Source organism: Schistocerca nitens, chromosome 7 (genome assembly GCF_023898315.1).
Source record: "Schistocerca nitens isolate TAMUIC-IGC-003100 chromosome 7, iqSchNite1.1, whole genome shotgun sequence".
NCBI lineage: Eukaryota > Metazoa > Arthropoda > Insecta > Orthoptera > Acrididae > Schistocerca > Schistocerca nitens.
The window spans coordinates 152,204,667-152,276,755 of NC_064620.1; positions in this window are offsets into that span (position 1 = coordinate 152,204,667).

A 72,089-nucleotide genomic window follows, 5' to 3' on the forward strand; every position below is an offset into this window, starting at 1 on the left:
GTAAAATACAGGGAGTGAAAGGCTATTTACAATTTGTATGGAAACCAGATGACAGTTATAAGAGTCGTGGAACATGAAAAGGAAGCAGTGGTTGAGAAGGGAGTGAGTCAAAATTGTAGCCTATCCCCGACGTTATTCGATCTGTACACAAGCAGTAAAGGAAACGAAAGAAAAATTTCGGAGTAGCAATTAAAATCCATGGAGAAGACATAAGAACTTTGAGGTTTGCGGACGACATTGTAATTCTGTCTGAGACAGTAAGGAACGTGGAAGAGCAGCTCTATGGAATGGACAGTGTCTTGAAAGGAGAATATAAGATGAAAATCAACAAAAGCAAAACGAGGATAATGGAATGTAGTCGAATTAAATCAGGTGATGCTGAGGGAGTTAGATTAGGAAATGAGACAGTTAAAGTAGTAGATGAGTTTTGCTATTTTGGGAGCAAAATAACTGATATGGTCGATGTAGAGAGGATATAAAATGTAGACTGGCTATGGCAAGGAAACCGATTCTAAAGAAGAGAAATTTGTTAACATCGAGCACAAATTTTAGTTTCAGGAAGTCTTTTTCTGAAAGTGTTTGTGTGGGGTGTAGCCATGTATGGAAGAGAAACATGGACGACAACTAGTTTAGACAAGAAGCGAATAGAAGCTTTCGAAATGTGATGCTACAGAAGAATGCTGAAGATTAGGTGGGTAGATTACGTAACTAATGAGGAGGTTCAATTGGGGAGAAGAGGAATTTTTGACAAACTTGACTGGAAGAAGTGATTGGTAGGACACGCTCTGAGGCATTATCACAAAATACTGATACGAATTCCTTACAGATGAATGGAAAATCTAGTAGAAGGCGATCTCCGGCAAGATCAGTTTGGATTTCGGAGAAATGCGGAAACAAGCGAGGCAATGTTGGCACTACGATTTCTATTAGAAGATATGCAAAGGAAAGGCAAACCTACGTGTATATCATTTGCAGACGTAGAAAAAAGCTTTTGACAATGTTGACTGGAATGTCTACTTGAAATTCTGAAAGTAGCAGGATTAAAATACAGGGAGCGAAAGACTATTTACAACTTGCGGAGAAATCAGATGGTACTTACAAGAGTCGAGGGACATGAAAGGGAAGCAACGGTTAAGAAGGAAGTGAGACAGGGATGCAGGTTATGCCCGACGTTATTCGAGCTGTACGTTGAACAAGACGTAACGGAAAATTTGGAATATGGATTAAAGTTCAGGGAGAAGAAAAAAAAAAGCTTTGAGGTGTATCGATGACATTGTATTTCTGTCACAGACAGCAAAGGACTTGGAAGAACAATTGAACTGAATGTACAGTGTCTTGAAAGGAGGGTATAAGATGAACATCAACAAAAGCAAAACAGGTATAATGGAATGTAGTCGACTTAAATCAGGTGATGCTGAGGGAGTTAGATCAGCAAACGAGACACTAAAGGTAGTAGATGAGTTTTGCTATCTGGGTATCAAAATAACAAATGAGAAATTATAGTCTAGAAATGCAAAAAAAGCGTTTCTGAAGAACAGAAATCTGTTAACTTCGATTACAGGTTTCAGTCAAAAAAATGGTTCAAATGGCTCTGAGCACTATGGGACTTAACAGCTATGGTCATCAGTCCCCTAGAACTTAGAACTACTTAAACCTAACTAACCTAAGGACATCACACAACACCCAGCCATCACGAGGCAGAGAAAATCCCTGACCCCGCCGGGAATCGAACCCGGGAACCCGGGCGTGGGAAGCGAGAACGCTACCGCACGACCACGAGATGCGGGCTACAGGTTTCAGTCTTAGGAAGTATTTTCTGCAGGTGTTTATCTGGAGTGTAGCCATGTATGGAAGTGAAAAGTGGACGATAAACACTTTAGACGAGGAGAAATGTGGTGCTGCAGAAAATGCTTAAGATTAGATGGACAAAATGTGTACTTAATGAAAAGGTACTGAATATAATAGGGGACTCAAGAAATTTGTGGCACAACTTGACTATAAGAAGGGATCGGTTGGCAGAACACATTCTGAGACATCAGAGGATCGCTAGTTTAGTAATGTAGGGAAGTGTGGATGGTGAAAATCGTAGAGAGAGGCCAGGAGTTGAATACAGTAAACAGATTCAGAGGGATGTAGGTTGCAGTAGTTATTCGGAGATGAAGAGGCTTGCACAGCATAGAGTGGCATGGAGAGCTGCATCAAGCCAATCTTTGGACTGAAGAGCACAACAACAACAACTATCAAACCAAAGTGGGATATAGGGCATGCTCAGGCAGCGATGTAGAAGTGACTTGTTAGGAGCAGTGGGCCGTTAGAGTTCCGCTTTTACCGAACGCAGCTGGAAGGTGGCAGCATGGCCTGTAGTGTCAGCGGCGCCATCGCACCCTATGAGTGTTTTCTGCTACCTGATGATCGAAGGGCGTGAGCCCGCTCGGGGAGCCGTTGCCTGCCCATAATGTGGATTTATGGTGAGCTCTTTCGGCAACAGGCATTGATTTTGTCCTTAAATTATGTGTGGACAATTACATCCTGGTTTCTTGATACTTGTGTCGTTATTCCGGTTTGGAGTTGTGATCTAAAGTTGCTCATTTGAGTTTTGGTTCTAGACATGTGTTCGCGATTTGTGGTGAAAGTGCACTACATTTTTGGTCTGTTCACCACGTCACTGAGCAGCGTGGCTGGCTTGCATTGTGCACAAGAGGCGCTTTTGTTACATCATTGTCTAGATTACCTGCCCTGTTCTTTTGTGTCATGTCTTTCATGTATCTTTGAGGTGTGTTATACTTTGTTAAAGCAGTGTTTAAGGTACTGTTAATATTAACTGTAATATACCTTCCTTAAATATTATCTAGTGTTTGCCGTTTTATGAAAATAGTGTTTATTCAATGTTCACCAGAATTTTGATGGTTTTAGCATTTCATTGGAGTACTATTTGGGGCTTAGTGCTTGCCCAGTAGGTTTATTTTGATGGTATACTGTTTAATGCTTACTGTTTTTGTCGAATTTATTTTATGCATTGGTTTCAATTTTAACAGAATAGTGGTTAATTCTGCCTATACGCCCTGATCAACCAGAATACTGTGACTACCTACCTAGTAGGTGGTATGTCAACCTCTGGCACGGGTAACAAAAATGGCTCTGAGCACTATGGGACTCAACTGCTGAGGTCATTAGTCCCCTAGAACTTAGAACTAGTTAAACCTAACTAACCTAAGGACATCACAAACATCCATGCCCGAGGCAGGATTCGAACCTGCGATCGTAGCGGTCTTGCGGTTCCAGACTGCAGCGCCTTTAACCGCACGGCCACTTCGGCCGGCGGCACGGGTAACAGCGGCGACATGTCGTGGCATGGGAGCAATGAAGCCTAATTCCCTTAAAATACAGAGAGGAGGGTGATAAACGCTGACATCACGTTCAATCACATCCCAGATGCGTTCGATAGGGTTCAGATCTGGCGAGTTGGGGTGACCAGCACGTCGATTGGAGCTCGCCACTGTGGTCTTCGAACCACCCCATCACACTTATGGCCTTGTGACATGAGGCATTATCTTGTTGAAAGTCCCACTGCTGTCGTGAAGAAGTGTACGTGGTTTGCAACCAGTGTACGATACCCCCTGGTCGTCGTGTTGTCTTGCGAGAGCTCCACTAGACCCACGGATGTCCACGTGAATGTTTCCCAAAGCATAATCGAGCGGCTGCCAGGTTGTCTCCAACCCGCAGTACAGGTGTCAAGGAGCTGTTGCCCTGAAAGATGACGGATTCGCGCTCTCTCATTGGCATGATGAAGAAGGTATCGGGATTTATCAGACCATGCAACGCTCCGCCACTGCCCCAAAGTCCAGTCCCGATGGTCACGTACCCACCTCAGTCGTAGTTGCCGCTGTCGTGGAGTTAACATTGGCACATGAAATGGTCGCCGGCTGTGAAGGCATGATGAAGAAGGTATCGGGATTCATCAGACAATGCAACGCTCCGCCACTGCCCCAAAGTCCAGTCCCGATGGTCACGTACCCACCTCAGTCGTAGTTGCCGCTGTCGTGGAGTTAACATTGGCACATGAATTGGTCGCCGGCTGTGAAGGCATGATGAAGAAGGTATCGGGATTCATCAGACCATGCAACGCTCCGCCACTGCCCCAAAGTCCAGTCCCGATGGTCACGTACCCACCTCAGTCGTAGTTGCCGCTGTCGTGGAGTTAACATTGGCACATGAATTGGTCGCCGGCTGTGAAGGCATGATGAAGAAGGTATCGGGATTCATCAGACCATGCAACGCTCCGCCACTGCCCCAAAGTCCAGTTCCGATGGTCACGTACCCACCTCAGTCGTAGTTGCCGCTGTCGTGGAGTTAACATTGGCACATGAATTGGTCGCCGGCTGTGAAGGCTCATCGGTATGGGTGTTCGGAGCACTGTGCGTTAAGACACAGTTGTGCTCTGCCCAGCAGAGTCTGATGCTGGTTCAGTCGCAGTTCACTTCTTGTTCTGTTTTACCAGTCTGCCCAGTCTACGACGTCCAGCGTTGGTATGAGGGGTGGCCGGCCATTCCCATGACGTCTGAATGTTGTTCGTCCTCGGTTTCGCCATGTGTTGAAGACACTCACGACAGCACTCCTCGAACACCCGACAATTCTTACAGTTTCTGAAATGCTGAAATGCTCGTGCCGAGCCTCTGGGTCATCAGAATTTGCCCTCGGTCAGAGTCAGACAGATAACGCACTTTCCCTCCTCTGCACACGAACAGCGTGCTAACTGATAGCACATGAACCGTGCGCGTGTCTAAAGGTCATTCCTGCCAGGTGGCGCTCCTATCGACTAGACGGGTTTATATCGACAGTAGGTCGGTGGTCATAATGTACGTGTGTGTTGCAGGATGAATTAGCCGTTACTTAATGTGTTATTTATCACAGCCATCACCACGCGGAGTGGCCGCGCGGTTTGAGGCACCATGTCATGGATTGCGCGGACCCGCTCGCCGGAGGTTCGAGTCCTCACTCGGGCATGGGTGTGGGTGTTGTTCTTAGCATAAGTTAGTTTAAGTAGTGTGTAAGTCTAGGGACTGATGACCTCAGCAGTTTGGTCCCTTAGGAATTCACACACATTTGAAGATCACAGACCTCACTTTATGCCTTCTTCGATCCGATGGCATTCACATAACAGATTTTGTAGCGCGTCTATGTAAAAGGCATCCATTTTGTAGAGGCTGTTCGCCAGCTGATTACATCAGGTTCGTGTTACTTGACATTGGGTATTTTTCGAACCACCGCCTGCGTGACAATTATTTTGTTATATGTTTATCATGCAGCCGGTCAGGCTTTGTCCGTGATGTCTGTGTACTTGATAGGCTACTGTCGTTGTTTGCTTATATTTTACCCCTCGGGTGGCAATTATGTAAATTATGTGTGGTTTGATGTAAATTCGTCCCCCCACCGCCCCCCCCCCCTGGGCTTTTAAGTAAATCTAAGCGATCCTTAGTGTAATTTCAGCCTACTATTTTGCTCGGCCGTTGTGCTTTAAAGGTCACAGTGCAGTTACTCATGGACTGCCTGTGTATTAACCTAATGCCAGTCAAATCCCAAAGCACTTTCACCAATTGTAAAGTCTGTTGCATGGCTTCCGGCCTTTAGTTCAGTTATCACGTGTATATTTTCCTTTTATAATACTATTTAAGGTCCTTTATGTGAAATTTTAGTATTTTAAAATTTTGTTCGGTCTTTGTCATTGGGCCTTAAGCCGTTTGTGTAATCGCTAAGCGAAATAATTAGTTTCATCAACTCGCGTCACCGAAAATACTGATCAAATATCTTCTGACCATCAAAAATTTTCTCCGTTTAATAAATGTTGGTAACTTGTAAAATACTGCTATTTCTGAATCTGTAAGCTTTGTTACCCGAAACTATATTTAATACGTAATAGGTGTAATAGTGTATTTATTTGTGAATGTGTACAATTAATTGTAGTTGTTATATAAATACCGTACCATAAATTGCTGGGTAATCGCCAAGAGAACTTTTTTTAAATGTGTCTATAGCAAAGACAAAATGGCAGTAAGTCTTGCCTGTCCCATAATTATCCGTGGCTCTGGAGACGACTCGTGGTTCTCAACCAGCATCAACAGTAGCATCTCAGCATTGTCGTCGGTTACATTCTTAGTCGTCCTCACAGCTACAACATCGTAAGACTGTTAAGTGGCAGAGTATAACTAATATTGTACAGTCATTGCCCAGTGGCATTTCTTTTACAGATTTTAAGGACTAACTTTCTCGAAAAATAATCTACAATAGTTAAAACTCGTGGGGAAATGTCAAAAGAAGGTCAAGCATTAAAACTTGTAGGGCACCTGTGCTGTCTTTGTCCTCAGACATTATTACCAAGCAGGTACCCTTTCCTTTCCATGCAATCTCCGAGTGTTATAAAAATATTAAAACTGATAAATTATTTACTACCAGTTTTATTTGTTTGACAATGACCAGTTTCAGTCCAAATTTTGCTGCCTCGGTAACTGTTCATTCTTGTATTGCATACCAGAGAACTAATTTGTAATTTTGATTATTAACTTCCTTCACTTAAAATAACATAAAATTTCTCTGGCAGAACTAATAACTAAGGATACAGCACAAATGAAGAGTGCGCAATTTCATTTACTCTGTATTTAGCTTAGCGAGCGACTGCTGCTAGCTTGGTACGTATTTTAGTGTTCTTAAGTTAAAAGTCCCTCCATGAACCATGGACCTTGCCGTTGGTGGGGAGGCTTGCGTGCCTCAGTGATACAGATGGCCGTACCGTAGGTGCAACCACAACGGAGGGGTATCTGTTGAGAGGCCAGACGAACATGTGGTTCCTGAAGAGGGGCAGCAGCCTTTTCAGTAGTTGCAGGGGCAACAGTCTGGATGATTGACTGATCTGGCCTTGTAACATTAACCAAAACGGCCTTGCTGTGATGGTACTGCGAACGGCAAGGGGAAACTACGGCCGTAATTTTTCCCGAGGACATGCAGCTTTACTGTATGATTAAATGATGATGGCGTCCTCTTGGGTAAAATATTCCGGAGGTAAAATAGTCCCCCATTCGGATCTCCGGGCGGGGACTACTCAAGAGGACGTCGTTATCAGGAGAAAGAAAACTGGCGTTCTACGGATCGGAGCGTGGAATATCAGATCCCTTAATCGGGCAGGTAGGTTAGAAAATTTAAAAAGGGAAATGGATAGGTTAAAGTTAGATATAGTGGGAATTAGTGAAGTTCGGTGGCAAGAGGAACAAGACTTTTGGTCAGGTGATTACAGGGTTATAAATACAAAATCAAATAGGGGTAATGCAGGAGTAGGTTTAATAATGAATAAAAAAATAGGAGTGCGGGTTAGCTACTACAAACAGCATAGTGAACGCATTATTGTGGCCAAAGACACAAAGCCCATGCCTACTACAGTAGTACAAGTTTATATGCCAACTAGCTCTGCAGATGATGAAGAAATTAATGAAATGTATGACGAGATAAAAGAAATTATTCAGGTAGTGAAGGGAGACGAAAATTTAATAGTCATGGGTGACTGGAATTCGTCAGTAGGAAAAGGGAGAGAAGGAAACATAGTAGGTGAATATGGATTGGGGGGAAGAAATGAAAGAGAAAGCCGCCTTGTAGAATTTTGCACAGAGCATAACTTACGAGGTGTGGCTAGAAAAAAACCGGACTAGTACTGGTGAAACAATAAAACGAATGCAATAAGGCTGAAAGTCGCGTGGCCTGTCACGTGACTCTCGCTCCGCCTACTGCTCGAGTTTCATCTGCCTCCTGCGCTCAGTCTGCCCGTGGCGTCTGTTTTAAGTAGTTGACGTTTTGTCTGTGTGTCAGAAAATGTTGAGTGTACAGAAAGAACAGCGTGTTAACATCAAATTTTGTTTCAAACTAGGAAAATCTGCAAGTGAAACGTTTGTAATGTTACAACAAGTGTACGGCGATGATTGTTTATCGCGAACACAAGTGTTTGAGTGGTTTAAACGATTTAAAGATGGCCGCGAAGACACCAGTGATGACACTCGCACTGGCAGACCATTGTCAGCAAAAACTGATGCAAACATTGAAAAAATCGGTAAACTTGTTCGACAAGATCGCCGTTTAACAATCAGAGCAGTGTCTGAGTTAACAGGAGTTGACAAGGAAAGTGTTAGGCAGATTCTTCAAGAAAGTTTCAACATGAACAAAGTGTGTTCAAAAATGGTTCCAAAGTGTCTCACAATTGAACAGAAGGAACGCCGAAGAATGATTTGTTCTGACATCCTGGAAAACATTGAAAGTGATCCCACCTTCTTACAAAATGTTATTACTTGCGATGAATCGTGGTTTTTTACTTACGATCCCGAAACTAAACGCCAATCGATGCATTGGAAAACTTCTGGTTCTCCACGACAAGAAAAAAGCACGAATGTCAAAATCGAAATTCAAGGCAATGATGATTGTTTTTTTTTTTTTTTTGACATCAAAGGGATTGTGCACATTGATTGGGTACCAGAGGGACAAACAGTGAATCAGCATTACTACATTAGCGTCCTGGCTACCCTACGTGAGCGAGTACGGAGAAAACGGAACGATTTGTGGAGAAAAAAGTCATGGATCCTTCACCAAGACAATGACCCAGCTCACAGTGCGTTGTCAGTGAAGACGTTTTTGGCAAAACACAACATTCCCATCTTAGATCATCCACCCTACTCACCTGATTTGGCCCGCTGTGACTTTTTTCTTTTCCCTAAAGTCAAGTCAGCTTTGAAAGGAACTAGATTTGAGACTGTTGAAGCAGTAAAAGAAAAAGCGACGGAAGTAATGTATGGACTTACCGAACATGATCTGCAGCATTGCTATGAACAGTGGAAAATTCGTATGGAGCGGTGTAGAGACCGAGGAGGAGAGTACATTGAAGGAGATAACATGAAATTGTAAATAATTGTAAATAAATGTTTTTTCCAGCATCAGTCCGTTTTTTTTCTAGCCGCACCTCGTAATCATAACTAACACTTGGTTCAAGAATCATAAAAGAAGGTTGTATACCTGGAAGAATCCTGGAGATACTAAAAGGTATCAGATAGATTATATAATGGTAAGACAGAGATTTAGGAACCAGGTTTTAAATTGTAAGACATTTCCAGGGGCAGATGTGGATTATGACCACAATCTATTGGTTATGAACTGCAGATTGAAACTGAAGAAACTGAAAAAAGGTGGGAATTTAATGAGATGGGACCTGGATAAACTGAAAGAACCAAAGGTTCTAGAGAGTTTCAGGGAGAGCGTAAGGGAACAATTGACAGGAATGGGGGAAAGAAATACAGTAGAAGAAGAATGGGTAGCTCTGAGGGATGAAGTAGTGAAGGCAGCAGAGGATCAAGTAGGTAAAAAGACGAGGGCTAATAGAAATCCTTGGGTAACAGAAGATATATTGAATTTAATTGATGAAAGGAGAAAATATAAAAATGCAGTAAATGAAGCAGGCAAAAAGGAATACAAACGTCTCAAAAATGAGATCGACAGAAAGTGCAAAATGGCTAAGCATGGATGGCTAGAGGACAAATGTAAGGATGTAGAGGCTTGTCTCACTAGGGGTAAGATAGATACTGCCTACAGGAAAATTAAAGAGACCTTTGGAGAGAAGACAACCACTTGTATGAATATCAAGAGCTCAGATGGCAACCCAGTTCTAAGCAAAGAAGGGAAGGCAGAAAGGTGGAAGGAGTATATAGAGGGTTTATACAAGGGCGATGTACTTGAGGACAATATTATGGAAATGGAAGAGGATGTAGATGAAGATGAAATGGAAGATAAGATACTGCGTGAAGAGTTTGACAGAGCACTGAAAGAGCTGAGTCGAAACAAGGCCCCGGGAGTAGACAACATTCCATTAGAACTACTGATGGCCTTGGGAGAGCCAGTCATGACAAAACTCTACCATCTGGTGAGCAAGATGTATGAGACAGGCGAAATACCCACAGACTTCAAGAAGAATATAATAATTCCAATCCCAAAGAAATCAGGTTTTGACAGATGTGAAAATTACCGAACTATCAGTTTAATAAGTCACAGCTGCAAAATACTAACGCGAATTCTTTACAGACGAATGGAAAAACTGGTAGAAGCGGACCTCGGGGAAGATCAGTTTGGATTCCGTAGAAATGTTGGAACACGTGAGGCAATACTAACCTTACGACTTATCTTAGTAGAAAGGTTAATCAAAGGCAAACCTACGTTTCTAGCATTTGTAGACTTAGAGAAAGCTTTTGACAACGTTAACTGGAATACTCTCTTTCAAATTCTGAAGGTGGCAGGGGTAAAATACAGGAAGCGAAAGGCTATTTACAATTTGTACAGAAACCAGATGGCAGTTATAAGAGTCGAGGGGCATGAAATGGAAGCAGTGGTTGGGAAAGGAGTGAGCCAGGGTTGTAGCCTCTCCCCGATGTTATTCAATCTGTATATTGAGCAAGCAGTAAAGGAAACAAAAGAAAAATTCGGAGTAGGTATTAAAATTCATGGAGAAGAAGTAAAAACTTTGAGGTTCGCCGATGACATTGTAATTCTGTCAGAGACAGCAAAGGACTTGGAAGAGCAGTTGAACGGAATGGACAGTGTCTTGAAAGGAGGATATAAGATGAACATCAACAAAAGCAAAACGAGAATAATGGAATGTAGTCAAATTAAATCGGGTGATGCTGAGGGGATTAGATTAGGAAATGAGACACTTAAAGTAGTAAAGGAGTTTCGCAGTTTGGGGAGTAAAATAACTGATGATGGTCGAAGTAGAGAGGATATAAAATGTAGATTGGCAATGGCAAGGAAATCGTTTCTGAAGAAGAGAAATTTGTTAACATCGAGTATAGATTTAAGTGTCAGGAAGTCGTTTCTGAAAGTATTTGTATGGAGTGTAGCCATGTATGGAAGTGAAACATGGGCGATAACCAGTTTGGACAAGAAGAGAATAGAAGCTTTCGAAATGTGGTGCTACAGAAGAATGCTGAAGATAAGGTGGGTAGATCACGTAACTAATGAGGAGGTATTGAATAGGATTGGGGAGAAGAGAAGTTTGTGGCACAACTTGACTAGAAGAAGGGATCGGTTGGTAGGACATGTTTTGAGGCATCAATGGATCACAAATTTAGCATTGGAGGGCAGCGTGGAGGGTAAAAATCGTAGAGGGAGACCAAGAGATCAATACACTAAGCAGATTCAGAAGGATGTTGGTTCCCGTAGGTACTGGGAGATGAAGAAGCTTGCACAGGATAGAGTAGCATGGAGAGCTGCATCAAACCAGTCTGAGGACTGAAGACCACAACAACAACAAGTTAAAAGTAAATCAGTTGCTCATTTGTTTAAAGTATGTTCAATTCAGTATTTCAAGAATTAAAAGTAAATTGCTTACCTTTCTCCAAATTTTGCATTTCGTTACGCTAAGGTTAGTGAAAGCCATTTCTCAAGTAACAAGTTTCAATTACAGTCAGCCATTTGTTTAACCAGCTACTTCATTTAAATTTGCTTTCAAAATTCAGTATTTCAGAGCAAGTAACTGCAAACTCAGTGCTTTCTGATTCATTTATTTTCTCGTGAACTGTTGTGTTGTGGAAAAGCGAGACAACCATTTGTTGCCTCGCCAGTGATTATTTGCTTGATTATCTTTGCCATTATCTTTCACAGGATTTTGGATATTCATTGCCCTAGTGGGCTGACGACCATTTGATTGTCCCTTTTTCTGCTAATCAGTATTTTTTTATTAAATATTATGTGGTATCCTTTTGTACCCTTTGTGTTTCTTGAGCGATTGCACTAAATTCCACCCATTTCAAAATTATTATCAGTATTTAGATTAGGTTTAGAACATATTCTTGCTTCAGAAGGGGTTGTTGTACACTTTCCTCCTACTAATCGGTATTATTTTCCTTCGGTAAGTATAGCCCTACTCTCTCTAAAATTTCATTAGACATTCGCGATCACGGTCATTTATATCGCAGTCCAGTACGCCGATGGGGAAGGAAGAGGTTACGAATTGACTTATAATTGTCTGTTTATACTCTCGCTGCAACTGCTTAACACCTTAATGAATTATTTTTGATATTCCTGTGGTAGTCCTTTATTATTGGGCCTTAAGGCGTTTTTGTTAAAAAAATAATTATTTCGTTGATCTTGACTTGTAAGTCCTTGTCAACCATTTGTACTACAACTGCTTAATATTTTAAATTATTTAGGTTTTGTCGTGGAAGACACTTGTTAGTGGGCCTTAAGTAGGGTGTGCTGTTGCTCAGAATAACTATTTGAATGGCCTTGATCTTTAACTCCTTGTTAGGTACGTTCAGTGCATTTACTGAACATTTTATTTTGGGCTTCTCTGTGGAAGACGTTTAACACTGGGCCATAAGCCGTTTGTGTAATTGCTAAGTGCTTTTTTTTCACTTCGAATCACCCATCTTTGGGGTACATCAGATCAATCACTTCTTAGATGCTTGTGCTCTCTTTTTCTCCCAATAGTTCTTCATTCTGTCTGATCTCTTCTTTCTTTCCTCCTCTGATATCTGAATCAGTTTCCTGGTGTTGATCTTAACCTGGAACCTCTTAGTTTTGTCTTTGGTCACGATTTTGGCTGTACCATTCATTAACATGACGTCGGTAATGTGAAGTTCTCTCAAATCCTTTTCCACTTCCTTAAACCAATTTAGTTCAGTCTTTTTTTTTTTTTGTTTATTTAGTCTGTCGGGATTCATTCGTAGTATCTGTCCATAGAAATTAGTCCTCCTTTTCCTCGTGGTTTCTGAGAGTCTCTCTGACATTGCATAGAGGGCTTCGTTTCTAAAGAAAACTTGTTTGTTAGTTTGGAGTTTGGAACCCATGATATTCCTCAAAATTTTCCTCTCCATTTGCCCTTTCCTCCCCATGACTAGTGTCTCGCTTAGAGTGTTTCCGACTTAATTACTGTGTTATAATGCCTTATTTTAGTGTTCCAAGAGAGGGCATTCTTATTGTATGTGTTTTTGGTTTTCTGGAAAGCTAGTTCTATTTTGGTCCTTCTTGCTTCCATTACTTTCCCTTCAAGGTTTTTCCAATCAATCCATTCCCTTAGGTACCTGAAACTCCTAACCACCTCCATTTTTGAGCTCATACTTTAATTCTCTTAGGAATATCAAATATATTCATCATAATGTTCGTTTTTTCGTAAGAAATCTTAAGTACTATCTTCCCTGCCTGCTCTTGTAACTCGGCGATTTGTTCTTCACTTACCTTCCACGTTTCCGCGAGCAGAGCCATGTTGTCAGCAAATGCTAAACACTTCATCGTGATTCCTTTGTATTTTGTTCCAAGTCTTATTGCCCCTCTCGTTCTTGAATTGCATTCCCTCACAACTTTTTCGGGTGCACAGTTAAACACCAGGGGTGAGAGACCATCCCCTTGTCGGACCCCTGATCTGATCCCACAAGGTTCCGATATTTCACCCATGAATCTGACTTTAGAGAACGTATTCGTGAGCGTATCCTTGATGATGTTTACAGTTTTCCCGTCCAAGATAGAGTCCTCCAAAATATTGAACAACGACTCTCTTTCTATGGAATAGTAAGCTTATTGGAAGTGTACAGAAGTCACTATATACGGTTTCGCCCTCTGTTTCTGATATTCTAAAATGTTTCTGAGGCTTAAGAGTTGTTCAGGGCAGGATCTTCCTTTCCTAAACTCTGCTTGATACTCCCCAATTTGGCAACCCAACTGAGATTCTGATATTTCTCGTAAAGCATTGAACAATATCTTGTAGGTCACATCCACAAGGGAAATCCCTCTATAGTTGTTGGGACCAGATTTAGGACCTTTCTTGTGAAAACGGTCTATCAGGGCCATTTTCCTTTCCTCTGGAATGATTTCTTGCTTCCATATCTCCTCAGAAAGTTTATGGAGTAAGACAATTGCATTTTTGCTAGCATACTTCCATAATTCGGCTGTGGTCTGATTTTCTCTTGATGCCTTGAAATTGTCCATATGATTTAGTATTGCCTGGATCTAAGTGTTGTTTATTGATGTTATTTTAATCATTTTACTCTCATGCATTTTGAGAGTTGTTTGAAACTGTGTATATCATCATTATAAAAGATTTAAATAATTTTGTTACTAAATGGTTGTTCTAGTATAAACTTTATTTTGTGGTCCCAGTAGCTTTCCACTCCCTAACCAGTCCGCTACCGCTTTAATGTGAAACTGGAGGAGACAATGGTAACTGGCAATTGGACAGTCAGATGAGACAGATCAATCAGTCAGCGACGAGTCAAAGAGATACTGAACAGGGGGAGAGAGACAGCGAGATTGCGTTTGGAGGCATGCCAACCTAGTTCAGACCCTGCCTTCGATCTGTGAGTGAGATCCCTGCCTTCATTCCGACGTCTGCCGTCACTCTGTGACACATTCATTTTCCGTCCCACGATATATGGAACTTCCTTGCAGTCCAGTTCTCGATTCTTTAACGATCAGACAGCACTTCCCTCTTTGACCTCGGCATCCAAATACTATGCTGACACTGTTTGTGTGAGACAATCACTGTCGATAAAACTCGTTGATAGTGCAAGCACAATGAAACCGTATTGGCTGTGAGGGCTGCGTTATGAGTGAAGGATTAGGTCAGCAAGCGTGGAAGAAGAAACGAGTCAAGTGGCTCAGGGTGTCACGTCAAAGCCACAGAAAACGGAAGATGAGGCATGCCGGCTGTCAACTTGTAACCCTACACGCACAGTGAGGGGTGATCGTCACATCTTGCCGACATCACATCTGCCGCACACACATTCATATAAAACTGATACTGTTGAGTGGGGAGATGATATGATTCATTCCCTACACACCCTTCCAACTTGTCCATTTAATGAGATGTGTCCATACTTAGTCAAATCGGTGATGGGAACATGCACTTGCAACACTCCCGGGGATATAACTGGCGGGGGACCATTAAACTGTTGTCGCTTTGACCTTGCGCACTGTTCACGCCTCTTACCTGGTACTCCTGCTGCGGTCGTATTATTTCTGCTCCACACTGCTGCTGGCTTGCCTGAAGTTATGTATATAAATATGCAAGCGGGTTTAGGGCCCGGCCGCTGGTGGCCGAGCGGTTCTGGCGCTACAGTCTGGAACCGCGCGACCGCTACGGTCGCAGGTTCGAATCCTGCCTCGGGCATGGATGTGTGTGTTGTCCTTAGGTTAGTTAAGTTTAAGTAGTTCTAAGTTCTAGGGGACTTATGACCTCAGCAGTTGAGTCCCATAGTGCTCAGAGCCATTTGAACCATTTGGTTTAGGGGAGCCACTCAACACTAAACACAATACTGTCCTACGTCTGGTATGAACATTTATATTCTGAGACGATAAGAAAATCGCAGGTTGCACTGTTTCACACTAAGTCGTAAGTGCTGATGCCAATTAACATTCTTGCTGATTTCATGAGATGTCACAATTACGATTCCCTTATTCCTGTATTCTTGACGATGTTAGTGTCTGTCACTATTGTACTTCAGGCCGTCAGTCGTATTTCACAGTCTTACTATGGCCGAACCTTCGGTGATAGATACACGGGCAATGATGATGATTATCCGTCCACAATTATCACTTGCACGAGCGTACATGTAACCGACCCGCGCCGGGGGATTGTTGACGATGCGGAAGCCGAATGGTCGAACAAAATTTCTTACGCTTGTCACGTACACACAGATATCTGGTACCAGTCTTTCTTGACACTTGTAGTAATATAACACTGGTCATAAAAGTTAATTTACAGTTCACATTCTTTTTCTTGGTAGACAGGGCGTACAAAATTTGTGAACCTGTTTATTTAAAAGATGAGATTGAACATCTACCTTCAACTTTCGTGAAGAATGGCTATTCTAGCAAGGATGTAGATCCAACACTGCGCTCTAGGCAGAGATGGTTGGTTGGTTGGTTTTGGGGAAAGAGACCAAACAGCGAGGTCATCGGTCTCATCGGATTAGGGAAGGAAGTCGGCCGTGCCCTTTCAGAGGAACCATCCCGGCATTTGCCTGGAGTGATTTAGGGAAATCACGGAAAACCTAAATCAGGATGGCCGGACGCGGGATTGAACTAGGCAGAGAGTCAGGAGCAACACGAACAACAATCGCCCAAGGGCAAGGTTTTCTAGCGTTCATTAGTAAGGTCACAGATCGCCTTGGGAAAGTTTTAAGCAAGTATGAGGTGGAAACTATTTTCAGACCCACCAGGAAAATAAAAGAATATTTAAGATCGGCAAAATATGCACGACACCCTTTGGCTACACCGGGGGTATATAAAATTCCTTGTAGTTGTGGACAGGTTTATATCGGTACCACAAAGAGAAGTGTGAACATCCGTCTTGTTGAACATAAGAGGAATTGCCGCCTGGGTCACATGGATAAATCGGCCTTGGTGGAACATGTTTACCATGAAGGTGACCATGAAATAAAATTCAGCGAGACGAGCGTCATATCAAAAACCTCGCATTATTATGCACCATGTATAGAGAGGCTATCATGATTGATAAACAAAATAATAATTTTAACAGGAAAGACGAAGGTGTTAAACTGGATAAAATTTGGATGTCAGCATTGCACCGCAAGCGTGACGATCGATTACTTTCAATCGAGAATGTTGGCATTACCTGAGACAGTCTCATAGCCGACGCCACGTGATGGACAGTGGCGCCCTCTGTACTGCCTATATAATCAGCGCTTCCTCGAGTTCTCTCCGCAGTTCGCCGCTGTACCTCGGAAGATGTCCTCCGCAGTGGGAGACGAAACGTCAGGGGAGAGTTTTATACATACCTATCAGCCCGGAAGTTTTAAGTGAAGTTACAGTTCACAGTTCTCACTTGTATGAGCGTGCGCGTACCCATCGCGACGCGGCTGACTGTTGATGATGCGGAAACGCGATGACCGAACACATGTTCGCACGCTTGCTACAAGACAGTGGCACCTGATTGCTCTCCTTTGTTGTAAACTATTTTACTGATTCACATTAGTTCTTTCTGGGAGGCCGAACACAACGCGGATGACTGATGTAAGATGCGACACTCAAACTGGTGGATACTCAAAATACGTTATCGGCGGCACTGCTCATTTTTATTACTACTTCTTCACGCACTTTCACTGAATCCACTTCCATATCTCATTACTTCACAATAGTAGTACTTGCAGCCACACTTGAACTTCCACATTAATGCCTTTCCCATGCATAGCTACACACAACACAACATAGCAGCTCCGTGTCCCGTGATCGACTCTGCAAACGTAGCCGCTCGCAAAGATATCCGCAACCAAGCCAGCGATATGACAATACGTTTACACACTGTCCAGACACATTAATCTCACCACGTGTTCGATGCTGAGGTACTACTCTATTACAGTTGTAGAGAGCCTCTGCAGTCGTCAGAGACGAGGCTATCGTCAGGAATGTCCCAGGGAAGTGTGACAACACCGCTATTATTCTCGATATACGCAAATGATTTGGCGGACAGGATGAGCAACAATCTGCGGGTTGTTTGCTGACGATGTTGTTATACGAAAAAGTGTCGAAGTTGAATGGTTGTGGGAGGATACAAGGAGACTTAAGATAAAATTTCTAGTTGGTATGATGAATGTAGGATAAATTTACAAAATGCAAAAAAAAAAAAAAAATGTACGTTAATGCTGATGAACAGGAAAAACAAACACGTAATATTCGGATATAGCATTATTAATGTATCCTTCTGTGTCAGGTCATTTAAATATCTGGGCGTAAACGTTACTAAGCGATATGAAATGGAAGGAGCATATGGGAACTGGCAGGGAAGACGAAAGGTCGACGTCGATTTATTGGGAGAATTTTAGGAAAGAATGATTCCTCTGTAAAGGAGACAGCATATAGAAGGTTAGTGTGACCTATTCTTGAGAACTACTCGAGTGTTTGAGATCCGTACCAGGTCTCATTAAACGAAGACATCGAAGCATTTGAGAGGCAGACTGCTAGACTTGTTACTGGTAGGTTCGAACAACACGCAAGTGTTAGGGACATGCTTCGGGAACACGAATGGGAATCCCTGGAGGGAAGGCGACATTCTTTTCGGGGAACACTATTGAGAAAATTTAGAGAACCGGTATCTGAAGCTGACTGCAGTATGATTCTTCTGCCCCCAATATACATTGCGCTTAAGGACTACGAAAATAAGATACGAGAAATTACGCCTCATATAGAGACATATTGACAGTCGTTTCTCCCCTCGCTCTATTTGCGAGTGGAACAGGAAAGGAAATGACTGTTAGTGGCATGCCGTACCATCCGCCACGCGCCATACGATGGACTGAGGAGTATCGATGTACATGTAGAATGGTATTCGACTTTAGGGTGGAATACCAAGTGGGCAGAGGCGTGAATGGGAATTTGTACTGAGTTAGTGTAGTCGGTGCAACTGTGCAAAGCCACCGTGCCAGGCTGGCGTAGTGGTTAGTGCTTGTTCCACTGCTTATTAAAGGTCAAAGAAAAAAGATTGGATCTATTGGACAACATCAAATTGGGTTACCTGAGCTACCTGAGCAGAGTAGACAAATTATAAAGTAGAAGATACAAAGGATGAGTTAAGAAGTATTTATGAGTACAAGCAGGAAAGTAAGGAAGAATTAACACAACAACCAAATGATATTCTTTTCTACAATAAGAGGAAAAGATAACTGATGTTGAAGATTTTGAAGATCCTTTGCAGATACCATGTGGTTCTTCTGATGTACCTTCTACTTCAAGTGAGTATAATATATTACAATTGCGCATTGTTGCATTGCAAAGTATTTGATACGCTGTCGGTCTTCGTGCTACAGTTTCTGATACGACAGCTGCAGATGTGGATGCCGGATTAATTACTGAAGAAGACTTCCCACTAAGCACAATAAAATAAAAAGGGCTCAAGAAAAAGCCACGAAATCACTCGATGAAAAATTTCAGGCTCGATGCAGGGTAGGCAAGATAGAATATGTCTTGTTTCATGGCTCCCAAGATTCCACTAAACTTCTGTTACAAGCCCGCATCTCGTGGTCGTGCGGTAGCGTTCTCGCTTCCCACGCCCGGGTTCCCGGGTTCGATTCCCGGCGGGGTCAGGGATTTTCTCTGCCTCGTGATGGCTGGGTGTTGTGTGCTGTCCTTATGTTAGTTAGGTTTAAGTAGTTCTAAGTTCTAGGGGACTGATGGCCATAGATGTTAAGTCCCATAGTGCTCAGAGCCATTTGAACCATTTTTTTCTGTTACAAGTAGATAGCTCAGTAGCTTCCAAGTTTTTTGAAGGAAGAGCATTACTGTGCTTGCAGTGAGTTTGGTAGAAGCTATCTTTGCTATTTTACTCAAGAAGAAGACTTAACGAAAAAGGATCCTTCAGAAGTTATTGATAACTATCTTGGCTATTTTTTTAAAAAGAAAACAGCATTGATAAAACTTTGAAAGCCATTGGTGCTGTCTCAAGGAATTACAGCACTGGTTGGGAAGAAGGAATCATGAATTTGGTTGAGATAAAGCTCATTCGTAAACTCATTTGATTGATTTGTATTCTTCATGTGCTCTTCTTAGATGAGAAAACTTTGTCTAACAAACGTGGAGTGGCAACATTGGTAAAATGCTTGATAGTGTGACAGAACTTGAAATAAATCCCTCATTTGTTAGAATATCTTCTGCAGCGCCTCTGGTTCCATTGAGTGACTTTGTTCTAAAAGCTCTCTCTACAGATTAGGTTTATAGTTACAGGATAACTCAGGCTATACGGAAAGGTGCACTTCCAGCTGATCTGTCAGCTTTAAGAAGTGGTCCTGTAAGCCACTTTTGGTGATCAACAACTGCAAACACGATTTGTTGCATATGAGTTTCAAAACAGGGGCTCAAGGGCGACAGCTTGAAGACGTTAAACTGCTTGTCGAATTCATTGTTGGCGTTTACTATCTCTGATGGTTTACAATAAAATCGAAATAACCTTGGGTAGAAGGACGCCGCTACATTCTTTATTAAATGAAGCTCCTAAAATCTCAGAAGAAGGCAGTAGCAGATATCGTTTTGCCAACAATACGAAGTTCATCATGATTTGCATTTAATGAAATGGTGCCTCAGAGATTTTCATGCTCTGCAGAGGTTTTCGTGCTGTGTTTAGTAATATACAGACCATAAAGGAAATTGAGTTCATTAAACTACTTTTGAGGAAATTTTGGTGGAGTTTGTATTAAGTAATGCCCTTTTGTCGGAGATTTTAATACACATTATAATCAACCACAAATTTTCCAAACTAAATGTATATCAATTAAAAAACCTTTTAATTTAGGATATTATACATCAAACGACGCAGTTTTGGACCCCTCGTTCACAAAAATCACGAAATTTAATTTTTGCCGTTTAAAATGACACGCCCTATTTAAGCACAATTTGCTACATCTTTACTGCTTGTGTAATGAAGCGCAATTACTCCTACTCCTTCTTCTGCTGCTACGACTAGAATCAGTGTATCCAATCTGTACCTTAGTGTCACTACGACTACTGAATCAAATTAGTCCTAAGAATACGGCTTCGCTTTTTTCTGATGTTTATTTGCAGTGTTTCTCTAATTTATCATTCATTCAATTACAAATTTGGTTTCTATACTGCTTTATGAAATTACATAATTTATAAGATCGAGTGAGACATATATTCCGAAATATTCTTTCTATCTAGACTATGTGGTGTAAACATTTATCTCTTTAACAATTTTTGAAGTAATTCCAATTCGCCTCCTGCTTCAGCCAATCAGCGGCTCTCCATCCCAAAAATCTGACTCGAGGAAACCTTTCTGCGTCATCCGAAATATGGTACTTTTCAGAGGGTTAGAGAGAGACAGAGACAGAGAGAGACAGAGAGAGAGAGAGAGAGAGAGAGAGAGAGAGAGAGAGTTCTCTTTCTACGCAGTCGAAAGCTATCACTTCAGCATACAAGTATGCTAATAAGACTTAAAATTTTACGGAGCTATAGGTAAGTGTAATTCAAGAGGCGCTTCCAATAACAAAACGTAGAATGGTGTGCTAGATAAATTTTTGTCTCTCTCCTAGCATCTACCTTGGTTAAATGTGTGGTCTCACTACATATTCGTTCAATTTGGAGTGTTACCAAAGTTACAGTGTGGAACTTGTAATGTCCCTCCTCTTTCCTACTTCTATCTATTCTTCACATTAAACAACATCTTTTATGAAGATTTGAGAGGAGCGAAGATTACAATAAACTTTCTAGTTTAATTAGCTTGTCATGTTGAGTTAGCTCCAGTTCTTCTTGGATAGGGGTCTGATTTTTGAAGCTGAAAAATGTCACATCAGTTCCTCACGGTTGAAATGATAGTTAAATCGACACCCTAGCTGCAAACAGGCGTTGATATTCATCATTGGGGACATTTTGAAAATGTGTGCCCCGACCGGGACTCGAACCCGGGATCTCTCACGGTTGGTTTGAACTAAATAAATCTGAAGATTGTTTGTTGTTGCAGTATTTTTTTACGTAAATATATTTTCTCACATTTTAGTATATCAGACAGTATTTTGATTTTCCACATTAACGAAGCCGAAATTACATTGTTCGCACAAAAATACGCCCGATGACATCAGAGGCACGCTAACGACTCCCGCACTATGTGGAAATAACGATATTCCAAAGGGCTTACAATTCTTCATAAAAAATGAATTTCTACCAGCCTTAATTTTGATCAATATTTCATAAATAAATCCAAAAATAAACATAGTAAACAGTACAGAATTCCTAATTAATAATAGAAATTTTTAGTGTGCAAATAATTCGAAATTTCAAATGTTTCTAAAAAAATTATTTTAACTAAACATTCGGAAATAGTTCTTATCGATTATAACGTCGAGACCAAAATATTTTATGAAGTAATTCCTTTTCACAAATTGTAGCTTGAAATATAACATACTTAATAATAAATGACAAGCACCAGTTTGCTTTTGTTCTACAATATTATTTTTATTGCTAACCGGTTTTCGGCTTACAAGGCCATCTTCAGACTGTAAGCCGAAAACCGGTTAGCAATAAAAATAATATTGTAGAACAAAAGCAAACTGGTGCTTTTCATTTATTATTATAATGTTGTTCTACCAAGAACCGACGGAAGATTCTGTTAATATGATATAACATACTTTGTATAAAATTATATAAAAGTTTTCAGAAAAGCAACTGAGATAATACTGACCTGTCCAAAATTCGAAAAATAATACTGGTATCGACAGCTACTAAAAAATGGCTCTGAGCACTATGAGACTTAATGTCTGAGGTCATCAGTCTCCTAGAACTTAGAACTACTTAAACCTAACTAACCTAAAAACATCACACACATCCATGCCCGAGGCAGGATTCGAACCTGCGACCGTAGCGATCGCGCGGTTCCAGACTGTAGCGCCTAGAAACGCTCGGTCACTCCGGAAGGCGACAACTACTGTTGAGGAAAGATAATGCTAGAGATGGATGTCCCATTACAGATTCCAGGGTTCAATAATACTTCTATCACTGTTTGTTGCCTTATTTTTGCTGAATGCAGAGGGCAGTATCAGACTTTGAGTGACTATCAGCTTTCAGGGTGCTCCAGTTGTACATCGGAATCGAAAAACACACACACACACAGGATAGTCTCTCTCCAAATTCAATAACGAGCGATTTTTGTTAGAAAACCGATAGCTTTGTTCATTACTTGGCCTTACGAGCTCATTAACCCAAATTATCTCCTTCCCTTTGTTGTCTGTGAAATGATGATGTTCGCCCGCAGGACGAGCCCTTTAAAGGGGACCTAATTATCTCAAGTACGCTGTCTACGGCATGGCCACGTTGATGTTAATCGGTTGAGGAATTTATAACCCCCTCGCGGGTGGTGCCTGCGCCTCTTTTGTCTGAAAGATAATTAAGGAAATCCCTCTCCGGGTCTCCCGGAGAAACGTCTTCCGATTTCCGTTTTCCAGAAAGCGTTACTTCTAGTAGGATGGTATCTGAATACGCTAGGACGTAAACGTAAAGGCGTCAGAATGAAAAAAGCCGTAACGTAAGACAGCTAGTCTATGAATTCGATGTTATCGCGCTGTTGTTAGTGCCGCTATAACAGGGAAGGTTTTTCTGAAAATTGTCGGTAAGAGAATCACGTCTACAAATCAACGAATCTCAAACGAGCATTTTATGATAGCGAGAGAATAAAGTCGGACTGGAACTGTTCTCTATCCAACGTTTAAGCGCGGGACTAAGAAGTGAACTGAAATTCGTTTAGCAGTTGATGAGGACTAACAAATCACAAAGATAGGAAGTAGTAACTGATTCGGATTTATTTACATCGTACTTGTATGCTTGTTGAAGGAATCATCACGTCTTTTGCCTGAAGTAATTTAGGAGACTCTTAAAAACTAATCTCCGCCCGAACAGGCCATGAAGGCTCAACGGCGCCGACCGGCCGCCGAGTCATCCTCAGCCCACAGGCGGCAATGGATGCGGATATGGAGGGTCATGTGGTCTACACACTGCTCTCGCGGCCATATGTCACTTTATGAGACCGGAGCCGCTGCTTCTCAATCAAGTAGCTCCTCAGTTTGCCTCACAAGGGCCGAGCGCACTCCGCTTGCCAACAGCGCTCGGCCGACCAGATGGTCACGCATCCAAGTGCTAGCCCATCCCGACAGCGCTTAGCTTTGTTGATCTGACGGAAACAGGTGTTGCCACTGCGGCAAGACAGTTGGCTTAGGAGACTTTTAGGAAACATAAATCAAAATGATTTGCCTCTCGTTAGTTCCACAGTCGAATCTTAAATGCTGCACCGTCTTGCTTATTGATAAATAAGTTAGTCAGAAAATAAGTCGGCATAAAATTCTACGGACTTCAAGTTAAGACTGACGAAAGTATTGATTATAATAACGAGTAACGAATGCTCAGAACAGTTGTTGCAAGATCTAAATTCCACGACAGAAGATTTTTTGCCATTTATAATGATGTATCTGGTGTACCGAGTACGTCTGAATTTGCTGCTGCAAAATTCACGAGGCGTTTATATTTAACAGATATTGATACCAAGGAATTCAAACGTTTCGTTTTATTTGCTGTTCTAGACTGCTGTGTTTATACATAGTTTGAATATGTCTAGAAATATTAGCCATGTTACACTGTGAGGGGTCCAGGTCCACTTGTACGTGGAGCCCGATTTTGTAATATAATTCATGAAAAATGATATGAAACGGTTGTCATATGTAAAGAGATTGTATCTGTGACAGTACTGAACCAAAGATGTTGCTTGAGTGGCAGACTTGATTGTAAATAGGAGCGCGCTGAGCGCAGTAGCAGTTGCGTTGGACTCTGTTATAGGTAGGATGTAAGGTTTAGAGCAAGTGGCTAACTGTGAGAATTTAACTGTTGGTCTATGGTCACAGCATAATACAGTTTTTATAACATGAAGCGATGAATGATACTGTTTATGCTCACACAGCGCCAGTAAATGTTAGGTCGTAGTTATTTCTATAAATGTGTGAAGTCTGTGTTATTATTATGTGAGGCTATAAGATTATCAAGAGTTGAAGTGACACAGATCGTTAACAAATATTGACCATTGTCCATGGCAGTTATAGAAGAATAATGATTTTATACTGTATGTCAAAAGGAAAGCAACTGGAACAAATTTTTAATGTAATGAAATTGTGTATATTTAGTTTTAAGTATGCAGCAACACGATATGTGGACTTTACAATACAGAGCGTTGAATATAGGAACCAAGTATTTTCCATCCGTCAGATTTAATGTATACGTCGATTAGGTATATCCGATTTGTAATATTTTGAAACCCTGATACAGGGAAGTTAAATTTTGGAATATATTTTGTCAAACGATGTCAGACTTTTTCTTATGTAACAATCCAAGTGTTTTTAATTACGAGAGTAAGTGAGAATTGTATAACAGTGGAGAAGTTCGCTGATTTTTAAGTTAATGTAAAATGAAATGATAATTAAATGGACACCCTAGCTGCAAACAGGCGTTAATGTACTTCATTGGGGACATGTTGAAAATGTGTGCCCCGACCGGGACTCGAACCCGGGACTCGGGGCACATTTTCAACATGTCCCCAATAGAAGTACATCAACGCCTGTTTGCAGCTAGGGTGTCCATTTAATTATCATTTCATTTCTAGTAAAGCTGCATGGTCATCCACGGTAACTGTTCTTTCGGGAACAGATACTACCATCATATATATATTTAATGTAAAATGTTTCGTATCAGATTTTGTGAAGGTGAAACTGTATTTTGAATGCAATTTTCAAACTGAAGCATTCGGTCTTAGCATATCCCCTTGTCAGTACCTCATACTCTTCCATGTCGTATTTATTTAATTCCAAGGAATATTTTTCTAAAAGATATCATTTTTCAATCAGAATTTTTAAAAAATATTAATGTGTCAGAACAAGAAAAGTATTAATGTTTGTGACAGTTTCAATGCAGGCAGTATTGCACAGCGCATAGCCAATATCCAGTATTTTCACTGAACATTTGAAAGGTTATTCATTTATCAGCCAATCTACTCATATTATTTGTATGAAGCTCTTTTACGCCCGGCATAGCACTTCACTGTACCAAGACTGAATATTTTATACGCCTTCTGTGGAAAGAACAGAGTACCAAGATTACATCCGTTGCGACTCTAGAGCAAAGGAAAATTTATTTCATTGTTTATTTGCACAAGGAATTTTGTCAGTTTAATGTACAGGGCCATAGAACGCGGTGTTCACGAGACTGGGTAAATTTCAGAGGGATTGATTTCATTATGGGCAATGCATATTGGTTTTCCACATTAAGTGGTTTTTAATTTTTTTTGGATTACAGTAAAACTGATTAACCACAGTATTTGTTCAACAACCCATCACACAGTAAATTTGCATAACACAAACATTATGCATTTCATATGCATTGGCAAACAAACACGTAAATTTTTTAAAGAACGCTACAACACTTTAGAATACAAGACGGAGACAGTTTTTACCAGAATTAACTACTCCCTTCTCGCATTTAGCGGAGGAGAAATTGCGGTCTAACTGCCTCTGCACGTACCCTAATCACTCCGATCTTATTCTCATGTTCTCCTTTTTGAGTCATCAGTCTTCTGAATGGTTTGATGCAGCCCGTCACGAATTCCTCTTCTGTGCCGACTTTTTCATCTAAGAGTTGCAATTACAGCCTACATCTTCAATAGTCAGCTAGGAGTATTCCAATTTCTGTCTTCCTCTACAGTTTTTCAGCTCCGTCTAGTACCAATGAATTAACTCTCTGTTGTCTAAACAGATGTCCTATCGTCCTGTCCTTTCTTGTTGTTAGTGTTTTCCACATATTCCTTCATTCACCGAGTGTGCGGAGAACCTCATTTCTCACCTTATCAGTCCACCTAATTTTCAGCATTCCTCTGTAACACTACATCTCAAATGTCTCGATTCTCTTCTGCTCCGGTTTTCCCACAGTCAGTGTATGAATACCATACAATGCTGTGCTCCAAACGTACATTCTCCGAAATTTCTTCCTCAAATTAACGCCTGTGTTTCAGACGAGTAGTCTTCAATTCACCAAGATCGCTACACCAGATACAATATTCAGGTAGCAGAATTGTTGCAATGCCTACATTGGATAGCAGTACTCCAAGTTTGCTCAGCAATGTTTTGTGAGAACACGTCATCCTTCTCTCAACTGTTCTCATTTAACTTCGCTGACCATCTCCGTTATAATTTTATGTGTGGGATATATCTACCCGTTATGATACAAAGATTTTCGTCTTATCAGTTCCACGTCCTCTGTCTGTTCTTCCTGATGAGCACTTCAAGGCCTCAAATACAACAATAGTACTGTTTCTTAAGTCACATGAACGTATTGTGTGTGCTCTTTCTAACCTGTGCACTGCATTTGCCAGGAATCCTTAGAATACACGTAAATCTTACATTGTACTCTTCCCGTACACTCTAATAATAGCAAGTGCTTGTTACATTTTGTACAGCTGCGTAGTGTCACAACTACGTGTTTAATCGCTGTGGTAAGCTTTAGGTGTTTGTCAATAATTCAGATGATTCAGATGGCTCTGACCACTATGGGACTTAACGTCATCAGTCCCCTAGAACTTAGAATTGCTTTAACCTAACTAACCTAAGGACATCACACAGTCAATAATTCCTTAATATGATATTGTAGTGCTGTTTTTCTTATTAACTGCGTTTATCTCCTATTTATTTACATTTAAGGAGCGCTTCCAGTACGTGCAGCAAATGGAAATAGTGCATGAGTCGCGCTAAAATTTCTTTTCTGTTTACCAGACATTTACTTGTAGAAAGTTGTACCGCGAGCGAACAATATGAGAGTGCTTTGAACTTATCTGATAAGTCGTTCGCGAATGTTTAAGAATTAGACGTTATACTATTCTTCATTAGTGTACACCCACAGTTACTTTCGTTTCCATTGAATGTTGATGGTTCATTGGGATATGATAGTTTCAAACAAATTCTTCACTCTAACCTCATATTTTACGAAATACAGTATTTGTTGCTTTCACGGCTGCGAGCTACTGCTAAGGTAGGAGTCTAAATTCGTCTTCCAGAAGAATGGTGTACATGTACCAGTATTTCTGTCCTTATAATCGTTTCTCGTGTTTCCCTCAAGCATTTCGAGGGACTGACGGAATTATACTTCTTCATGCATGGGCTGTCCGATAGAACTAATGGTCCTTGTCTAATGCATTCAGTACAGACTAGGCGTATGAATGTAGTGCTAATCAATAGAAAACAAGGCGTAGAAAGTCCAGTGGTCGATTCTTTGCCTCTAGCATCAATCCAGTATTTAATTCACTTCGAACTGTCATATATTCCATAAATAGAAGTGAGAAAACTTGAAAATGGTTGTTGTTATTACACTGAAAATGCGATGATAAAAATTGGATATGTGGTTTTCCGTGTGCATTCTCCGATGATAATTGCTCCGTTTTGTCTCTGAACATTTTTCTCAACCTTAATGTTTCCTATGTGCCCATACTCTCGCTTCGGGAAAGCACTAAATCATTCTCTGGTTTGTTCCAGGAAAGATTCTCAAGTAATTAACTTTGACGGACTCCAATTCGTTATTTCCAAATGCAGCAGATGGTTAAATATATACATGGAGACATTTATTGAACTATATGAAAAAAAGTCAATTAGTCACAAGTTACGGCGAGCACACACTTTATTCAACATGTAAACCTCACAACAGATATTCGGATTTAGGTTATGACATGTTCGATACGCCTGACATCAATGGCGGTGATGTGGCACAGACGAAAAGCGAAATTCTGCAGGATACCCTGAAGTGTCGCAACATCGATGCTGTCGGAGATCTAAATGGCTGTTTTCAGCTCAGCTGTGGTTTTACGGTTATTGCTGTGCACCTTGTCTTTTACATTACCCCACAAAAAGGGGTCGCATGTGTTCAGATCCGGAGAATATGTCGGCCAGTCGAGGCCCATGCCGGTGGCCTCTGGGTACCCCAGAGCCAGAATGCGGTTCCCAGAGTGCTTCTCTTCGATGTGGTCTTGCATGAACGACATCTTGTTGAAATCAGGGTCACTTTGCATAATGGAGATGAAATCTTCAAAAAACTTCACGTACCGTTTGGTAGTCACCTTGACATCAAGGTATATCTCATCGATTAATCCGTGACTGGACGTTGCACACCACACAATCACCTGTTGAGGGTGAAGAGACTTATCGATCGCGAAATGCGGGTTCTCAGTCCCCCAAATACACCAGCTTTGCTTATTGACGAACCCGTCCAAATGAAAGTGGGCTTCGTCGCTAAACCAAACCATGCTTGCGCATACTAATTCCCACCATGTCTCGCCGTAAACCGTCCAGTTTGAACGTCCTAGAGCAAACCGTTCAAGAGTTATGAAGATTTTATTTTATATAGTTCCATAATTATCACCCTGTATATGGCACAAATAATGCTTGGGTCTTCCTTTATGTTTTGGGTTGCTTTGTGAGTGATACATTGCCAGACATCGTGTTTCGACACGGATTTTACGTTGTTGTACGGTATCCCACTGCTTTTTCCCTCAGGATGCGTTTATCCATAATGCTACAGCGTTATCATTTAGTTATAGTGTCTTAAATTGATAGCCAGGTTCCGTCTGAATGTAAAGATTCTTCTTTGCTTTGCTATTGTAGGAAAGTGGTTCATCCATTACCTTCCATACTCCTGAAGTAATGAGTGCTATCGACAAGGGATGTAAAATTGATTCCATATTTTTAGATTTCCAGAAGACTTTCGACACCGTTCCTCACAAGCGTCTTCTAATCAAACTACGTGACTATGGAATATCGCCTCTGTTGTGCGATTGGATTCTTGATTCCCTGTCAGAAAGACCACAGGTTGTAGTAATAGACGGAAAGTCATCGAGTAAAACAGAAGAAATATACGGCGTTCTTCAAGGAAGTGTTACAGGCCCTCTACTGTTCCTGATCTATATTAACGACATAGGGGACAATCTCAGTAGCCCTATTAGACTGTTTGCAGATGATTCATTTACTTTCTTGTAGTGTCGTCAGATGACCAAAACTAAATGCAAAATAATTTAGACAAGATATCTGTATGGTGCGAAAAGTGGCAATTGGCCGTGATTAAAGAAAAGTACGAAGTTAATAACATGAGTACTAAAAGAAATCCGCTAAATTTCGTTTACGCGATAAGTCACACAAATCTTAAGACTGTAAATTCAACTAAATACTTAGAGATTACAATTACAAATAACCTAAACTGGAACGATCACATAGATAATGTTGCGGGTAGAGAAAACCACAGACTGCGATTCATTGGCAGAACACTTAGAAGATGCAACAGGTCTACTAAAGAGAATGTTACACCAGGCTTGTCCGCCCTATTCTGGAGTACTGCTGTACGGCGTGGGATCCGCATGAGGTGGGACTGACGGATGATATCGAAAAAGTTCAGTGAAGGGAGGCGAAATAGGGGAGATAGTGCCACAGATATGATACGTGAATTGGAGTAGCAATTATTAAAACAAAGGCGGTTTTCGTTGCGACGGGATCTATTTCATGAAATTTCGATGACCAGTTTTCTCCTCCGATTGCGAAAACATTCTGTTGGCGCCCACCTACATAGGGAGAAATGATCATCACGATAAAATAAGAGAAATCAGGGGTCGCACAGAAAAATTTAAGTGCTCGTTTTTCCCGCGCGTTCGAGAGTGGAACGGTAGAGAGAAAGCTTTAAGGTGGTTCATTGAAACCTCTGCCAGTCACTTTATTGTGAATGGAATAGAAATCACGTAGACGTAGACGTTCTTTCGCGAATACGAAGGGACTTCAGAAACTAAATTACACGTTTTTAGGCCAAGTAACATTTATTGAATGATGCACTGTACGCGAAAGTAACATAGATACGTGCCATTGTCACAAAGTCTCTATTAACTACGATAGGAAAGTTCTACCAGGCGTTCAATTCTTTGACTGTTTGTCACGAAACCATTTGGAGACCTCTAGGTGAACGTCCTCAGTGGTGGGAAAGCTGCGACTGCTGCTTCCCCCGTCGGAGGTTCGAGTCCTCCCTCAGGCACGTGTGTGTGTGTGTTGTCCATAGTGTAAGTTAGTTTACGTTAGATTAAGTAGTGTGTAGGCTTAGGGGCCGATGGTCTCTGCAGTTTGGTCCGATAAGATCTTAACTACAAATTTCCATTTGCCTAAACATTGTCATCAGCATTATCCAAGATTGTGCGGCCTTGGTCAAATTGTTGGCGCTATTTGAGTACGGCTGGCCGCGAAATTGCATGTGTTCTACTTCACGCCAGATTTCAGACTGAATCTGTGGGCAGTTACGTTTTGACGACAAAAATCGTACTGTCCCTCGTACTTAAACCGCTGAGTACGTTACCGAGCCACCATGGCCCTGTTGTAACGTGAAATAATAAAAAAATAAAAGCTCTTTACTCTGATGTGGTTTGTTCTGACTGACAGTACAGCACGGAAAATACGTGGTGAATATTGCCTTTGCATTAAACACGTTGTAGGTTAAAAATTCAAATGGTAATTTCATTGACTTCACTTTTAAATATGCGCTGACAGAATTACTTCCAATATTGCTATTAAATGTCCTTGCAGAGCTGTGGAATTATTAGGTAACATCCAATCCTTTTCTCTCACACCAGAGGTTACGAATTCTTTGAAACATATGCTCTGTTATTTATCTCAGGAACCTTCTTCGATGCATATGTAGAAAATACACAATGTATTTGTTTAAGCTCACTGAATATGATTTAGAATGTAATGTAAAATTTCCGCGTTCTAGCTGCTATTATTAGGTAGGCATATTCAATAAGTACGAGTAAAAGTTGAAGCATAATCTGAAAATTCTTACGTCTGTTATTCAACATTTTATTAGATGTTAAGAATTTACCACTTCTCATTAGCAGAACTTGTCTCACTTGTCCATATTTAACAAAATTGGTGTTATGTGCCGTAAAGTCATAGTTGGTTCGTTGATTTGGGGGAGGGGACCAAACAGCGAGGTCATCGGTCCCATCGGATTAGGGGAGAATGGGCAAGGAAGGTGGCAGTGTCCTTTCGAAGGAACCATCCCGGCATTTACCTGAAGCGATTTAGGGAAATCACGGAAAACCTAAATCAGGATGGCCGGTTGCGTGTTTGGACCGGCGTCCTCCCAAATGTGAGTCCAGTGCGCTAACCACTGCGCCACCTCGCTCGATAAAAAGGGGCATAGTCCACTTAATATCGAACTACCCAGGAAACGATGCTGCTTTTACACAAAAAAAGAATGTTATTTTAAACTTAACGCTGGCCGGAGTGGCCGAGCGGTTCTAGGCGCTACAGTCTGGAACCGCTAGACCGCTACGGTCGCTGGTTCGAATCCTGCCTCGGACATGGCTGTGTGTGATGTCCTTAGGTTAGTTAGGTTTAAGTAGTTCTAAGTTCTAGGGGACTGATGACCTGAGAAGTTAAGTCCCATAGTGCTCAGAGCCATTTGAACCATTTTTTAAACTTAACGATAATGTATTTTCAAACACAAATCATGATGTTACAGACCTTGAGAAATATAGATCGAGCAAAATGTTAGTGCGTCCATTCAGTTCAGCGGTACGAACCAGAGAGATGACATATTTCATCAATTAAAAAATTTGCCTTCCAATTTTTGTAATGTCTTTGCCTTTGTCTGCGAGATAACACACAAATGCTACTCAATATTACGTCATCGGTTCAATTCACCTTGTGAATTAGATATGAATATTTTTAACAAACATTTAACATCTACACTAAAGTCAGTTTCATCCCTGTCACAGCAGAACTGTGTCTGCAAGGGAAGTACTACAACATGTCCTCTTTTCTGATAATGGTTCAAATGGCTCTGAGCACTATGGGACTTAACAGTCATCAGTCCCCTAGAACTTAGAACAAGTTCAACCTAACTAACCAAAGGACATCACACACATCCATGCCCGAGGCAGGATTCGAACCTGCGACCGTAGCGGTCACGCGGTTCCAGACTGAAGCGCCTAGAACCACATGGCCACACCGGCCGGTTTCTGACAATGCGCCAGTCTTCTTGCGCAATGGTCTTAGCGTAGTGGAACATGTGTAACTTACTTTCCGAAATTCCATCGTAGTGTAAATGATGCGCATGGTTCAAATGGTTCAAATGGCTCTGAGCACTATGGGACTTAACATCTATGGTCATCAGTCCCCTAGAACTTAGAACTACTTAAACCTAACTAACCTAAGGACATCACACAACACCCAGCCATCACGAGGCAGAGAAAATCCCTGACCCCGCCGGGAATCGAACCCGGGAACCCGGGCGTGGGAAGCGAGAACGCTACCGTGATGCGCATGAAAACTGGGATTTGTTCTCTTTGCACTTATTGAAGTAACCGTCGTCTGTGTCGCCTACGTGTTCATTGGAAGCGGCATGTACAACCATATGTACGTCTATGCTCCGAAAGCCAGCTAACGACGTTGCCGGTAGCTACAGATAATTTCCATAAGTGTTTAGTCAAGTTCGGTACCTATCCGCGGAGATTTGATCTTCTTCTGTGCCCACCGGCACGGTAGCTCAACGTGTTCGGTCAGAGAGCCGGTTGGCCTTTGTAATAAAAAAACTGAGTGGAAGAATCAACTTACGAACTTGAACGGATGTCATGTGACGTCCGCAACGACCTAAAATAACGAACAACATGAGAAAAAAAGATGGATAGAGCGTTTGCCATGTAAGCAGGAGATCCCAGGTTCGAATCCCGGTTAGGGCACACATTTTCAACTGTCCACGTTGAGTTATATCAACGCCTGTATGCAGCTAGGGGGTACTCATTTCATTGTAATTTTTTGCTTTACGCAAGAGAGGGCCGTTCCTCACTTGTCGAAGAAATGTAACAGTGTTAGAGGGCAATCTTCCTGGCTCCACGGTTCCAGACACACACGCTGGCCGAAAATCTTTGTAAGCCACTAGATGCGATGTCGGTCGTCTATAGCTGAAGCCTGCGGGTGCATTTCTCTCTCTCGAGTACTGGTAGAAATGTGTTCCGACGTCCCACATTCAGATCTGAGGCGATATGGCTCACATTAGTTGATTCCATATTTTTAGACTCTGATGGAAAAAAATATCGCAACACCAAGAATAATAAATGTAGAGTTATGAAATTTATGGAATATATTTGTCTAAGTAACATATGTAATTGATAAATTGTGCAAGATTACAGGTTAATGTAAACGCGAGATATGCCATTGCAAATGTGAAATGCTTGTACATTAATAACCGGTGTATCCTACAGAACGTTGAATGCAGGCGTGCAAACGTGTGAACTCATTGTGTTGTACAGCTGGCGCATGTCAGTTTGTCGGATGGAGTTCCATACCTGCTGCAGTTGGTCCGCCAGTACAGGGACGGCTAATGACGGTTGTGGATGACGCTAGAGTTGTCGCCTGATGACGTCCCACAAGCGCTCGATTGCACTGAACAGACATCATCTTTCAGATGTAGAAACACTCACACGAACTTACGTTTACGTCGCACAACTCCTTGATGGTGATTTTTTTTCGTCAGTGTATGTCCCATTAAATGCTTACTTTAGATTTGTTGAAGGACACCTGCACATTTTAATTAAAAAAAACTTGAGACTCGAAACTTCACTCTCGTTGCCGGCTAGAAGAATCATATACAAAAGCAAATAAAATTGTTCCGGGAATTCTAAAATGTTTGCTTTGGCATATTTTAGCTGCGACGGCGGTATAAACACCGAAAATTTTCGGTGATAGGGTGCAACCTTGTATCACCCCAACGTTTATGACTGCTCCCAGGAATTCTCTTCTCTTTTTGTGCACACAGGCGGTGGTACCCACACATCAGCTCGATATCACTGCTGTTAGATGCTGTGAGTCGCCATTAATTACTCGTACTTTACGAAACTTGGCGCTAAAACCTCTGACAAATATATTTTTATGTACTCGATGAATAAAGCACGGACGCTCTATCTCACTTCTCCTGCTTCAATTATTCTATGGTGAATACACAGTTGCTACAAAAAGCTGGAAAGGTCTAGCTCATTGTGCTTAGGTGTCATATAATGATTTCAGCACAAACTTTAGATGATCACGTCAACAAACCTGCGCTGCCCAACGGTTCCCACGTTCGTCCGGATTTCTTTCCTATAAGTAGTACCACAATTGCTCTCGCACACTATGACACGAATCTTCTAACCCACGACGTCCGACTAGTTACACCACACAAGCTTGCTTCAGCCTCCTTCTCGGCATGCCCTCCCAGGCACGTGGGTGTGGAGAAATTTTTAATGCACGTTGGCATTTGGACGTCAGCTGAGGCACCAGATTTTTACGACACAATGTGTGTAACAGTCTTACATGGTTTACCTACAAGACATTGCTTTGCATGTTTTATAATTCAGTATTGTAAACGAAATGCAACGCAAGTTAACAAAACCAAAAATTTGTAGCCCCTCCTACTAGGAAATTGGCCTACTGGCATACTGGATTGCGATATAACTGGCGGTGATCTCATAAGCCTAATGAAATTTTACAGTGAGTAAGGCCATCGTTACCGAAGGAAAATATCGCCGCTTAGTTGGAGGAATGAGTACAACAGATTCTTCTGAAGGAAGAATCTATTCTAAACTAAGCTAAATTTTGATATTAATTTTGAAGTGGATGGAGTATAGCGCAATTGCTCACGAACTGCACAGGGGGAAAAGTTTACCACGTACTATTGACTGCAAAACCACTGATAAAACAAAGAAAATACTAATTAGCTGAAAAGGGGGATAATTAAACGGTCTCCAGCCCGCTAGGGCATTGAATCTGCAGAATGTTGAGAAAGGTAATGGCAAAGAAATTTAAGCAAATTATCACTGGCTTGGCAACAATGCCTGAGTTTGCCACATGCAGATAACCCCCATAACAATTAGTGAGATCAATAAGACAATCGGAGAGACGAAGTCAAAAAAGTCTTGTGGGGTTAATAATACTTCTACTAAGATGCTTAAGTACAGTCATGTCTATATAAACGCAGTCTTGTGTCACATTTTTAATGAGTTCCTAAAACAAGGTATTGTTCCACTTAGAGTAAAATATGCATGTGTGAAACCACTTTTCAAGAAAGGTGAAACAGCTGACGCAATAAAATACCGCCCAGTCTCCCTGCTAACAAGTTTTTCAAAGATCCTTCAGAAACTGGTATTCAGGAGAATTATTAATCACCTGAACAGCCATAACATTCTCAGACAATGTCAGTTTGGTTTCCAGCAAGGCCTATCCATTGATGGTGCCATTTTCTGTTTCACCGATCAGATTCTCGAATCTCTTAATAGAAAATTGGCACCAATTGGAATTCTATGTGATCCATCCAAGGCTTTTGACTGTGTCAGCCATGAAATTCTGCTAAATAAAGCAGACTACTATGGGTTACCTGGATTAATGGGGGCATGGATTAAATTCTGCCTTACAGATAGGAAACAAAGGGTAATAATTACTGACAGCACTGGAATCCCAGATTTATCCAAGTGGGGCATAGTCAACACTGGAGTGCCTCAAGGCTCAGTATTGGGACCCATATTGTTTCTTATATTTATAAATTACCTCCCACACTGCACCACGTCAGTGAGCAAGTTCACCTTATTCATTACACGATACTTCTCTTCTAGTTGATAGCCAGCCGGTGTGGCCGAGTGGTTCTAGGCGCTTCAGTCTGGAACCGCGCTACCGCTACAGTCGCAGGTTCGAATCCTGCTTTGGGCATGGATGTGTGTGATGTCCTTAGATTAATTAGGTTTAAGTAGTTCTAAGTTCTAGGGGACTGATGACCTCAGATGTTACGTCTCATAGTGCTCAGAACCATTTGAACCATTTTTTTCTAGTTGATAAAGCAACAGGGAACAACCGGGTAACATCTGCAAACATTGTATTGGGTGACATTCTGAAATGGCTTAACTGTAATAGACTCTCTCTGAATATAAAAAGAAATCTCATTATCTACAGTTGCAAATGGCACATAAACAACCGGGGGATATAAATATAGAATGTACCGGACAACAAATAAAGCAAGTGGACTCAGCTTAGTTCCTGGGTGTTTACATAGACTGCAAACTAAATTGGTCCAACCATATCCTAGATCTAGAAAAGAGGCTACATCCTGGAACATTTGACTTACGCGTAATTGCACCAACCACACGTAAGGATGCCATAAGATCTGCTTATTTACGACACGTCCGTGTACTTTTGTCTTACGGAATCGTCTTTTGGAGCAACCAGCCCTTGGCCAGAAAAGTTTTTATTGCTCAGAAGAGAGCTATACGCATCATGAGTGGTGTGCAACTAAGGCATTCAGGAAGAAATCTGTTTAAGAAACTACAGGTATTTACAATGATATCTCAGTACATATACTCCCTTGTATGTTTCATTAATAAAAACCACTCTCTCCTCAAAACCAATAGTGAATATCATGGTCACAACACAAGGTGAAAAGAGTACTTTCATAGCAACCAGTCAAACTATAGTCTTATACAGAACAGGAGTAAATTATGCAGGCATCAAAATTCACAATGCTCTACCCAGTGTCATCAAAAATCTAGCTCCTGAAACACCATGGTTCAAGAGAAAAATGAAGGAATACCTAGTACAAAAGTCATTCTATTCAATTAGTGAATTTTTAGTGCATAAGAGCAAATTTTTATTATACAACCGAGTTAGCCTTGCAATGTAAGCATAAATATAAACTATTTGTTGCTGTAGAGTTATATCGTTGCCCAAATACTTTTATGTTGTTAATTTGAAAGTGTACACATAAGTATTATTTCTGATGTATGTAATGATACGTTTTATTTCTTCTAGTGTTCCACGTTGTTACTACGAGTCTTGTCATGAGTCAACCATATTGTGTGCTGGTGTATTGTTAACATTGTAAAAATACTGACTCGTTCCATATCCTTGCTATCAGGATCAACGAAACTCGCAATGAAATAAAATAGAAGGTTGCCACACTTTTCCACAGCACAACAGTTCACGAGAAAATAAATGAATCAGAAACCACTGAATATGCAGTTACTTATTCTGAAATACTAAACCTTGAAAGTTACTGGTTAAATGAATGACTGGCTTAACTTAAACATTGTTATGTAAAAAAGAAAATTACTTTCGGTACCCTCAGTGTAACGTAACGCAAAATTTAGAGATAGGCAAGCTATTTACTTTTGATTATTGAAAGTTTGAATTGAATTTACTTTGCGTAAATAGCTATTGATTTCACTTTTAAAATAACAACAATAAAATGCGTACCAAGTCAACAGAAGACACTCGATAAGCTAAATACAGAATCAATGAAATTGTGCACCCTTAATTTGTGCTGTATCTTTAGTTATTAATTTGCCAATGAAATTTCACTTTAAGTAGCCCCTGTCATGCAATGCAAGAATGAATAGTTACTGAGGCAGAAAATTTAGACTGTAACTGGTCTTTAGCAAACACACTAACTGGCAGTAAATAGTTAATCGCTTTTCATATTCTTAGGACGCTCGATGATTTCACGGAATGGAAAGGAACCCAGCTTGGTAATAATGTCTGAGGACAATGACAACACAGGTGCCCTAAAAGTTTTAAGTATTGCAGATTATTATTCAGCTTAGCCATACTTTGTGAGGGAAATGTTGCTGAATAATGCCGACGTAAGTTTATACTTTTTCACTCAGCAGTCTTACGATGTTGTAGCTGTGCGGACGACGAAGCATGTAGCCGACGACAATGCTGAGCTGCTGCTGCTGCTGTTGTTCGAGAACCCCGAGTCGTCTCCAGAGCCACGATTAGTTATGGGACAGGCAGTAGTTGGAATTGCAGCTTCCTGCGCCTGTCCACTCCTACCGTGCTCTCAATACTCGCGGGTTAACGATTCAGGTGCGTCTAAATTGGCGCAAGTACAGCTGCAAACCGCATCTGTGGGAGCGCCCAACAAACACTTCCGCACCCCCTCTGAAAGCTCAAGGTGCTCAGCCCCTCAGACCTCCTCCCCCCCCCCCCCCGCCCGCAACATGGATGGTGTAGAAGGGTGTCACAAGTAGCTTGATATTCTACCAGTGACGCACCCTCGAGTACAAGAAACCGCTAGTCCCTAGTATGCTACAGAGCAACCTTTATGACTACACACAAGTATCCATCATAGTACAACGGATCTTTTACGTCGGGATAAATTTATTTTATTTTTTGTTAGATGTTTTCGTTAAATAGCTGAATAAATTGTAATTAGGAATAATTTAATCAAGCAGAGTAGAAAAGATAAAGTCAAAGAGATGTTCATTGGGCGGACATTGTCGTAATGTAACGTCATTGCGTCGTTCGGTTGTTAAAACAAGTCGTTTGTGTTCCGTTCTGCTGTTCGGTCGTGCGCGTATCTGAAAGGAATTAATTCGGGGTCTAGAATAAACTTTCACATAATAGTTACGATTCGATGTTCCGACAAAAGGGGTTAACGTCAGTGTTAATTTGAATTGTGGGCGACAGGATTCATTTTGACAGATATGTGAAAACGGACGTAACGAAAGTAGTTCGCATATCATCCTTGAAGGGGACTTTTTATTTAATTAACGATTGCGGGCTCATTAAAAGCTATTATCTCATGATTAGGATCAATCCCTCTTTCCTCCTAGATAGTGATCATTCGTTAACATTTACGTCATAAGAAAAAAGATTATTAATAAAAGTGATGTTAAATGACAATTACGTGTTATTCCGTTAGTGTGGAACCTACGTAATATCTTTGAAATGACGTTGATATGTAATTTGTGTTAAATACTGAACTGAGATAGGAAGTAAATTGAAATTAGTGAACATTTGATGGTTCAAATGGCTCTGAGCACTATGGGACTTAACATCTGTGGTCATTAGTCCCCTAGAACTTAGAACTACTTAAACCTAACTAACCTAAGGACATCACACACATCCATGCCCGAGGCAGGATTCGAACCTGCGACCGTAGCGGTCGCGCAGTAAACATTTGATACTGAGACTATAGAAGCAGAAGCGCTTAAGGTTTCTCTTCTCTAAAATGGCAAAATAGGTACGCACTTTAACTCAATAGTCGACATTATTTATTGCAAAGACATTAGCGTTTCATACTTATTTAGACGACGCGCTGTTAAACAAAGGAACGTTGAGTCTCTGTACGAGTAATAAAATTAAATCTAAAAACATAATTAATAACGGCGAACTCCGCTTTAACAAACTGTATTGCGTGTGGTCATCGGGCAATAACTGCTAAACCCTGGAGACTTGTGTGGTGAAATTAGAAGTCGGGCATATAAAACAAACTTAAAAATCCATTCAAGCTACAGTGGAGTCGGCACAACACGACGTGGGCGGTTATAGTAGGCATCACTTGACGTCACACACGGCAACTATGTGAGGTAGCAGTAGCTCCGGTACTGTCAATTATCCACAGCTACAATGACAGATGCTACCTGCCGTGTTTGCTGTAACTAATGAAGGGTGCCTCAGGTAGGAGCCACAAAACACTAGAGACTGTAAAGTAAGCCTGTGAAAGGATAGAGATCCGAGAAATCTCAGTCAGGCCTTGTGAAGGCTGTTTCCTGATCTTCCAATCCTTTGCCCACTGCGAACAAACTCACAAAATGATTAAGATCTACAACTACATGATTTCTATGTAATTCACACTTAATTCTTTGGTGGAGGGTACAGACAAGTACGTTCAAACCACATTTTTAGCATTCTTGAGTAACACGTGGTAACAGTGAACACCTATATATCTCTGTGCCTGCACTGATTTCTCTTATTTGATCATGAGGTCTTTTCTCTCTATGCAGGTGGGAGTCAACAAAATATTTTGGCATTCGGAGGATAAATTTAATGATTCAAAATTTCGTGAAAGACATGGTCGCAACTGAAAGCGCCTTTCTTGTTAACGACACACACCCCAATTCGTTTATCATATCCGTGACAATCTCTCACCCATTTCACGATAATACAAAACGAGCCGCACTTCTTTTAATTCCTTGACATCCTGTTTCAATCCTGTATGGTACGGGTCCCACACATCTCAGCAGTACTCTAGAGGCGGACGGCAAGCATACCATATACAGTCTCTTTAGTAAGTTTTTCGAACCTCTTTAAGTGTCTTACCAACGAAACGCAGTCTTTGTTTCGCCTTCCCCACAAAATTGTCTACGTGACGTTTTCAGTTTAAGTTGTTCGTAATTGCAGTCTCTACGTATTTAGCTAAATCGACAATTTTTGTATGCCGGCCGGGGTGGCCGAGCGGTTCTAGGCGCTACAGTCTGGAACCACGCAACCACTACGGTCGCAGGTTCGAATCCTGCCTCGGACATGGATGTGTGTGGTGTCCTTAGGTTAGTTATGTTTAAGTAGTTCTAAGTTCTAGGGGACTGATGACCTTAGAAGTTAAGTCCCATAGTGCTCAGAGCCGTTTGAACCATTTTTTTCAATCTTTATGTTTCTGAAAGTATCGTGTAAATGAAATTTAACGGAATTTTATAAGCACTCATAAGGAGGAAGTCACACTTTTTGTTTATAGTCAATTTTTGTGTTTCACACTACAGAGATTTTTGATCTTTGTTAGACACTAAACGACAGTGTCATCTGTGGACAATCTAAAAGTGCTGTTCAACCTACTAAATGGTTTTAATAGATAAAGAACAGCAGGGGCCTACAAAGATCCCTTCAGTTTCACGAGATGACTTTCTGTCAGTAACTACCAAGTGACGTGACTGACAGGAATTCATGAATCCAGTCACACAGCTAAGACGACGTTCTATAGGCACGCAGTTTGATTAGAAGCAGCTAGTGCAGAATGGTACCAAAAGCTTTCTGTAAATCCACTGACGGAAAAAAAGTCATAACAGTGTAAGTAGGCTGTTTAGGTTTTTGTGTTGGTAACGCCACGTTGTATGAAAATCACTGACTGTGCTGTGTGCAGTCTGTGTCTGGTTGGGATTGTTTGAATATTCGCTATTGTAGTGTTGGGCAGTTGTACGTGAACAGCGGGTAGCTTTGGGCACTTGAAGGTGAGCCGCCAGCAGTGGTGGATGTGGAGAGAGAGATGCCAGAGTTTTGAGAGATTACTATAAGCGGACGACCTGGACGTGCGTTCTCCAGAAAAAAGGAAATTTGTAAAGACGGATGTCATGAATTGATAGATATATTATGACTTTCGAACGCTATTAAGGTAAATACATTGTTTCCTCTCTATCAAAATCTTTCATTTGCTAACTATGCCTATCGGTAGTTAGTGCCTTCAGTAGTTAGAATCTTTTATTTAGCTGGCAGTATTGGCGCTCTCTGTATTGCAGTAGTTCGAGTAATGAAGATTTTTGTGAGGTACGTGATTCATGAAAGGTATAGGCTGTTGTTAGTTAGGGCCATTCTTTTGTAGGGATTATTGAAAGTCAGATTGCGTTGCGCTAAAAATATTGTGTGTCAGTTTAGTGATGATCAGAATAAGTAAAGAGAGAACTGTCTGAGTACGTTGTGTATTACTCAGCTGTTTCTGTATCAAATAACGTAAGAATTTTTCCAGTACTGTCATTCATAATTTTCAAAGGGGACGTTAAAACAGCAATAAAAAATTGTGCGACATAAATGTGATAGGCGTGTTTCAACATTTAAAAGATGACTTCTATTAAAGTTTCGCGCCAGTCGCATAAGAGTGGCACTAGTAGCGCCACTATGAGGATACAAATCAGGTTTGCTTCAATTAGACGCTGTTACGGTCGTGAGCGTTAGTTACGTTTTAGACTGGAGGCGGTGAGTTGATGATGGTCAGAAATACCTTTAAGGCGACAAAGACGCCATTTTCAACACCTTACCTGAGTTTCACCGGGGTCGTGTAATAGAGTACGAGTAGCTGGATGTTCCTTCTGCGATATTGCGGAAAGAATTGGCAGGAATGCAGCCACTGCACATATTTACTGGCAGCGGTGGTCATGAGAGTGTGCAGTCACAAGAAGACTAGTCGGCGGACGGCCACACTAGCCAGATGCCCTGTAGCGTGTAGCGTGCAATCCACTGACCCCAAACCACCGCCATTTGTGACGTCAGTGGTGTCAAGCGAGAGAGCATTGAAGGGCCGGGTGCAGGGTGCAGGGTGCACGTCTGTTCTGTTTTATGACGAAAGCTGGTTCTGCCTCGGTGCCAGCGATAACCGTGTGTTGGTTAGGTCAATCTGCGTGCCAGAGACACTCGACCTGTACCTGGACCTATGGTACACTATGTGATCAAAAGTATCCGGACACCTGGCTGAAGATGACTTAAGTTCGTGGCGCCCGCCATCGGTAATGCTGGAATTCAATGTAGTGTTGGCCTACACTTAGCCTTGATGATAGCTTCCACTCTCGCAGACATACGGTCAATCAGGTACTGTAAGGTTTCTTGGAGAATAGCAGCCCATTCTTCATGGAGTACTGCACTGAGGAGAGGTATCGATATCGGCCGGTGAGGCCTGGCACGAAGTCGGCGTTCTGGAGGCGCTCGCTCTATAGGATTCAGGTCAGGATCCTATGCACGGATGTTATTGTCGTGTAAACCCTCCGCCACAGGCCGTGCATTAATGAAAGGTGATCGATCGTGTTGAAAGATGCAGTCGCCATCCCCGAATTGCTCTTCAACAGTGGGAAGCAAAAAGGTGCTTAAAACATCAACGTAGGCCTGTGCTGTGATGGTATCACGCAAAACAACAAGGAGTGCTAGACCCCTCAATGATAAACACGACCACAACATAACTCCACCGCCTCCGAATTTTACGGTTGGCACTACTCACGCTGTCAGATGACGTTCACCGGGCATTCGCCATACCCACACCCTGCCATCGGATCACCACATTGTGTACCGTGATCAGTCACTCCACACAACGTTTTTCCACTGTTCAGTCGTCCAACGTTTGCGCTCCTTACACCAAGCGAGGCGTCTTTTGGCATTAACCGGTGTGAACTGTGGCTTATTAGCAGCGACTCGAACATGAAATCCAAGTTTTCTCACCTCCCGCCTAACTGTCTTAGGACTTGCAGACCATCCTGACGCAGTTTGGAACTCCTGTGTGATGGTCTGGATAGATGTCTGCCTATTACACATTACGACGCTCGTCAACTGTCGGCGGTCTCTGTCAGTCAACAGACGAGGTCGGCCTGTGCGCTTTTGTGTCCACGTTTCCACTTCACTAACATACCCAACATATCACAGAAACTTTTCCGGCCTAAACTACATCCTCAACAAACCTTGCAGTATTTTAAAAGAGCCAAAATTTGCAACTGCTGGTCCCAGAGTGCGAACCTTCGGTCGGCTACTGTGGAGTCTGCGCTTTTGTCCACTGAAGACTTGTGGCTGCTGTGAGTGATGGCCTTTTGTGCGTTACCCTATTCCAAAGCAGCGTTGCACGCAGTTTTCTTCACAATTTTCGATCAGAAACTGTTTGTGGTGGACCTTCATTAACTGTCAAGTTCGAAGTCTATTGCTATTAAAAGCGTGTCACACTCGTCTGCAGTACCTGTCTACGATATGACCCCTGTCCTAACGACGCATTACATGGCTGCACTGGACATTCCACGTTGATCGATCAACAAAATGGTTCAAATGGCTCTGAGCACTATGGGACTCAACTGCTGAGGTCATTAGTCCCCTAGAACTTAGAACTAGTTAAACCTAACTAACCTAAGGACATCACAAACATCCATGCCCGAGGCAGGATTCGAACCTGCGACCGTAGCGAATGGTTCAAATGGCTCTGAGCACTATGGGACTCAACTGCTGAGGTCATTAGTCCCCTAGAACTTAGAACTAGTTAAACCTAACTAACCTAAGGACATCACAAACATCCATGCCCGAGGCAGGATTCGAACCTGCGACCGTAGCGGTCTTGCGGTTCCAGACTGCAGCGCCTTTAACCGCACGGCCACTTTGCGACCGTAGCGGTCTTGCGGTTCCAGACTGCAGCGCCTTTAACCGCACGGCCACTTCGGCCGGCTGATCGATCAACAAATCGGATAAATTCATTCACGCTGTACTGATGAGAACTGGGAGGCTCCTCTTTGCTTGTACAGCATTTTTTTTTAAATTTTACATTTTATTGGGCCTCTACAGATGGCAGAAGTAATTCGCTGATAGAGTTGTAAAACTACCGTAGACTATCATAAGTAAGCGTAGACTGTGGTAGGTGGTCTTGGTCAGATACGATCGTTATACGTGTTTTAGACCTATCAGGCGCTACCTCATTTTGATTGCTTTGTTTGCGTATGCGTCCATGTCATTTTCTTCATAGGCACTCCCAAAACTCGGAAGCGCAGAACCATCTAGAAACTATGTGACGATATAAAAAGGGCCGCCTAACCAAAGGAACATTTTTGTTCTGCATAGTTATCCCCTTATCAGATACATAGAAATAAACAGTACTTTTAGCAAACTAAAATTGTGAATGTGTAATTCAGCTTTTATTCGAAGATTGCTGATTTGTAACATGGAAGTGATGGTTGTTTCGGTATAAATGGAAAAAAAATACAGATTTATCATAGGGCTAGAAAACCTAATTTCCTCACAAAAAAGTTAAAATAAAAAAACGTATGAAACGTCGCTTCAGTACCTCGTCGAGCTTATATAAAACATGTTTGCGACATTCGTAAACAACTTTCGCATTTATCAGTAATAATAGGAAACTCTTGCTTTTGATCATTATGAAGAACACTCTATTGAGTAAAAATAGCAACAATAAATTCACAGATTTTTTGTTTGTGCACGTAAACTATACTTGCACCAAAAGTATTTGCTTTGGTTACATTAAAGCGCAGAAGGTACGCAATCAACTAATTTTTATTACTTATAAAAGGTAATTTATGCTTTGTAAGGAAATAAAATAATGTGCCTAACAAACGAACAAACTAACAAAAAACAATGAGTAGTCGTCAGTTCTCAGACGCTCTCTCACACAACCATTTATGTTTCTTTCACTGCGAATGCTAGCAATACTACCATTCGCTAGTGTACCAAGATTACCGAATAGTAATCTTGGTAGAACGAAACTCTATTCGCTACCTTAAGCATTTTCTTTGTGAAATATTAGTTATGAAAGTCAACTTCTGGCATAGCAAATACCAGAAGGAGCCTACGTGTCATCAGAGCTTTAATAGGAGAATAGACCTCTACTGTAAACCAGTTAAAATCAGTAGATAAGTGGATATTGTTAAGCTACCGACGACGTACGAACAGCTACGAAGTATGCTTACCAGACTCGCCAGACGGCGATCGAATATATTCAGTGATTGTTCACTTGTGATAGTCGTTTTTACTGTGCTCTAGAATTTCACTCCCCCTCCCCCCCCCCCCCCCATGAACCATGACCCTGCCGTTGGTGGGGAGGCTTGCGTGCCTCAGCGATACAGATAACCGTATCGTAGGTACAACCACAACGGAGGGGTATCTGTTGAGAGGCCAGACAAACGTGTGGTCCCTGAAGAAGGGCAGCAGCCTTTTCAGTAGTTGCAAGGGCAACAGTCTGGATGATTGACTGATCTGGCCTTGTAACAATAACCAAAACGGCCTTGCTGTGTTGGTACTGCGAACGGCTGAAAGCAAGGGGAAACTACGGCAGTAATTTTTCCCGAGGGCATGCAGCTCTACTGTATGATTAAATGATGATGGCGTCCTCTTGGGTAAAATATTCCGGAGGTAAAATAGTCCCCCATTTGGATCTCCGGGCGGGGACTACTCAAGAGGATGTCGTTATCAGGAGAAAGAAAACTGGCATTCTACGGATCGGAGCGTGGAATGTCAGACCCCTTAATCGGGCAGGTAGGTTAGAAAATTTATAAAGGGAAATGGATAGGGTAAGGTTAGATATAGTGGGAATTAGTGAAGTTCGGTGGCAGGAGGAACAAGACTTCTGGTCAGGTGACTACAGGGTTATAAATACAAAATCGAGTAGGGGTAATGCAGGAGTAGGTTTAATAATGAATAAAAAAATAGGAGTGCGGGTTAGCTACTACAAACAAACCAGCTCAGCAGATGACGAAGAAATTGAAGAAATGTATGATGAAGTAAAAGAAATTATTCAGATAGTGAAGGGAGACGAAAATTTAATAGTCATGGGTGACTGGAATTCGAGTGTAGGAATAGGGAGAGAAGGAAACGTAGTAGGTGACTATGGATTGGGGCTAAGAAATGAAAGAGGAAGCCGCCTGGTAGAATTTTGCACAGAGCATAACTTAATCATAGCTAACACTTGGTTTAAGAATCATGAAAGAAGGTTGTATACATGGAAGAACCCTGGAGATACTAAAAGGTATCAGATAGATTATATAATGGTAAGACAGAGATTTAGGAACCAGGTTTTAAATTGTAAGACATTTCCAGGGGCAGATGTGGACTTTGACCACAATCTATTGGTTATGACCTGTAGATTAAAATTGAAGAAACTGCAATAAGGTGGGATTTTAAGGAGATGGGACCTTGATAAACTGAAAGAACCAGAGGTAGTACAGAGTTTCAGGGAGAGCTTAAGGGAACAATTGACAGGAATGGGGGAAAGAAATACAGTAGAAGAAGAATGGGTAGCTTTGAGGGATGAAGTTGTGAAGGCAGCAGAGGATCAAGTAGGTATAAAGACGAGGGCTAGTAGAAATCTTTGGGTAACATAAGAAATATTGAATTTAGTTGATGAAAGGAGAAAATATAAAAATGCAGTAAATGAAGCAGGCAAAAAGGAATACAAACGTCTCAAAAATGAGATCGACAGGAAGTGCAAAATGGCTAAGCAGGGATGGCTAGAGGACAAATGTAAGGTTGTAGAGGATTATCTCACTAGGGGTAAGATAGATACTGCCTGCAGGAAAATTAAAGAGACCTTTGGAGAAAAGAGAATCACTTGTATGAACATCAAGAGCTCAGATGGAAACCCAGTTCTAAGCAAAGAAGGGAAAGCAGAAAGGTGGAAGGAGTATATAGAGGGTCTATACAAGGGCGATGTACTTGAGGACAATATTATGGAAATGGAAGAGGGTGTAGATGAAGATGAAATGGGAGGTACGATACTGCGTGAAGAGTTTGACAGAGCACTGAAAGACCTGAGTCGAAACAAGGCCCCGGGAGTAGACAACATTCCATTAGAACTACTGATGGCCTTGGGAGAGCCAGTCATGACAAAACTCTACCATCTGGTGAGCAAGATGTATGAAACGGGCGAAATACCCTCAGATTTCAAGAAGAATATAATAATTCCAATCGCAAAGAAAGCAGGTGTTGACAGATGTGAAAATTACCGAACAATCAGTTTAATAGGCCACAGCTGCAAAATACTAACACGAATTCTTTACAGACGAATGGAAAAACTAGTTGAAGCCGACCTTGGGGAAGATCAGTTTGGATTCCGTAGAAATAATGGAACACGTGAGGCAATACTGACCTTACGACTTATCTTAGAACAAAGATTCAGGAAAGGCAAACCCACGTTTTTAGCATTTGTAGACTTAGAGAAAGCTTTTCACAATGTTGACTGGAAAACTCTCTTTCAAATTGTAAAGGTGGCAGGGGTAAAATACAGGGAGAGAAAGGCTATTTACAATTTGTACAGAAACCAGATGGCAGTTATAAGAGTCGAGGGACATGAAAGGGAAGCAGTGGTTGGGAAGGGAGTAAGACAGGGTTGTAGCCTCTCCCCGATGTTATTCAATCTGTATATTGAGCAAGCAGTAAAGGAAACAAAAGAAAAATTCGGAGTAGGTATTAAAATCCATGGAGAAGAAATAAAAACTTTCAGGTTCGCCGATGAAATTGTAATTCTGTCAGAGACAGCAAAGGACTTGGAAGAGCAGTTGAATGGAATGGACAGTGTCTTGAAAGGCGGATATAAGATGAATGGAATGTAGTCGAATTAAGTCGGGTGATGCTGAGGGAATTAGGAAACGAGACACTTAAAGTAGTAAAGGAGTTTTGGTATTTGGGGAGCAAAATAACTGATGATGGTCGAAGTAGAGAGGATATAAAATGTAGACTGGCAATGGCAAGGAAAGCGTTTCTGAAGAAGAGAAATTTGTTAACATCGAGTATAGATTTAAGTGTCAGGAAGTCATTTCTGAAAGTATTTGTATGGAGTGTAGCCATGTATGAAAGTGAAACATGGACGATAAATAGTTTGGACAAGAAGAGAATAGAAGCTTTCGAAATGTGGTGCTACAGAAGAATGCTGAAGATTAGATGGGTAGATCACATAACTAATGAGGAAGTATTGAATAGGATCGGGGAGAAGAGAAGTTTGTGGCACAACTTGACCAGAAGAAGGGACATGTTCTGAGGCATCAAGGGATCACCAATTTAGTATTGGAGGGCAGCGTGGAGGGTAAAAATCGTAGAGGGAGACCAAGAGACGAATACACTAAGCAGATTCAGAAGGATGTAGGTTGCAGTAGGTACTGGGAGATGAAGAAACTTGCACAGGATGGGGTTGCATGGAGAGCTGCATCAAACCAGTCTCAGGACTGAAGACCACAACAACAACATAGAATTTCACTAACGTTTTTAGATGAATTGTTTCAGATGATTAAATTGTAATTGTTTGTGGTGTTCACTCATGAATTTACTGTAAAGGCATCCCGGTACTTATTTCAAGTAAATTACCTACCCACACGTCCGCTTATAATCATAGGTCTCCTGCTCGCTTGTAAGGAATCCAATGCGCTACATGAAATGTTGTGAGGGACTACCGTAAACTGGCGCACTGAGGGAAAAATCCGACGTACATTGAAGAAGTCAGGGATACTACTCGGCCGCACGCCCTTAGGAGCTCAGTTCGTCATCGCACCTGACGATGAATACATGTTTGATCGCCGAAACATTGTGTCCTTTAGACACTATCAATCGGCAGTATACCTGTGGACTGTTCGATTAGCATCAACGAGAAATATGCAGAAAACGTCGATTCATTAAGATAATCCAAGAAAGGGTTAGGTAGCGCAGTCTCGGGTAGAAAGGCACGGGCAGTTATCCTTTACATCAACAACACTGCGTATTACCGTCTCGCGGCTGAACTGGAGGACTTTCACGGAGGTTTGGTACTGCAACAGCATCTTGTAGCACGTCCAAACAAAACAGCTCATTTATGCTATTCTGTGACGTCTCCACGTCGATTCAACTCATCACACTGATTCCATGCAACCGACTTGAATGTACACGCTACTTCACCATCATGACTTACTTCTGTGGTGGAGATCACATGATGACCTGACACCATTTCCAGGTCTCTACTACTCACCATATAGTGGAGATGTTCAGCCGCAGACAGGCACAACAAAAATACTGCCAAACACGTAAGGTTTTGTCCATACGGCCTTCTTCTGAATTAGACGATACACACACACATTCAGGCAAACAAAGCTCACACATACATAACTGTCTCTGGCTGCTGAGGACAGACTGTGGGCAACAGTGCATGATGGGAGAAGCAATCTGGCTGGTGAGGGTAAGGAGCAGGCTGGGGTGGAGTGAGGGAGGGTACAGTACTGCTTGTGATAGCATACAAAAATGGTTCAAATGGCTCTGAGCACTATGGGACTTAACATCTATGGCCATCAGTCCCCTAGAACTTAGAACTACTTAAACCTAACTAACCTAAGGACATGACACAACACCCAGTCAGCACGAGGCAGAGAAAATCCCTGACCCCGCCGGGAATCGAACCCGGGAACCCGGGCGTGGGAAGCGAGAACGCTACCGCACGACCACGAGCTGCGGACTGATAGCATACAGGGGGGTAGGGCAGCCAGGTGTAGTCTGGAGGTTAGAAAGAAAGTGGGGGAGGGGGCAGGAAGGAAGTAAAATGACTGTGGGTGGATTGGTGGTATAGAATGCTGTGTAGTGGTAGGATGTGAACAGAGAATAGGATAGATTTGTGAAACACAGTTGTTAATGAAGGTTGAGGTCAGGGGAGTTATGGGAACAGGATATACAGGGTGTGATTCAAAAGTTTCAAGACTTAACTCAGAACTAGAAATTTATTGGACATTTAAGTACAGCGGACTAAAATTCTTCAAAATATGATCCTTCAGCATCAACACAGCGCTGCCAGTGCGTCTTCCACTGTTCGTAGCCCTTCTGGAAGGCCTCTGGAGTCATGCTGTCAAGGGCTATCGCCGAAGTCTGCTGGATGGCGTCGATGGAGTCGAATCGCTTCCCTATTAGGCCTGTCTTGATTCGGGGGAAGAGGAAAAAGTCACTAGGAGCCAAGTCGGGGCTGTAGGGTGGCTGCGGCGGTGTTGTCACGTTGAACTTTACCAAAACTTCGGCGGCGGCGCTCAACGTGTGCGCGGGTGCGTTGTCGTGGTGGAGAACCCAATCGCCCCTGATCACCGGGCGGACACGGCGAACTCGATCCCTCAAGCGGCGGAGCACTCGTACTAAGACTTCGGTCATTGTTTAAAGGTTCCCGCATTCTCTCCACATTTTGATCTGTTCGGCTTGATGATGGCTTCACAGAATGGTCGTCGTCTTCAACATTCCAGCGGCCATCTTTGAAACATTTGTGCCACATGAAAACCATAGCACGGGACATGGCTTCTTCCGTAAAGGCCACTTGAATCATACCGAGAGTCTCCATAATGCCGCTCCAAATGCTGCTCCTTTTCCGCCTCTCCCACTTTTTGACCGAGGTCAATGACACACACTCACGCTTCAGGCGATGCGCACTCTCCAGGGTTCTGGAGGCAACTGCCGCAGCATCAGTTCGTTCCCTGAGACCCCCAACTAATTCCCCCACCCAGCGGAACCGGTCTGCGCGAGCTCCCCTACTCAGAAATGAATCAGACTTGAAACTTCTGAATCCCACCATGTATTGCAGGAAGAGTTCACATCTGCATAGTTCAGAAATGCTGGTGTTGCCTCATGCCTTACATCTGTGTAACAGTCCTAGATGCAAGACCTGTCCTAGACACCTGCTCCAGTCTGGTCACAGGCGTCAAAGGCCTGTGAATCCAGCAACCACCGTGCTGCATTCTATGTGGGCATGATAAAGAACAACCTGTCTGTCCACATGAAGGGCTACCAACAAACTGTGGCCGAGAAACAGCCGCAGCACCTAGTTGCTGAGCATGCTGCCTAACACAATGTTCTTCATTTCAATGACTGTGAGCCGTGCGCGCTCGCGGACACGCCGTTTATTGCTCGTCATCTTGTTTTTGTCGTTCTGTCGCCTCGTTTTTCTTTTAATTCGATTTACTGGCTTCACTAGGTTGCTGGTTTGCTTGCCCGTGAGTGGCAGCAGCAGCGCATATCGATAAGTGCACTGTCGTACTATCTCTGGAGCGACCGCTAGTATTTCCGGGTCGTCGTGTGTCTGGGGTTGAGTCGGGGGGACGAAGCAGTCGGGGACGGAGCGCCAGTGAGGCGCGAACAGCCAGTACTCGCCGACTGCTTGCGACACACATGCACTGTCCAACGGAAGGAGATTGGAGCGGGAACGACCGTTGCTCGGTCGTTCGGTCGGTCGTCTCACCGGGCGACGTGTATTTGGTCTTTTGACTGTTTCTGGGCTTCGTCAGTTGGTCATCTTGCCGGACGTGGGTCGGTTCCTTCCTTGTGCAGAGATGTCGGGTGGCCAATGGCCAAGTGTTACCTCTGCATGGTTCGGTCGGAGCCAGTGTTTCCGGATCGCCGTGTTCCGAGTTCCGAAAGGACATGGAGTCGGGATGGAGCTGCAGTGAGGTCCGGACAGCGAAGACTCGCCCGACAGTTGCTGATACACATGACTTGAGTCGGGACGACCTTGGTTGGTCATTCGGCCGGTCGTCTCATCGGACGACGTATAGTTGGTCACCGACCGCTCACGGAAACTCTCTGTGTGTGTCACATGTCATTTCTATCCCACCAACACAACACATTATTTCTACTTCTGTCTCTTTCTGCCCCTCCTCCTCCCCCACCCTCCAACTGGAGCTAGCCACCCTACCGTTTCCCCACCTCATCCCTAAACGACCCCACAGGCAGCACTTTATTGTCCCCTATGACCACCCTGCTATCCCTCTCCTTACCCACCCTAACCTCTTCCCTACCGCCCACCACCCAGATTTCTTCTCCCGTCATGCACTGTTCGATTGTAGTCTGGCCTTGGCAGGCAGAGACTGTGTTCATGTGAGTGTGTTAATTGTTTTTGTGAATGTGTGTGTGTGTGTATGTTGTGTAATTCAGAAGAAGGCCTTTTGGCCGAAAATTTACTTGTTTAGCAGGTTTTCTGTTGGGCGGATCTGTTGTGCCTGTTTGTGACTGAACATCTCCACTATAATGTGGGTGGCAAAGTATCCTTTTCATAATACTGTCATTATTCCATCCTGAATTTCCCATTGTCTGACTGAGCTTATTAATTTTTATTTACGACAAACTAGTATGCATCCTGCAACAAGTATCTCAGCTTTAAATCCAACAAGACCTAGAAATGCAGGAAACAAAAATAAAGGTCACAAAGACTGCGAGCTTTACACTGATGACGTCTCTGGGGAAGTACCCTTTAAATGTCGTGATACCCTTAGGCAACAACTGACGCTACTTGTGAAAATTTGTGGGGCTCTTTGGGAACCAGCTCAGCCACAACCGGCCGAATTAAAAAACCGGCGAGCAGCGCCAGCATGGGGCCCCCGTAGCATCAGGTGAAAACAGGCCGCCGTCCGGGACTTCCCCTGTGACAGTGAGGGAGTAAAGGGCAGGCGGGGCCAGGGCAGCGCCGGCTGAGAGCCGGGGCGGGCAGCGGACCGGCCGGCGCACTCGCCGAGATTAAAACGCGCCCAGCCGGCGTCGCGACCTGATGGCGGCGCTTAATAACGCCGACCTGGCCGCCGCTTCCGGCGCCCACACACCAGTGTCAAGGCATTCGCGGAATGCGCCACGCTCGTCTTCCGCAGTGGTAATATCAGCATGTTTGTTGGCACTCAAATACTCCTCTATTCCCACCTAATGGAGTCCCACAGGGCACAGTCTTAGTACCACTTCCGTTGCCGGCCGGTGTGGCCGTGCGGTTCTAAGCGCTTCAGTTTGGAACCGCGTGACCGCTACGGTCGCAGGTTCGAATCCTGCCTCGGGCATGGATGTGTGTGATGTTCTTAGGTTAGTTAGGTTTAAGTAGTTCTAAGTTCTAGGGGACTGATGACCTGAGTAGTTAAGTCCCATAGTGCTCAGAGCCATTTGAACCATTTTTTGAACCACTTCCGTTCCTCACATACCTACGGTTTTCAAACGAACAGTAGAGGAAGTGGTACAAATATGTAATACTATTTTGTTTTTCCTTTTTAAATTTCTCAGTTTTCCCACATTAAGCAAATAAAATATCTGTAGCACATACTTAGGGATGTACCGGATGATCAAGAAGTCAGTATAAATTTGAAAACTGAATAAATCACGGAATAATGTAGATAGAGAGGTACAAATTGACACACATGCTTGGAATGACATGGGGTTTCATTAGAACCAAAAAAATACAAACGTTCAAAAAATGTCCGACAGATGGCGGTTCATCTGATCAGAATAGCAATATTTAGCATAACAAAGTAAGACAAAGCAAAGATGATGTTCTTTACAGGAAATGCTCAATATATCCACCATGATTCCTCGCCAATAGCTGTAGTCGAGGAATAATGCTGTGAACAGCACTGTAAAGCATGTCCGGAGTTATGGTGAGGCATTGGCGTCGGATGTTGTCTTTCAGCATCCCTAGAGATGTCGGTCGATCACGATACACTTGCGAATTCAGGTAACCCCAAATCCAATAATCGCACGGACTGAGGTCTGGGGACGAAAGTGGCGGCTGAGCACACGATCATCACCAAACGACGCGCGCAAGAGATCTTCCACGCGTCTATCAATATGGGGCGGAGCGCCCTCCTGCATAAATATCGTACTTTCCAGCGGGTGTTTATCAGCCAGGCTGATTTGTCAAAGAAAGCACTGTAAAACATAATAAAACAGTAGAAAAACACACGAAATATACCATTTTCGGTTATTAAATTCCTTACTGTAAGTAATTTCACTTGCCGAGTCAAACACATATCGTCCTTTATCGTGACCTGCACATTCAGTGTGCTGTCACATTCTGTACATTCTTCTTGGTCCCTGGGCTTTCGTGGCATCTGCTTCTTTGTCTCAGATTTATTTGCTGTTCTTGTCGATACTTCAGGAGATCTCTTGTATGGAGCCAGTGTTAATACTATATATGTAGATAGTAACTGTTCCCGAAAGAACAGGTACCATTAATGACCGTGCAGCTTCTTTAGAATAAATGATAATTAATTGAAACCCTCAGCTGCCGGCGGGTGTTGTTGATATACCTCGATGGGGACAGCTCAAAATGTGTGCCCCGAACGGGACTCGAACCCGGGATCTCCTGCTTACATGGCAGACGCTCTACCCATCTGAGTCACCGAGGACACAGATGAATAGCGCGACTGCAAGGACTTATCCCTTGCACGCTTACCGTGAGACCCACATGCCCAACTGTCCACAATCTACATAAGTATTGTTTCTAATAGAGATTTGCCCATCCACTCATTACTCGTGCGAACTAAGGTGACGATTGCCCCCTGTCCCCATCGAGGTATATCAACAATACCTGTCGGCAGTTGAGGGTTTCAAAATCATCATTTATTCTAGAGAAGCTGCACGGTCATCAGTGGTACCTGTTCTTTCGGGAACAGATACTACCGTCATATATAGTTAAATGGCTACCAGGCCATTGACCTTTGTTTGTGCGAATACGCAGAGGTTACCCGAACTCTTACGGTAATCGTCACCTTAGTGTGCGCGAGTAATTAGTGGATGGGCAAATATCTATTAGGAACATTACGTATGTATATTTTGTACAGTTGGGAATGTGGGTCTCACGGGAAGCGTGCAAGGGATAAGTCCCTGCAGTCGCGCTATTCATCTGTGTCCTCGATGGCTCAGAATGGGGCTGGCACGGTAGCTCAGCGTGTTCGGTCAGAGAGCTGGTTGGCCTCTGTAATAAAAAAAAACTGAGTGGAAGGATCAACAAACTAACTTTATCGGATGTCGTATGACGTCCTCAACGACCAAACACAACGATCAACAACGAATAATAAAAAAAAAGACATGGGTAGAGCGTCTGCCATTTAAGCAGGAGATCCCGAGTTCGAGTCCCGGTCGGGGCACACACTTCCAGCTGTCCCCATCGAGGTATATCAACAACACCTGTCGGCAGCTGAGGGTTTCAATTAATTATCATTTAATGTTAGGACTGCTGTAGAACATGCTTTTCTTCTCTGCTGCCTGACCTCTTCTTTGTTTGTGGAACATGTGAAACTTGCCAAGGTGTAATTTCTTATGTACCAGAAGATGGTCCCACCTTGGCTTATCATTTCCATTTTTAGAAGCCACAGCTTCCTGCAGATGGTTCACTGTCTGGCTTATTGGGTAGATCTTCAGTTATTCCTTCATCGCTGGCAATGAAATTTGCATCCATGAAAATATGAGAGTTAACGCGTGTCTTTCTGTAATCCTAAACCTATTTACTGCTATCTGGAACTTGAGGTAACCCTTCCTGAACGGTTCGGCGATGTCCATCGTTTGTTACTAAACATGCATCTTCCTCATCCATGCGTGTACCTGCTCAGAGTAACAGGCTTTTAAATAACTCATGAAAGTTCTATCCAGCGGTTCCATCACGTGGGAGGCATGAGGAGGCAGACACAAGGTGCTGATATGGTTTTTGCGTTCGAGATTTATAACATCCATATTGTTTGAGTTGCTATAATGCCTATACAGAGTCAGAAGCATCGGTGATTCTGCTGTCGGCTTCACCTTTCTCACGAAACGTTGAAATCAATCAATGAAGATCTGGCTTAGAATCCATACAGGGGGATAGCATGCAAGAATGGATCCAGGGGGAACTCTTCTCATTAGCTGACTGCTGCGGCTCTTACGAGGTAATATCATCAAGGGCAGGACAAAAAATCCTGTGGCACTCATGCAAGTGACAAAGGTCGTGAGTGATTCAATCTCTTGATAAGAGATGGCTGCTGCATGTCGCTTTCTCTTTGTTGCAGCGACAAGGGAAACTTTGCTCTGCACAATGTTTAGAACACTTTAGTCGAGATTTCATATTCTGTCCGGTGGGAAATAGTTTTTTCCATCTCTTGTTAAAACAGAGAGAAAAATAATGCTATATTTTTTCCTTGTGAAACCTAAAGATCTATTACATGAGGCTGCTGTGAGTATTCGAATCGGGATTTCCTTTTTGTGCCGCTTCAAAAAAAGGCGTAACCATCCTCTTCCAGCCCATTCACTCAAAAATGGATTCTGGATGTTATTGGCTTTAGCAAACTGAAAATCCATCTATTGGAGATCCTTTCAGGTACGTTCAAGAAATTTACTTTCCATTGTCATGATATATTCAATCGGATTTTGTTCTTGTACAGGAGATGGGACAGTTTTACGCTCAAGTTTGGTCTTTGTGGCTAAATCAGCTAGTAAATATGATTTTATTCGCTTAAACAGAGTATATTAGCTTAGTATATTAGCTAAAAGTCTCCTTTGAAAATACAGGGTAGTCCACTGATAGTGACCAGGCCAAATATCTCACGAAATAAGCATCAAACTAAAAAACTACAAAGAACGAAACTCGCTTAGCTTGAAGGGGGAAACCAGATAGCGCTATGGCCTGCTAGATGGCGCTGCCATAGGTCAAACGGATATCAACTACGGTTTTTTTTTTAAAATAGGAACCACCATTTTTTATTACATATTCGTGTAGTACGTAAAGAAATATGAATGTTTAAGTTGGACCACTTTTTTCGCTTTGTGATATATGGCGCTGTAATAGTCACAAACGTATAAGTACGTGGTATCACGTTACATTCCGCCAGTGCGGACGGTATTTGCTTCGTGATACATTACCCGTGTTAAAATGGACCGTTTACCAATTGCGGAAAAGGTCGATATCGTGTTAATGTACGGCTGTTGTGATCAAAATGCCCAAAGGGCGTGTGCTATGTATGCTGCTCGGTATCCTGGGCATCCATCCAAGTGTCCGGTCCGTTCGCCGGATAGTTACGTTATTTAAGGAAACAGGAAGTGTTCAGCGACATGTGAAACTTCAACCACGACCAGCATCAAATGATGATGTCCAAGTAGCTGTTTTAGCTGCCGTCGCGGCTAATCCGCTCATCAGTGGCAGACAAATCGCGCGAGAATCGGGAATCTCAAAAACGTCGGTGTTGGGAATGCTACATCATCATCGATTGCACCCGTACCATATTTCTATGCACCAGGAATTGCATGGCGACGACTTTGAACGTCGTGTACGGTTCTGCCACTGGGCACAAGAGAAATTACGGGACGATGACAGATTTTTTGCACGCGTTCTATTTAGCGACGAAGTGTCATTCACCAACAGCGGTAACGTTAATAGGCATAATGTGCACTTTTGGGCAACGGAAAATCCACGATGGCACTGACAAGTGGAACATCAGCGACCTTGACCGGTTAATGTATGGTGCGGCATCATGGGAGGAAGGATAATTGGCTCCCATTTTATCGATGGCAATCGAAATGGTGCAATGTATGATGATTTCCTAGGTAATGTTCTATCGGTGTTACTACAAGATGTTTCACTGCATGACAGAATGGTGATGTCTTCCAACATGATCGATGTCCAGCACATAGCTCGCGTGCGGCTGAAGCGGTATTGAATAGCATATTTCACGACAGGAGGATTGGTCGTCGAAGCACCATACCATGGCCCGCACGTTCACAGGATCTGACGTCCCCGGATTTCTTTCTGTGGGGAAAGTTGAAGGATAATGCTATCGTGATACACCGACAACGCCTGACAACATGCGTCAGCGCATTGTCAATGCATGTGCGAACATTACGGAAGGCGAACTACTCGTTGTTGAGAGGAATGTCGTTACACGTATATCGCCAAATGCATTGAGGTTGACGGACATCATTTTGAGCATTTATTGCATTAATGTGGTATTTACAGGTAATCACGCTGTAACAGCATACATTCTCAAAAATGATAAGTTCACAGAGGTACCTGTATCACCGAAATAAAATGTTCAAACGTACCTACGTTCTGTATTTTAAATTAAAAAAACCTATCTGTTACCAACTATTCGTTTAAAATTGTGAGCCATATGTTTGTGACTATTACAGCGCCATCTGTCACAAAGCGAAAAAAGTGGTCCAACTAAAAAACTCGTATTTCTTTACGTACTACACGAATATGTAATAAAAATGGGCGTTCCTATTTTTTTAAAAAAGCAGTTGATATCTGTTTACCTATGGCAGCGCCATCCAGTGGGCCAACCATAGCGCCATCTGGTTTCCCCCTTCAACCTAGACAAGTTTCGATGTTTGTAGTTTTTTCGTTTGACGCTTATTTCGTGAGATATTTGGCCTGGTCACTATCAATAAACTACCTTGTATTTTGTAAGGAGAATTTTAGCTAATATACTAAGCTGTAAAATGATGTGTTTCTTGCCTATTTAAATTTAATTTTCGATTTTATTTGCGTGTCTGAATTTCAAGTTGACTGTGTCACTAATGTGGAATACTAGTATTGCACATTTGTATCCTAGTGTTCCATATTTTGGCTGACAACTGCAATATGAATGCATCCCAAAGTGATCTACAGTTGGTGAACGTAGTTTTAGTTTTCAAGCAACGCACCAGAGTATAGCACCTATAAGGTGAGACCCACAGTATTTCATATTACTACCCCTATTCCACACTGTACCTCTTCGTGTACTACGCTAATTTTCAAGGAAAAGAAGTTAGAAAAATCGAATGGTAACGTATTTTGTTTGATTTACTTCGTTATATACGAACACTCCTGTCACCCGACTGACGCCCATTCTCTCAAATACTACAATTTTCAACACCCTGCTAGAGATTGTACGCTAGCCTATGGCGGCGGCAGTTCTGTGTCTGCTAAACGACTAAAACGTCGTAACCACCACACCCAAGAGATACCACATTGGCAGGGTACGGACGCCCAATTAGAACAGATGTAGTCACAGTGTCGCGCATATGCAGAAAATCAGTCCGCTCGGCCACAAAAATTCTCTGCTTGGCCGAAGTCACATTCACCATGGTAACGTGTGCACATAGACCTTGCGGGACCTTTCTGGAACACTCTCTGGTCTCTGGTTGGTTGTGGTTGACTCGTATAGCAAGTTTACTTTTTGTTGTGCCGATGATCTCGAGAAAGCCACGTAGGTCAGTTCAGGTATTGTCATGAATTTTTTGCCTCGGAGGTTTTCCTGAAGTAATAGTGTTTGACAACGGAGCTCAGTTCATGTCAAATGAATTTGAAACATACTGTGAACTCAATGACATACAGCATCTAACTAGTGCGCCGTTCTTTTCACAGTCAAACGGTGAAGCGGAACGTTTTGTCAGAACATTCAAGCAGCAGATAGCCAAGCTTCGCTCCGCACACACCAGAGATCAAGCATTGCAAGTGTTTCTCGCCTCATAACGTTCGCACCCACGTGATGGATTATCGACGGCGGAATTGCTTCACGGCCGTCGGCATCGGATTCTGCTCCAACTGCTGCACCCGAGGGCGCGAGACGAGATCGCCCGTCGACTTGGCGCTTGCATGTATCTTATCTCAGGTCCAGATGGCTTGCAGCGCCACCTTCAAAATCAGCTTCGCTTCTGTCTTGTACACGATGATCTTTCAGTCTCTTTTCCCCTAGATTCACGGATCCAGAGGACAACGCGACCACAGCAGCAGCCAGAGGGTACCCTCACGCCACTGCGGAACGACCCCATGGAAACGGAGCCTTCTCCGCCTCCTCTCGTCCAACCGATGGTGCTGGACCCGCCCACACCTCAACAGTCGCCACCTTCGTCTGGTTCATGGCAGCAGGAGGTGGATGCGTACCCTTATGGTCGTTTTCCGGGGGACGTTTCAGCCAGAGCGCAGGCCGGATGGCGGAGCACGGCTGGAAGCTTGACGTCCCCTGTAGCCTCAGCTTCTGACCTAGCGATGCGCCCACACTCCTGCCTCCCCCGCCGTGGTCGTAGTCCCTACACGACGACGGTCCGTCGCTTTGGGGGGGGGGGGGGGGGGGGGGGAGAAATGTTCTGGCGTAATCACAAGCGCCGGTACGAAGAGGAACAACACAAGACCAGAGAAGGCGGTGAGGCGACGTCAGCCGACAGCCCACTGACAAGGACCGTCGCACCACATGAGAGACCTGTCCAAGAAGAGAATATAAGCGCCGCTCCTGCCAGCCTCGGCGCTCAGTATTGGCTCGGTATTCGCTCAGTTGTAGACCGGCACTCGCAGAACAGTTATAAGTGATCCATTCTTTACTTGGACATTGTCTATTGCAAAGAACATTACTTGTGACACAGTTGTAAATCCTAAGTTAAATATTGTCAATCCTCTATTAGTAAAACTACTAATGTTATTTCCTTGAATTGTTGAATAGCATTCCGAGAACGCAGCATCCTTTAGGCACGCTATATGAGGCGAGTGAGCAGAACCTCACATGTACTCATTAGACTGTCCATTCCATTCAGCAGATCATGTAATTCTTCTTCACTTTCACTCAGGACAGCAACGTCATCAGCGGATCGTATCATTGATACCCTTTCACCTTGAATTTTAATTCCACTCCTGAACCTTTCTTTTGTTTCCATCATTGCTTCTTCGATGTTCACATTGAACAGTAGGGCAAAAGACTACATCCCTGTCTTACACCGTTTGTAATCCGAGCGCATCGTTCTTGGTCGTCCACTCTTATTATTCCCTCTTGGTTCTTCTACATATGTTATAGACCCGTCACTGTAGCTCATCGCTATTTTTCTCAGAGTTTCGGACATCTTGCACATTTTGCATTGTCGAACGCGTTTTCTAGGTCAACAAAATCTATGAACGGGTCTTGATTTTTGTTTAGTCTTGCTTCGATTATTTACCGCAACGTCAGAATTGCTTCTCTGGTGCCTTTATCTTTCTTAAATCCAAACTGATCGTCATCTATCACATTCTAAATTTTCTTTTCAATTCTTCTGCATATTATTCTTATCACCAACTTGAATGCATGAGCTGTTAAGCTGACAATACGATAGTTCTCGCACTTGCCACTATATTACGGGAAAAGTAGTACAGGATTCACTTGAGCACCGTACAGAATCTGTATTTATCAATTATGGGACGCATGAAAGCCGTTTTGAATTGCAACGCTTTTCGTAAGCAATATTAGGCATGATAACGTGTGGTGTTTTAGTATCTCCGTATTTTTGTCCACTCCCTGTAATTTCCACAGCTTCTCTATTCCCAGTGTCCAAGCATTTCGAAGCGTGAACCAGAATCCAAATCCGTTCATACGTAATCTTGTGTTTGTTCGCTAGACATTGCTTGGCCACCGCTGATTTCCAACTCTTCTATACGGTAGATGACGATATTCGGCATATGCTCCACGATACAGCTGCCATACGCGACTACAATTTTTTAAACGTCTAGGAGTCTCAGACATTTAAAAGTTGTAACATTTCTTTAAATATTCAATGTCATTCTAAAACAATTCTGGTTTATTGTTTGTTTAACACTCTATGTCACTCGGTGTTTCGCAGTGAAAAATACTGAAGAGTCAAAGAAACTGGTACACCTGTCTAATATTATGTAGGGCCCCCGCGAGCACGCTGAAGTGCGCAACATGTCGTGGCATGGACTCGACTAATGTATGAAGTAGTACTAGAGGAAAGTGACACTGTGAATCCTGCAGGGCTATCCATAAATCCGTAAAAGTACGAGCGGGTGGAGATCTCTTCTGAATAGCACGTTGCAAGGCATCCCAGATATGCCCAATAAGGTTCCTGTCTGAAGTCTTTGGTGGCCAGCGGAAGTGTTTACAGAGAATGTTCTTGGAGCCACTCTGTAGCAATTCTGGACGTATGGGGTGTTGCATTGTCCTGCTGGAACTGCCCACTTCCGTCGGAATGTACACTGCACATGAATAGATGCAGGTGATCAGAAAGGATGCTTACGCATGTATCACCGATCGGAGTCGTGTCTAGACGTTTCAGGGGTCCCATATCACTCCAACTGCACACGCCCCACACCACTACAGCATCTGCACTAGCTTGAACAGTTCACTGCTGACATGCAGGGTTCATGGATTCATGACGTTGTCCCCATGCCTGTACATGTCCATCCGCTCGATACAATTGGAAATGAGACTCCTCCGATTAGGCAACTTGTTTCCAGTCATCAACAAACCAATGTCGGTGTTGACGGGCTCAGGAGAGACGTAAAGCCTTGTGTCTTGTAATCATCATGGGTACATGAGTGGGGCTTCGGCTCCGAAAGCCCATATCGATGATGTTTCGTTGAAAGGTTTGCATGCTGACACTTGCTGATGGCCCAGCTTTGATATCTGCAGCAATTTGCGGAAGGGTTGCACTTCTGTCACGTTGAACGATTCTTTTCATTCGTCTTTAGTCCCGTTGTTGCGGGATCTTTTTCCGGTCGCAGCGATGTCGGAAATTTTATGTTTTAGCGAATTCCTGATATTCACGGTCGTAGGGGAAAATCCCCACTTCATTGCTGCCTCGGAGATCCTGTGTCCCACAGCTCGTGCGCTGACCATAACACACGTTCAATCTCATTTAAATCTTGATAACCTATCATTGTAGCAGCAGTAACTGATCTAACAACTGCTCCAGACACTTGTTGTTTTATGTAGGCGTTACCGACCGCGCTTTAGTCTAGAAGGCTAGCTGAGCCGTATTGCGTCTTTATTTTCCGTAGCCGACTTATGGTCAAAGGCTAAACATCGATTCCTTCTAAGTAATGTTCTCAGGTGATTCGTCCCGGAGATGTGGAAGTCCTTGTCCAAAATTGTCATAGTTCTATACACTGAAAACATTATGACCACTGCCCACCGCGAAACTGAATGTCGTTTGTTGGCGTTTCCGGCAGTAACTCGTTGAGGAAAGTATAAACGTGGACAGAGACGAATGGGTACACCTTATGACTACGATACGGCCCGAAAATGGAGAAATCAACTAAGACACGCGACTCTGAAAATAGAGCAAATTGTTACGAGGTGGTGGCGGACAACAAGCATCCGGCAAATTGCAAAGGTGGTCGGATGTTGACGTTTTACTGTCTTGATTGTCAACGGAGAAAAGATTGTCAACGGTCAAGCTACGAGTAGGAGACAAGGTTATGTAACATCATTGAACATGGAATTCTGAGGTTTAAAAGACAGGCGGCGATCTGAATGAGTCTGATGAAAGACCACAGTGCTGGTACAGGCACAAATGTTTAGGAGTAAACCGTGTAGCGAACGTTTGTGAAAGTAGAGCTCCAAAAAGCGGGCGACTACTGCGTGTTCCCATGTTGAGCCATCGAGCATAATTATGAAAGAATATTGAGTGCCTGGACACTGGAAGGCTTCAGACTGATTACGTAATGGTCAGAAAAAGGTTTAGAAACCAGACTTTAAATTGTAAGGAATATCTAAGCGCTGATGGGAACAACGAAAACACGACGTGTTGTACAATAACAGTTCAGCAACAAGCAGGCAAACTTCACTTTAGAGAGCTCGTATTAGAAGCTGTGTAAGATAAGTAAATATATTGCGGGAGGAAATACGGTATTCATTAATTACCTTCTTATTTTTAGAAGGAACACAGCACCATTTGAGTGCACGTTTCTGTTTACAATATAAATTTTGGCTTTCACGATATTATCGATTACAGTGATCTTAGAGTGTTAACGTATTTTGCTGCACACTGAGGATTTATTATTTCCCACCATTATTGAGTAAAATGAGACGATAATGCCGTGAAGTAAAGTGACTTTATGCAGAGGACACAGAAAAACACATTAATGGTCTAAGATCACTGTACTCCATAATAACGTGAAAACCGAAATCTAGATTGTACACAGGATGTACACAGTAAAATGATGGTGTATTCCTTAAAAAATTACTGAATAACAGCGGTTCAGCATGATCAGCAACTTTTTACTCTCTTATGGGTAATCAGTAGCACCCGTTCTTATTAATTGTGTTATTACGACTAGCTCGGACAAAATTAAAGAATTTCCCTGTTGGTTTTGAGGGAGGTGTTGTCAACTTAGGCCACATAATATATGGCGTTGCCAGCTCTCACTTTTATAAATAGGCTAAGGGTGTTAACAGTCATTGTAGATTTGGACACCACCGTCTTTCCATTCGACAGGAGATAGAATATCATTCGTATGTAATTTTATAGTTTTTTAAATTTTTTTTTTTTTTTTTTTTTTTTTTTTTTTTTTTTTTTTTTACATCCAGGCGCGGGCCCCCATAATGCGGGGACCCGTAGCATTTATAACTCTTGCCAGGTGGTTAATTTGGCACTGTAGGCAACCAAATCACTATGAACACTACGGGAGAGTACATAATTCTCACATCGCTGTTCATAGGAAAGAAGTCGTGAGCTGCGATAGAACGCAGAGCGAAGATAAGTTCTGATAAGAACCATCTACAGCATTTGAGATTTATGTTTTGAGAAAATGGTTACAGCAAAGAAGAAGCTGCGAATGCTTCCAAGTGTCAACAATGAAAGAAGCCTCTAGAATTGGTAGAAACCAAGTTGGATAAGTTCCTTCCATATAGTGAAACGACGGCCAGCAAAATAGGACGTGTCCTGTTATCGTCTGCGTGATTATAGATTAACAGTATTACGAGTACTACAAGTTCCGCTGCATTATTAGATTTTTAACAGAACATATTTCGGTTCTAGCAGAGCAGAACTATAAAAAAATATATTATACTGGCGAACATAAGGCAACACCAAAAATAATGAATGTAGAGTAATGAAATTTGGGGAATACATTTGTTCAGGTAACATGTTTACGTGATTAAGATTGCAAGACCACAGGTTACTGTAAGCGCGAGATAAGGCACTGCACATGTGAAATGCTGGTACATTAATAACCGGTGTAACCGCCAGAATGTTGAATGCAAAGGTGCGTGCATTATGTTGCACAGGTGTCGGTTGTCAGTTTGTGGGATGGTGGCCCACGCCCGTTGCACTTGGTCGGTCAATACTGGAACGTTAGTGCTGTTTATGGATGACGCTGGAGTTGTCGTCCGATGATGTTCCATAAGTGATCGGTTGGAGAAAGATCTGGTAAGGGAGCAGGCGAAGAAAACAGGTCGACCCTCTTTAGAGAATGATGGGCTACAACAGCGGTATCTGGGCGATGGTTATCCTGCTAGAAAACACCCCCTGGAATACCGTTCATGGATGGCAGCACAACAGATAGAATCGCCAGACTGTCGAACAAGTTTGCAGTCAGGGTACGCGAGATGACAACGAAAGTGCTCCTGCTGTCAGCACCCCCAGCGGGGAACTCCAGGTTGGTGGGCCGTCAAATTCAAATGGCTCTGAGCGCTATGGGACTTAACATCAGAGGTCATCAGTCCGATGGGCCCTCAACTGGCCTGCTTATAACAAGCTCAAGGCTATCGCTGGCACAGAAGCAGAACCACATCTCAACAGAAAAAACAGCAGACCTTCACAGTGCCCTCCAGTGAGCTATCGCTTGACACCACTGAAGTCGCAAATGGTGGTGGCTGGGGGTCGGTGGAAAACGCGCTACAGGGCTGTCCTTGAAGTAACTGCTTTGTAACAGTTCGTTGTGTCATTCTGGTGCCAACTGCTGCTCAAATTGAGCCGTGCTGAAGCTCGCGTTGGTGCTGTTTGTAGGTTTCCGCCCTCTCTTGGAGGCCAGACGGTATCGTTTAGTCGGCATGGTTGCGGTTGTTTGTCTTCTTGTAAATGGTTCAAATGACTCTGAGCACTATGGGACTTAACAGTTGAGGTCATCAGTCCCCTATAACTTAGAACTACGCAAACCTAATTCACCTAAGGACATCACACACATCCATGCCCGAAGCAGTATTCGATCCTGCGACCGTAGCAGTGGCACGGTTCCGGACTGAAACTCCTAGAACCGCTCGGCCACCGCAGCCAGCTGTCTTCTTCTCGTGTCGACTGGAGCCAATGGGTTTTGAGAGCATGTCCTGTCCGCTAGTGGCAGCAGCGGCGATTATCGGTATGTAGCAATTGTTGCCCTACCTTTGCGTGCCTCAGCTATATAGATAGCCGTACCGTAGGTGCAACCACAACGGAGCGGTATCTGTTGAGAGGCCAGACAAACGTGTGGTTCCTGAAGAGGGGCAGCAGACTTTTCAGTAGCTGCAGGGGCAACAGTCTGGATAAATGGCTGATTTAGCCTTGTAACACTAACCAAATGGCCTTGCTGTTCTGGTACTGCGAACGGCTGAAAGCAAGGGGAAACCACGGCAGTAATTTTTCAAAAAAATGGTTCAAATGGCTCTGAGCACTATGGGACTCAACTGCTGAGGTCATCAGTCCCCTAGAACTTAGAAATACTTAAACCTAACTAACCTAAGGACATCACACACATCCATGCCCGAGGCAGGATTCGAACCTGCGCCCGTAGCGGTCGCGCGGTTCCAGACTGTAGCGCCAAGAACCGCTCGGCCACTCCGGCCGGCAGTAATTTTTCCCGAGGGCATTCAGCTTTACTGTATGGTTAAATGATGATTGCGTCCTCTTGGGTAAAATATTCCGGAGGTAAAATAGTCCCCCATTCGGATCTCCGCGCGGGGACTACTAAAGAGGTCGTCGTTATCAGGAGAAAGAAAACTGGCGTTCTACGGATTGGAGCGTGGAATGTCAGATCCCTTAATCGGGCAGGTAGGTTAGAAAATTTAAAAAGGAAAATGGATAGGTTAAAGTTAGGTATAGTGGGAATTAGTGAAGTTCGGTGGCAGGAGGAACAAGACTTTTGTTCAGGTGAATACAGTGTTATAAATACAAAATCACATTAATGCAGGAGCTGGTTTAATAATGAATAAAAAAAATAGGAGTGCGGGTAAGCTACTACAAACAGCGTAGTGAACGCATTATTGTGGCCAACATAGACACGAAGCCCACGCCTACTACAGTAGTACAAGTTTATATGCCAACTAGCTCTGCAGATGATGAAGAAATTGATGAAATGTATGATGAGATGAAAGAAATTATTCAGGTAGTGAAGGGAGACGAAAATTTAATAGTCATGGGTGACTGGGATTCGAGAGTAGGAAAAGGGAAAGAAGGAAACATAGTAGGTGAATGTGGATTGGGCGTAAGAAGTGAAAGAGGAAGCCGCCTGGTAGAATTTTGTGCAGAGCATAACCTAATCATAGCTGACACTTGGTTCAAGAATCATGAAAGAAGGTTGTGTACATGGAAGAACCCTGGAGATACTAGAAGGTATCAGATAGATTATATAATGGTAAGACAGAGATTTAGGAACCAGGTTTTAAATTGTAAGACATTTCCAGGGGCAGATGTGGACTTTGACCACAATCTGTAGATTAAAACTGAAGAAACTACAAAAAGGTGGGAATTTAAGGAGATGGGACCTGGATAAACTAAAAGAACCAGAAGTTGTACAGAGTTTCAGGGAGAGCATAAGGGAGCGATTGACAGGAATGGGTAGCTTTGAGGGATGAAGTAGTGAAGGCAGCAGAGGATCAAGCAGGTAAAAAGACGAGGGCTAGTAGAAATCTTTGGGTAACAGAAGAAATATTGAATTTAATTGATGAAAGGAGAAAATATAAAAATGCAGTAAATGAAGCAGACAAAAAGGAATACAAACGTCTCAAAAATGAGATCGACAGGAAGTGCAAAATGGCTAAGCAGGGATGGCTAGAGGACAAATGTAAGGATGTAGAGGCTTATCTCGCTAGGGGTAAGATAGATACTGCCTACAGGAAAATTATAGAGACCTTTGGAGAAAAGAGAACCACTTGTATGAACATCAAGAGCTCAAATGGAAACCCAGTTCTAAGCAAAGAAGGGAAAGCAGAAAGGTGGAAGGAGTATATAGAGGGTCTATACAAGAGCGATGTACTTGAGGACAATATTATGGAAATGGAAGAGGATGTAGATGAAGATGAAATGGGAGATACGATACTGTGTGAAGAGTTTGACAGAGCACTGAAAGACCGGACTCAAAACAAGGCCCCGGGAGTGGACAACATTCCATTAGATCTACTGAAAGCCTTGGGAGAGCCAGTCCTGACAAAACTCTACCATCTGGTGAGCAAAATGTATGAGACATGCGAAATACCCTCAGACTTCAAGAAGAATATAATAATTCCAATCTCAAAGAAATCAGGTGTTGACAGATGTGAAAGTTACTGTACTATCAGTTTAATAAGTCACAGCTGCAAAATACTAACGCGAATTCTTTACAGACGAATGGAAAAACTGGTAGAAGCCGACCTCGGGGGAGATCAGTTTGGATTCCGTAGGAATATTGTAACACGTGAGGAAATACTGACCTTACGACTTATCTTAGAAGAAAGATCAAGGAAATTCAAACCTACGTTTCTAGCATTTGTAGACTTAGAGAAAGCTATTGACAATGTTGACTGGAATAATCTCTTTCAAATTCTAAAGGTGGCAGGGGTAGAATACAGGGAGCGAAAGGCTATTTACAATTTTTACAGAAACCAGATGGCAGTAATATTAGTCGAGTTACATGAAAGGGAAGCCGTGGTTGAAAAGAGAGTGAGACAGGGTTGTAGCCTCTCCCTGATGTTATTCAATCTGTATATTGCGCAAGCAGCAAAGGAAACAAAAGAAGAATTCGGAGCACGTATTAAAATCCATGGAGAAGAAAAACTCGGGTTAGGTATTAAAATCCATGGACAAGAAATAAAAACTTTGAGGTTCGCCGATGACATTGTAATGCTGTCAGAGACAGCAAAGGACTTGAAAGAACAGTTGAACGGAATGGACAATGTCTTGTAAGGAGGATATAAGATGAACATCAACAAATGCAAAACGAGGATAATGGAATGTAGTCGAATTAAGTTGGGTGATGCTGAGGGAATTAGATTAGGAAATGAGACACTTAAAGCAGTAAAGGAGTTTTGCTATTTGGGGAGCAAAATAACTGATGATGGTCGAAGTAGAGAGGATATAAAATGTAGACTGGCAATGGCAAGGAAAACGATTCTGAAGAAGAGAAATTTGTTAACATCGAGTGTAGATTTAAGTGTCAGGAAGTCGTTTCTGAAAGTATTTATATGGAGTGTAGCCATGTATGGAAGTGAAACATGGACGATAAATACTTTGGACAAGAAGAGAATAGAAGGTTTCGAATTGTGGTGCTACAGAAGAATGCTGAAGGTTAGATATGTAGATCACATAACTAATGAGGAGGTATTGAATAGAATTGGGGAGAAGAGGAGTTTGTGGCACAACTTGACAAGAAGAGGGGACCGGTTGGTAGGACATGTTCTGAGGCATCAAGGGATCACAAATTTAGCATTGGAGGGCAGCGTGGAGGATAAAAATCGTAGAGGGAGACCAAGAGGTGAGTACACAAAGCAGATTCAGAAGGATGTAGGTTGCAGTAAGTACTGGGAGATGAAGAAGCTTGCACAGGATAGAGTAGCATGGAGAGCTGTATCAAACCAGTCTAAGGACTGAAGACCAAAAGAACAACAACATCTTTGGTGCGACGTCTTTGGTTTTTCCAGGTGGTGTGAGTGTGCGAGTTCAGTTGGGGACTCAGGAGGAGCCACGTACGTGCAGTGCGTGAACACGCCGGGACCACTGGAGGCACGCATGGACTGCTGGATGGAAGGACTGTGGTCACGAGGGTGCACAACCTCGTCGTAAACCAGATCCTAGGAGCTTTAGGATGAGTGCATTTCAATCCAAGTAGAGAAACCTCCACCATTGTGATATCTCGCGATTCTCCAGTGACTTGGGTTCGTGTTGCTGCTCGTAATGCTGCGGAGGTGAAGAGCAGCGAGTGGAGTGCTTGGGGAAGTCGGATCTGATTAGCTTTCCTCGACCTCTCATTACTATTTACTGCGTTCAACTTGTTACATTTGTTAATTTCAACCAGCGGTAATTTTTCTTGGCTGGTGGCCACTAACGCCCCAGTTACTGCCATGGGGGTTAGTGTATGTAACGACAGTATACGTTTCCCCGCCTTGCCGCTGCTGTTCGGTAAGGCGTGCAGTTTTGACAGCTTTCTTGATTGTAGGCCCGTTATTGATTCTTCTACTCTGGTGGTAGTGATTCCTTTCTAGTTCTGGGCGCTCTAAACACAGTATTTTGGAGACGTGGTGCAGACCGCCGGTTCCGGCTTTGGCGTGTTGTTCCATCGTTGCATTTGGTTTATCGGACGTCAGGTAGCTTCAACAAGATTATCATTAGTCATTCGTTAGACTGCGACTAGTCTGAGTTACCATCTTGTGAAGTGAATGCAACTCTTGGCTGCCTATCTCATCGGTCGCGAAAGTGTTTATTGCCGGACCTTCTCAGAGATCGATTCCCGGAGCACCGTCTGTGGCTCCTTGGTTCTTTTAAGATATGTGTGTTCTAAAAAGGTTCAGCAGTTCAGTGTAACGCTCCTTCAGACCACGCTTTCTGCCGGTATAATCTACCTCAGTACCCTTTAAGGAACTTATGTACTGGTTCTTGCATTTTATTATTGTATTATTTATTATAATACCTTGTAATGCCTACATTAAAGGTTATGTATGTCTAGTTAATAGTTCTGGTCGCCTTCTGGAATAAATCTAGCAGTGTAGTGTTCAGAGGATGTTAAGGGTTGTGTTACAATGTTTACCATCATCTTACTTCACCTGTTTGGTTATCGGTTGCTTGTTTTTTTAATTAACCTTTGCTACTGTATTTGCTGTTTTAAAGCAGGTTTCGAAATTTTTTATATTATGCCGTTCTTGGCGTGTAAGGCCTTCAGCCGTGATTGTGGTCACTTGCCTTATAATTCTAATTTGGTATTTGTATTTACGCAGTAAGTCTTTAAAACCTTATTCACTGCCATTCCTGGCGTCTGATGCCTTCTGCTGTGTTTGTGGCGACTTGCCTTCAATATTTCAATACCTGTAATTGGTAAATTGGAGCGAGTTTTAAACCATTCTTAATTTATTGCCATTCCTGGCTTGTAAGGCTTTCTGCCCAGATCACAGTGGCTTGCTTTTAAAACATTATCTGCTGTATCTGTATTTAATGGTGATTTGCTAAATTGTAACTCAATGAAACCATTATTGTTTACACAGTTGTTTATTCCTTCATTAATAACGTGTGGTACTTTTTATTTATTGTTGAGTCTGGAATTACTGGTTTAAAATAAATTGTGTGTAACTGTGAAAGGCAACCGATAGTAACTGATTACGGCCCCGTCCACAATCTTAACCGAATCCTGACTTCCCTTGATTACCAGGTTTCACAAATAGCTGCTGTAGATGCAGTACGTTGCGTCAGAGCCATACGCCGAATACCGTAGTATTCTCTCTAGTCAGAGGCACGTGGCGACCCACAAATCAGTCTTCCAGCGACCTGTACATTCACGTGGCCTCCGCTGCCAGCAATCACGTACTCGTAAAATGGCTACGTTCTTGCCAAGTCTTTCTGCATCATCGCAGAAGGAACATCCAGAATCTCGCA